This window comes from Aegilops tauschii, chromosome 1, assembly GCF_002575655.3.
Source record: "Aegilops tauschii subsp. strangulata cultivar AL8/78 chromosome 1, Aet v6.0, whole genome shotgun sequence".
Classification (NCBI taxonomy): domain Eukaryota; kingdom Viridiplantae; phylum Streptophyta; class Magnoliopsida; order Poales; family Poaceae; genus Aegilops; species Aegilops tauschii.
The window spans coordinates 120,069,715-120,140,650 of record NC_053035.3 but is presented as its reverse complement, the minus strand read 5'-3'; the positions used below and the strand labels follow the sequence as shown (position 1 = coordinate 120,140,650).

Below are 70,936 nucleotides of genomic sequence, written 5' to 3'. Positions count from 1 at the left end.
AGTTGTATCTTAATTTGCTTGATGAAACAGCAGTAGTATCTTAATTTTCTTGATGAAATGTTCTATTCAATTTCGCCCACCAACATTCATATACAAACCCTGTATCCGAACTGTTCCCCAGCTTATCCTCATTGTTACAATCAAATGGAGGAAGCCATTCACCCAACTATTATGCATGGAAATTTCAAAGAATTAGGGATCCTACACTTCTATATCTGCACAAGACTTATTATTAGCCTCATGTGTCTACTATGATCATGCCTTCCTCTATGTATGCCAGATTTTTTTCCGACAAAGAGAGTATATTAATATCGCAGAGATACCAATTACACCCAGACTCTTCAACATCGAAATGTCATAAAAACATTGCGGGTGCACACAGCCAAAAGACAAAAAAGAAGAAGAAATAAAATAAAGATCCCACTACAATGATCAATTCCTTGTAGCTGCAGCATGAACCACCACCAAGACAACACCCGAAGTTCAAGTTCTCCATAAGCGATGCCTCCAAGAAGGAAGCAGTGCACAAGCGCAGTCATCGCCCGATCGTAGATCTTAGGTTTTCACCTTGGAGAAAATCAGCGCTCTCAAATAATGCCTTCAACAAGGACACTGCCAGACACAACCAATTAAGGGCAGAGTTTGGGTTTCACCTTGAAAGATAAGACTCTGTACTCTGCCTGTGTAGTCGTCCCCACTTGATGATGCTGCTTCTACGAGTCACAAATCACCTAACAAAGTCCTCATCGCCTTGAAGACTCGATCCGCCATTAATAGGCCTCAGACCTCAACCACCATAACATTCTTCGCCACTATTTTCACAATGGAAATCAAAATACCGGCATGTCCCATAATGTCAACAAACAACGAAGCTTCGCCTTCGCGTCACACCCTCCTGAAGCCACTCGGGCTGAAATAGGGGTGCACACGACCAAATCCCATCCAATCCAGTAATCTACAGGCGTCAAGCACCCAATGAAGATCTCCGGCGAATCATTCCGAAACTCGTCAATTGCCAGATCAAAGAGGGTCGGCATCTAGCAGAACACCATCTTGGATCAAGAAGAATGCTAGGAACATGTACCTTGGACAAGCAAACTAGCAGGCCCCCATGCCGTCGTGCAGCACGTCAGAGAAGAAGGCAACCGCGGCCATTCGGCCCACGCCAGGCCATGGCCAGATCGAGGCGAGCCAGGACGACGCACCAGGAGCCCGCGCCCCGGGGCGAGACCAACCGCGCCAGCAGCTGGCCGGGGAAGAGACCGCCGGCGAGCCGCCGAGGGAGGCCGTGCCGCCGCCAGGAACGGATCTGAGAGGGCAGGGGCGATGGGAGAGAGTGGGAGAACGACCCCGCCACCGCCATCCCATGGTCCGGCACCCTCTAGCGGCGGCGACGCGGAGGTGGGCGGGACGAGTGGTACCGAGCCCGACGGTGGTTGGATTCCCCCGAGTCACCCAGGTCAGGCAACTCGGGGTCCTGGGGTTTCCGCCTCTATGTATGCCAGATAAACTAATTTATATATGTAACTGAATGCATTTTGTGTGGAAACTTTATTCAGCATTATGATACAAGTTTTACAACACGCTGAGATCATATCCATTACCATCTCAGTTTCCTATTTGCCAGTCCACAAACTTTATTCAGCGGTACGATACAAGTTTTACAACACGCTAAAATCATATCCATTACCATCTCAGTTTCCTATCTGCTAGCCCACAAACTTTATTCAGCGGTATGATACAAGTTTTACAACGCGCTAAAATCATATCCATTACCATCTCAATTTCCTATAGCCTGTCGTTTGGCGGGCAAGCCGCCCCCCTAATCTAGTGCATACAAGGGGGGCTCAAGTTTGAGGCGGATGCGAACATGGAAAGAGGGGTTTCAGGGTGGGGAGAGGCACATTGGAGCTGTGGGACGACATGGGCCATATGGCCTCAGAGAAGATGTCCATAGCGGCTGTGGGAGCGGAAGCAAAGATCATAGAGGAAAGGGATTGGGTTAGGTATCTGATGCCATGTAGAAAGTGAGAACAAGAGATTCAAACTGTTGTGTGTATGGATCAATCGTTGTACACTTAAACAAACACAGCACAATCTCAACTATAGCCCGCAGCTAAACAATTCAAAAAAAACTCCTATACAAGTGTGAAGGGCTGAAGAGATAAGTCAGTTACAACAGAAGGGAATCATGTGTGTGTCACGGCTGATACTACACCAGCCTCCAGTCCAGAGCCCACCAGCAACACCGGGCGGCCCAAGAGAAGTAAGAAGCCCAACAAGCTTTTCGACCCATCGACCTGGGAGCTGTAAGCGGACTGTTAAGTAGCCCACGGTGGAGTGGAGCGGGGTACGTAATTGTAATAGACTGAATCCACTCCTCTTCCCCTTCCTTTGTTTCACTGTATCCCCTTCCTCCTACCTCCCGATCCCCTTTCTCCCTCACAAACCCTAGCAAGATCCGCCTGTAATTCTCCATGTTTGCTTGAATCGAGTAAGAGGGTCGTGACATATGGTATCAGAGCTTCCGGAATACCTACAGAAACCCACCCATACCACCAGGCAACAGAGGCAGGCGGGAGAGATGGATCAGAGGGTGGAGGAGTTGTCGATGATAACCCGCAAGTATAGGGGATCGCAACAGTTTTCGAGGGTAGAGTATTCAACCCAAATTTATTGATTTGACACAAGGGGAGCCAAAGAATATTCTCAAGTATTAGCAGTTGAGTTGTCAATTCAACCACACCTGGAAAACTTAATATCTGCAGCAAAGTATTTAGTAGCAAAGTAGTATGGAAGTAACAGTAACGGTGGTAAAAGTAACAGTAGCAGTTTTGTAGTAATTGTAACAGTGGCAACGGAAAAGTAACTAAGCAAAGATCAATATGTGAAAAGCTCGTAGGCATTGGATCAATGATGGATAATTATGTCAGATGCGACTCCTCATGCAACAGTTATAACATAGGGCGACACAGAACTAGCTCCAGTTCATCAATGTAATGTAGGCATGTATTCCGAATATAGTCATACATGCTTATGGAAAAGAACTTGCATGACATCTTTTGTCCTACCCTCCCGTGGCAGCGGGGTCCTATTGGAAACTAGGGGATATTAAGGCCTCCTTTTAATAGAGTACCGGACCAAAGCATTAACACTTAGTGAATACATGAACTCCTCAAACTACGGTCATCACCCGGAGTGGTCCCGATTATTGTCACTTCGGGGTTACCGGATCATAACACATAGTAGGTGACTATTGATTTGCAGAATAGGATCAAGAACTCACATATATTCATGAAAACATAATAGGTTCAGATTTGAAATCATGGCACTCGGGCCCTAGTGACAAGCATTAAGCATAGCATAGTCATAGCAACATCAATCTCAGAACATAATGGATACTAGGGATCAAACCCTACCAAAACTAACTCGATCTCAGAACATCATCCAACCCATCACCGTCCAGCAAGCCTACGATGGAATTACTCACCCACGGCGGTGAGCATCATGAAATTGGTGATGGAGGAAGGTTGATGATGACGACGGCGACAGATTCCCCTCTCCGGAGCCCCGAATGGACTCCAGATCAGCCCAGCCCTCCCGATAGAGATTAGGGCTTGGCGGCGGCTCCGTTTCGTAAAACATGATGAATCCTTCTCTCTGATTTTTTCTCCCCGAACGTGAATATATAGAGTTGGAGTTGACATCGGTGGAGCCTCAGGGGGCCCACGAGGTAGGGGGCGCGCCATCCACCCTCGTGGACAGGGTGTGGGCCCCTTGGTGTTGATTCTTTCGCCAGTATTTTTATTTATTCCAGAAATATTCTCCGTGAAGTTTCAGGTCATTCCGAGAACTTTTATTTCTGCAAAAAAATAACACCATGGCAATTCTGCTGAAAACTGCGTCAGTCCGGATTAGTTCCATTCAAATCAGGCAAGTTAGAGTCCAAAACAAGGGTAAAAGTGTTTGGAAAAGTAGATACGATGGAGACGTATCAACTCCCCCAAGTTTAAACCTTTGCTTGTCCTCAAACAATTCAGTTGAAAAATTGAAAGTGATAAAGAAAAACTTTCACAAACTCTGTTTGCTCTTGTTGTTGTAAATATGTAAAGCCAGCATTCAAGTTTTCAGCAAAGATTATGAACTAACCATATTCACAATAACATTTAGGTCCCATGTTTACTCATATCAATGGCATAATCAACTAGCCAGCAATAATAATAAATCTCGGATGACAACACTTTCTCAAAACAATCATAATATGATATAACAAGATGGTATCTCGCTAGCCCTTTCCGAGACCACAAAAAATAAATACAGAGCACCTCTGAAGATCAAGGACTGACTAAACAGTGTAATTCATGGTAAAAGAGATCCAGTCATAGTTATACTCAATGTAAATTAATAGTAATGCATGCAAATGACAGCGGTGCTCTCCATCTGGTGCTTTTTAATAAGAGGATGATGACTCAACATAAAAGTAAATAGATAGGCCCTTCACAGAGGGAAGCAGGGATTTGTTCAGGTGCCAGAGCTCGGGTTTTGAAATAGAGATAAATAATATTTTGAGTGGCATACTTTCATTGTCAACATAACAACCGAGAGCTCTCGATATCTTCCATGCTACACACATTATAGGCGGTTCCCAAACATAATGGTAAAGTTTATACTCCCCCACCACCAACAAGCATCAATCCATGGCTTGCCCGAAACAACGGGTGCCTCCAACTAACAACAGTCCTGGGGGAGTTTTGTTTGTCGTTATTTTGATTCGATTCGAGCATGGGACTGGGCATCCCAGTTACCGGCCATTTTCTCGTGAATGAGGAGCGGAGTCCACTCCTTGTGAGAATAACCCACCTAGCATGGAAGATACAGACAACCCTAGTTGATACATGAGCTATTCGAGTATACAAAACAGAATTTCATTTGAAGGTTTAGAGTTTGGCACATACAAATTTACTTAGAAAGGCAGGTAGATACCTGTCGATGTACAAAAAGAGGGGTGCGTTTTTGTACCCCTATACCTGTGCACGGGTAGTCGGAGCCACGCCTACGGTCACGCCAAGCAGAACAGGGGAGGTGAGCCAAGGTAAGACCGAAGCCCAAGATAATCAGAGCAACGCCCAGGCCAAGACCACGAAGAGCAGAGGGACGAAGCAGGTTCCCTCGGCAAGACCCTTGCCGGGGCAGCCTTAGCAGCCCCGGCAAGACCCTTGCCGGGGCAGCTCGCCCCACACCAACAGAGCGAGCCACCCTTGAGCCCACGGTCCCCAACGCCATCATCGACGTGGAGCCAGGGCTCGGGAAGGCACTTCTGTGATGGCATGCAGATCTTTGTGAAGACATATTCAAGATCAGATGAGGATTAGAAGACGACGATTCTCGGCAAGATCCTTGCCGAGGAAGGCCACCAGACCCCCGGCAAGGTCCTTGCCGGGGACGATAACGCGCCGCGGCAAGACCCTTGCCGGGCCACACGGCAAGACCCTTGCCGGGCCACCCGGCAAGGCCCTCGCCAAGGACGCCGGCAGGGCCACCGCCAGGCCCACGCCAACCAAGCTTCCACCACCGTTCACATGCAGCTGCCAGCCCAACCAGCTGGGCAGGCACCTGCGTGGCAACATGCAGCTCCCAAGCCAACTCAGCGAGCGCCTGCGTGGCAGCATGCAGATCTTCGTGAAGGCTCCACCACCGCGCCACCTTAGCTGCCCGCCTGCCTACATGGCGCCGCACGCATCGCTGGCCAGGGCACGTGTCAAAGCGAGGAGGAGCGGCGCCGGACGGGACGGGCCTTGCCCCCGTCCCCAATAAAGCAAGGGGACACCTAAGCTACGCATTTAAATGCGTCTTGTCCTGTAATATGAGCGATAAGCTCTGGGCACTGTACGCCTTTCCACCTCCTATGTGCCACTGTGGCAGCCCCTTCCAACTATAAAAGGAGGCCCATGGCATACTGGAGAAGGATTCGGCTCTTTCGAACCATGCACTGACCACAGCTAGTTCGAGAGCTCAAGAACTCTCTGAAATACACCCACCAAAGCAGGACTAGGGTTTTACGCATCCTCGCGGCCCGAACCTGGGTAAACGATCCTTGTGCTGTCTACTAGCCCTGCTCTTCTCGCAACCCCGCGCCCCGGCAACCGTAGTAGGGATTCTAGTGATCCCATAGGTGTCATTTCACACCGAGATCTTTGGCGCGCCAGGTAGGGGGCGCAATTATGAGAATCTGGTCTAGTAGTTAGCCCAACAGTTCTTCGTCGCCATGGCTCCTGAGAAGAAGGCGGCTGGAGGAACGACGCCGGCTCGGCAACAGAAAAGCTAAGTCATTCAGAGCTTCGAGTTATTTCCTCCTATACATAAGGTTATCGTCCTCGGAGATCTCGCCTATGTATGAGAAACCTGCACGCAAAGGGGCCCTCCCGCAATTGGCAACGCCCTTTGTTCTGTTTCGAGTCTGCTCAACAGCTCAAAGCGGCTGCGTCGAGAGTGGCGGGGTAGCCCCGCACCTGGCAACACTCCTGACTCTGACCCGAGTCAAGCTCGACAGTTCGGGCGGCCGCGCTAAGGGCGGCAAGGTGGTTCGCCCGGCAGCAGGCACACCCGGTAGGCCAATGGGGATCCGTCCCCAAGACGCCGCCCTGGGTTTACGCGCTGGCGAGCCTACCTAGTAACGTAGGGAGGACATACAAAGGAAAATCAAACAGGAAAATAACGTGCATAATACTGAAAGTGCTGCAGAGTTATATTACATCAAATTGTTGCTGCGGTTCTAACTAGAGATAGCGATTGTCTTGGTTGTGAACCTGCAGCGGCGATAAAGAGAGGGATGCCTAATCCCGACGCTGGCCCTCCACCCTCTGAATTCCGCCGACTCGACTGATGATGGGCTTGATGCGCTCCCTGAGCGGCGCGAGGTCAGTACCCTCCGGCAAGCTCTCCAGCGCGGCGTCAAAGTCGAGGTCGGGGTACCAGCGCGCCACCTTGGTGAGAACCTTGGTCATGGCACCTTGGCAAAACCTCCGGGAATCGTCGGCCAGTGAGGCCGCCCGGTTGGCGTGAAGCCGCTCCAGAGCGCCGACGACCTTTTCAAAGAACATGGTCAGGCTGCAATTGGCGCTCACGCTCCGCTCCGGGACATACCTCACGTCCGGCATCCCCATGATGGCCAGCTGCGCGGCGGCCTGGTTGGCGACGGTGGCGAGGCGATCGAGCCAACGGTTCTCGCCCGCCACGTGATCCGCGAAGTTGAGGCCCTCGTTCTCCCGCAACTGATTCTCGGCCTCCAGCTCCTTGGCCAGGGTCCCCTCTCGGGTTTTGGCCTCCTCCAGCACCTTCTCGAGACCCTCCAGCTTCAGCTTTAGGTCTTTGATGGAGTTGTTGGCCTCGGAGAGCTCCCCAGCCTTGCTGACGACCACGCCCTGTGCCTCTGTCAGGGCACTGTTAAGCGTGTCCCTCTCCTGGGACAGCTTCAGGGCCTGCTCCTTCAGCCCATCGCACTCCGCATCCAGCTCCTCCACCTTGCCGGCGTGAACCTGGGCCTGGGCATTGAGTGCCTCTTCATGCCTCTGCTCCAGCTCACTGGTCTGCTGCAAGACAAGCTTCTCCACCTCTGCATCCTTGTCGCGAAGCATGGCGGCAAGCTTTCCCTCGCGTGCAGCGAGGTCCTCCTCCTGAGAGTTCAGCGCGGCCTCGTGCTGGGTCCGGGCGGCTTCGGCGACCGCAGCCAAGTTCCTCGCCGTCTCTTGAGCTTTCTCGACAATGGCGAGCTTCATGGTGAGCTCCACGTCGCGCTTGGCCAGCTCGCCCTGGGCGGCCTTGAGCTCCCTGTGGGCCTCACGGAACCAGTCCTGCGTCTCGGCAATGCGCTCCTAGAGGTCCGCCTCCGCCTTCTCCACCACCGCCGTCCTAGACTTAGCCTTGTCCCGGCGGGCGCGGTGGAGTGCCTGGAGCTTCCGGAAGCTGGCGCCCATGGCGTGGAGGAGCCGCTCTTCCTGCGAACCGTCGCCGGCAACGATCGGCTCGTCGACGACTTCAAGCCCGGCAGCGGCAAGCACTTTGTCATCAAACACCTCCCCCTCAACGGGTGTCCTGGTGCTCGACGCGCCTGAAAGGTGGACGAACAAGTTGTCGCTCACCTTCAGGTACTTGCCGGAGCCGGAAGCAGCAGAAGAGGAAGGCTGGTCGCCAGCCACCTCCTCCTCCTCCTCGGCAGCGGCCCCGCCGGCCTCTTCGGCAGTCCCCTTGTCGGCCTCCTCAGCGGCAGCCTTGCCGGCCTCCCCGGCAGGCCCCTTGGCGGCATCCTCGGCAGCGCCCCTGGCGGCCTCCTCGGCAGTGACCTTCTCGGCGTCCGCCTCGGCGGCCTTGGCGACGCCCTCGATGATGGTGTCCACGTCCTCTGGGTTCACCGAGGAGGAATCTGGACGCCGAAGAAGGGGGTGAGGCGAGGCCAGGACCAAGGGCCAGAAGGAAAAAGAAGCAGGGACGAATTGCGAACGACTTACCTATGCCAGTACCCGGCTGGGAAACGGAAGTCTCCTCCCAGCCAACATTCGGCGTCGAGGCAAAGCCGCGGCGCCCAAGTTCTCCTCCTCCTCATCCATGTGTGTGGGCCCGGTGCCTGGCGCCCTTGCCGGGGACGCCCCTCGGGGCGGCGTGGTCGATGGGGGCGGCGTGTTGGGAGTAGCCCTCTGTGGCTCCTCCTGCTGCTGCTCTCCTCCTGCATACCTGGCAAGGTCAGCACAAAAGTGTCGTGCCCCAAACACATGTCGACAGGGGGGAGAGTGATGAACTTGAGCTGGGGGCTATACCGGGGGCTGTTGTCCGGGCTGCTCAACACTACGAGTGGCGCCCCCGAAGTACCAACTGGGGGCTGGCCACCCGCCGAGACCTTGGCCCTCTTCACTCTCTGGGCCAGCGTCTCCACGTCCCTGCGAAGATGAAGACAAGTCAAGACGAGCAACACAGATTGAGGAGACAGAGATAACAAAAAGGAACCAGAAACTTACTCGTCGTCCGCCTCCTCCTCTACTGTTTTCCTCTTCCTCCTCGAGTTGAGGGATCCATAGTCGAAAGTAACCTCCGTATCGACATCCGCCGGAGGAGGAGAAGGAGGTGGTGTCTGGGCACGCGTGGACGAACAAGGAGCGGTTGTCTTCTTCTTCACCGCGGCCTTCGCCGGCTTCTTTGCTGTTGCGGCCCTCGTGTGGCGCCCGGACCCCTCCAAGGTCAGCTGTGGCCGCGCAGCCCTGCCGGGCCGGACCGGCTCGCCGTGTTGGAAATATGCCCTAGAGGCAATAATAAAATGGTTATTATTATATTTCCTTGTTCATGATAATTGTCTATTGTTCATGCTATAATTGTATTAACTGGAAACCGTAATACATGTGTGAATATATAGACCACAACATGTCCCTAGTAAGCCTCTAGTTGACTAGCTCGTTGATCAATAGATGGTTATGGTTTCCTGACCATGGACATTGGATGTCATTGATAACGGGATCACATCATTAGGAGAATGATGTGATGGACAAGACCCAATCCTAAGCATAGCACAAGATCGTGTAGTTCGTTTGCTAAGAGCTTTTCTAATGTCAAGTGTCGGTTCCTTAGACCATGAGATTGTGCAACTCCCGGATACTGTAGGAATGCTTTGGGTGTACCAAACATCACAACGTAACTGGGTGGCTATAAAGGTGCACTACAGGTATCTCCAAAAGTGTCTGTTGGGTTGGCACGAATCGAGACTGGGATTTGTCACTCCGTATGACGGAGAGGTATCTCTGGGCCCACTCGGTAATGCATCATCATAATGAGCTCAATGTGACTAATGAGTTAGCCACGGGATCATGCGTTACGGAACGAGTAAAGAGACTTGCCGGTAATGAGATTGAACGAGGTATTGGGATACCTACGATTGAATCTCAGGCAAGTAACATACCGATAGACAAAGGGAATTGTATACGGGATTGATTGAATCCCCGACATCGTGGTTCATCCGATGAGATCATCGTGGAACATGTGGGAGCCAATATGGGTATCCAGATCCCGCTATTGGTTATTGGCCGGAGAGGTGTCTCGGTCATGTCTGCATGGTTCCCGAACCCGTAGGGTCTACACACTTAAGGTTCGGTGACGCTAGAGTTGTTATGGGAAATAGTATGTGGTTACCGAAGGTTGTTCGGAGTCCCGGATGAGACCCCGGACATGACGAGGAGCTCCGGAATGGTCCGGAGGTGAAGATCGGTATATTGGACGAAGGATATTGGAGTCAGGAATTGTTCGGGGGGTAACAGGCTATGGCCAGCATGTCCGAAAGGGGTTTCGGAGGCCCCAGCAAGCGTTGGGGGGCCTTATGGGCCAAGGGGAAGGGTCAAACCAGCCCACTAAGGGGCTGCGCGCCCCTTCCAACCCCTCTCACGTAACCAGGAGAGGTGGGGGCGCCACCCCTAGGGCAGCCGCCCCTCCCGGCTTGGGGGGCAAGTTTCCTAGGGGGTGGGGGCGCCCAAACCCATCTAGGGTTTCCCCTGGCCGCCGCCTCCTCCTCTAGATCCATCTAGAGGGGCCGGCCCCTCTCCCCTTTCCCCTATATATAGTGAGGGGGTGGGAGGGCAGCCATACCCTTCCCTTGGCGCAGCCCCTTCCTCCTCATACATCTCCTCCTCCTCCGTAGTGCTTAGCGAAGCTCTGCCGGAGAACCACGAGCTCCATTGCCACCACGCAGTCGTGCTGCTGGAGTTCTCCCTCAACTTCTCCTCTCCCCTTGCTGGATCAAGAAGGAGGAGACGTCCCCGGGCTGTACGTGTGTTGAACGCAGAGGCGCCGTCCGTTCGGCGCTAGATCGGATCTTCAGCGATTTGAATCGCCGCGAGTACGACTCCATCAACCGCGTTTTTGCAACGCTTCCGCTTAGCGATCTTCAAGGGTATGAAGATGCACTCCCTCTCTCTCATTGCTAGCATCTCCTAGATTGATCTTGGTGACACGTAGGAATTTTTTTGAATTATTGCTACATTCCCCAACACACCGGAACTGGCCCGCCGCAGGACTCGCCCTCTCCCCCTAGCCGGCGTCGGGTCTGCGGTCTCGGCCTCCTCCGACGACGACTCGCCGGTCACATCTTCAACCAGAGGAGCCTCGGTGCCGGCGCTGCTGGCTCCCCCGGCGGCCGCCGCCCACCGGGCGAGCTCCTCCTCCTCCGCGGCCGTCGCGGCCTTGTCCTCCACTCCGTCGGTGCTGCCGGCCTCCCTGGCAAGCTGTGCCTCCCTCGCCCTGGTGGCGATGTAGTCCAGCTCCGCCTGGGTGGTATCCTGGACAAGCAGCCGCTCGGCGTCGGTGTTGACGTACCCCACATGCAGAGTGTTGAAGAACTACTGCACTTTGGCGTCCTCCGGCTCCTTCCAGCTCGGGTCGGGGCCATGCGCGTTGCAGTCCGGCATCATGGCAATGATCTCGGACCGGCGCGAGTTGTTGCACAACGGGACCACCCCCATCGGCAGCTTGAACAGAGCCCCCTTGAGGACCTTGCCGGCCTTCGCGGCGGCCCTCGCGACCTTGCCGGTCCGCTCGACCTCGCCGTCGCGGCCCACGTCGAGCTGGAAGAGCCGCTGGCAGAAATGGGCGTGTCCCATCACTGTGAAGTTGTGGTCGAGGCCGGGACGAAGCCGCATGATGTCGGCGGGGTTCGTGAAGAGCCAGGCTGGCCTCCCCTTGTTATGCAGTGGAGCGATCCGGCGGCGGATGAAGTCCGCCCCGATCATCTCAAGGGTGAGCCCGGCCTGGGTAAGCCGGAGAATCCTGGTGGTGGCGACCATGAGCTTCTCGTCGTCGGCGTCGACGTTGCTCCAATCGCTTCCGCGGACCGGCGGCACCCGGCGAACTCCGCAGAACGCCGGCGGGTCCTTCTCTGTGATCCAGCACCACCGGCCCCGCCATTCTTCCCACCTCTCCTTCATGGCGCTGTCCGGGTACGCTCCCTTGGATCTTGGGATCCAGGTGATGCAACCCGAAATGGCACCTCCGTCTGGATCTGAGGGAAGAAGTAATGGCGGAAGAGCGCTGTGTTGGGGTGCACCCCGGCGAAGCCTTCGCAGAGGTGCGCGAAAAGGGCCATGCACGCCACCGCATTCGGAGTAAAATCCAGGAGGAGGAAGCTGAAGGTGTGCATGATGTCGCTGAAGAAATCGGAGAAGGGAGGACAGAGCCCGCAAGAAAAATAATCAACAAAGAAGGGGTACCGATTTGGGGCAGCCTCGGCGCAGTCGGCGGGAATGACACGCGTGGCCAGATGCCCCGAATCCCCCCCCCGTCTTCACTCCCCACAAGGGCCTGAAGGAGTCCCGAAGTTCGAACACGTTGACTGTCGAGGGGAAGAAGGCGGACTGCGTCCGCTGCACCGCCAGCGCACTCTCCGGCGGCTCCGCCGCTCCGGCGTCCTTGGCCACTCCCTTGCCCTTGGTGGATTTTGGTGCCATGGCGGCTGGGGGAGGAGGGCAGGATAGAGGGCGCCGGAAGCGCAACGGCGGCAAGCAGGAACGAAGCTTGAAGAAGAAGAGGAAGGCAGGTGGAGGTCTCCGAGATTGGGGTTGCGCGAAGGGTAAAAGGAACAGTGCGCCCGTGGTTATCCCTTTTTATCGGGAAGCCGCGGGGTGCGCTGCCCATTTACTGTGATGTGACGCATGCGTGTGGAAACCGCCCCACGCATGCCGCCCACATCACGCACAACCCTCCACGCCGCGCCACACGCGCGGGTCATGGGAAGCGAAGCGCGCGAAGAGTCTTACTGCGGTAAAAACCGCCCCACCTGCCCGCGCACCGTTTTTGGGCCTGGCCCAACAACGTGTCGCGCTTATGTGTGGCCCAGGCCCGGGGGCTCCTGTCGGTGTACAAAAAGAGGGGTGCGTTTTTGTACCCCTATTCCTGTGCACGGGCAGTCGGAGCCGCGTCTACGGTCACGCCAAGCAAAACAGGGGAGGTGAGCCAAGGTAAGACCGAAGCCCAAGATAATCAGAGCAACGCCAAGGCCAAGACCACAAAGAGCAGAGGGACGAAGCAGGTTCCCCCGGCAAGACCCTTGCCGGGGCAGCCTCAGCAGCCCCGGCAAGACCCTTGCCGGGGCAGCTCGCCCCACACCAACAAAGCGAGCCACCCTTGAGCCCACGGTCCCCAACGCCATCATCGACGTGGAGCCAGGGCTCGGGAAGGCTCCTCTGTGGTGGCATGCAGATCTTTGTGAAGACATATTCAAGATCAGATGAGGATTAGAAGACGACGATCCTCGGCAAGATCCTTGCCGAGGAAGGCCACCAGACCCCCGGCAAGGTCCTTGCCGGGGACGACAACGCGCCGCGGCAAGACCCTTGCCGGGCCACACGGCAAGACCCTTGCCGGGCCACCCGGTAAGGCCCTCGCCAAGGACACTGGCAGGGCCACCGCCAGGCCCACGCCAACCAAGCTTCCACCACCGTTCACATGCAGCTGCCAGCCCAACCAGCTGGGTCGGCACCTGCGTGGCAACATGCAGCTCCCAAGCCAACTCATCGAGCGCCTGCGTGGCGGCATCAGATCTTCGTGAAGGCTCCACCACCGCGCCACCTCAGCTGCCCGCCTGCCTACATGGCGCCGCACGCATCGCTGGCCAGGGCGCGTGTCAAATCGAGGAGGAACGGCGACGGATGGGACGGGCCTTGCCCCCGTCCCCAATAAAGCAAGGGGACACCTAAGCTACGCATTAAATGCATCTTGTCCTGTAATATGAGCGATAAGCTCTGGGCACTGTACGCCTTTCCACCTCCTGTGTGCCACTGTGGCAGCCCCTTCCAACTATAAAAGGAGGCCCATGGCATACTGGAGAAGGATTCGGCTCTTTCGAACCACGCACTGACCACACCTAGTTCGAGAGCTCAAGAACTCTCTGAAATACACCCACCAAAGCAGGACTAGGGTTTTATGCATCCTCGCGGCCCGAACCTGGGTAAACGATCCTTGTGCTATCTACTAGCCCTGCTCTTCTCGCAACCCCGCGCCCCAGCAACCGTAGTAGGGATTCTCGTGATCCCATAGGTGTCGTTTCACACCGACAATACCGTATATAGGAAGGTATGATGGACTCATATGGAATAACTTTGGGGTTTATGGAAGTGGATGAACAATGAGTACAAGCATGAGTAGTATATAAATCACCATGAACATAAATATCGTGGAGGCTATGTTGATTTTGTTTCAACTACATGCATGAACATGTGCCAAGTCAAGCCACTCGAATCGTTCAAAGGAGGATACCACCCTATCATACCACATCACAACCATTTTAATAGCATGTTGGCACGCAAGGTAAACCATTATAAACTCGTAGCTAATTAAGCATGGCATGAGCAACTATAATCACTAATTGTCATTGCAAATATGTTTCATTCATAATAGGCTGAATCAGGAACGATGAACTGATCATATTTACAAAAACAAGATAGGTCGAGTTCATACCAGCTTCACTCATCTCAATCAGTCCATCATATATCGTCATTATTGCCTTTCACTTGCACGACCGAACGGTGTGATAATAATAATAGTGCACGTGCATTAGACTAAGCTGGAATCTGCAGGCATTTAATACACCGGAAAAGACAAGGTAATATGGGCTCTTTGTTAAATCAACAATAATGCATATAAGAGCCACTCAACATTTTCATCATGGTCTTCTCCTCTCGACCCCCAAAGAAAAGAAATAAAATAAAACTATTTACACGGGAAAACTCCCAAGAAGCAAAAGAAGAACAAGAAATCTTTTTGGGTTTTCTTTTAATTACTACTACTACAGGCATGGAAAGTAAACTAGCTAAAAGCTACAACTATTTTTTTGGTTTTTCTTAAGGTTTTTCAAACACACAAGAAGAAGGCTTAGAAAAGAAAATAAACTAGCATGGATAGTACAATGAAAAAGTATGAGCACCGACAACTGGCATGAGTGTGTGAACATGAATGTAATGTCGGTGAGAAATACGTACTCCCCCAAGCTTAGGCTTTTGGCCTAAGTTGGTCTAGGCCACGGATCAAAGCTGCCCTCTCCGGTGTATGGAGGGGTGTCCTCTGGGTGCCACTGGTTGGCGATCTCCTCCGGATCCCACTGATAAACAGACTGTCGATAAGGGTCAAGTGGTGGCTCCAGCTCAGGCTCTAGAGTTGTGTCAGGCTCTAGTACGCATAAATGGCTTCGGGTAAGATGAGGTACGTGCCTGAAAGTATGTTAAACAGAGAGGCTGCATGCAAGGTAATAATCTCACAGTAATTTTTATCAAATATCAATTTATACTTAAGCATCTTCTTCTTATCTTTAACAATAAAGTCATGTGTTACCATACTCTTGTAATCTAGAAAAACAGGGGGCAGCAACTTTTCCTCTTTCTCATAATGCCTAATAGGTATCTCAAAGTGTGCAGCAAGGCGCGAAGCAAAGATGCCGCCGAAGATGGGGCCCTTTGTACGGTTCATACTTAATCGTTTAGCTATAATAGCGCCTAAACTGAAAGTTGTATCATGAAACAAAGCATGGCGCAAAATAACAATATCAGGAGCACTGAGATTTCCACTGTTCCCGCGACCAATTAAGCATCTACTAGCAAATATTGCAAAGTAACGTAGAACAGGAAAATGTATGCTAGTAATTCTTGCACCGGAAACCTTCCTCATTTCCCCTACAGCAATTGTATCAATAAACCCCTCCACATCATTACGATGTGGTTCCTCTATGCTGCCCGCAAAGGGTATCTTACAGACCCGACAAAAATCATATAGTGACATTTCCCTAACGTCATCATATAAGTGAAATTCCACTGAAGGAGGTGATTTCTTAGCATGAAAGTAAAAAATTTGCACGAAAATATTAGTGAGTAAGAGATACTGTTCGCGCTGGTCGTGGAGGAAGTCGATGAGGCCTACATTCTCAGCCAGGTAATAAAAATCATCGTAAATTCCGGCGGCTCTCAAGAATTCTTGGCAAGGCCATTCGCACGGCCGAACCTCCGCAGTGCGAGGAAGATTATATTTGGGCTTTTTATTCTCTTCACTTTGCTTATCCTTCGAGCTTCGGCTCGAAGAGCCTCTCAACAACCTCTTCAACATTTTCTCCCTCGAAGAACAATCCCCCAAAGCAATTTTGTGAATGAAGCTTTGAGCAAGGAGATCGAAAATGGCAGCAAGATGAGCTAGAACACGGGTTTGAGCTATGGGAGAATTTTTTCTGGAGGAAGACAAAGTGAGTGGGTGCTGGAATAAGTGGAGGGGGTCCACATGGGGTCCACGAGGCAGGGGCGCGCCCTGGACCCTCGTGGCCAAGTGGTGGCCCCCTCTGGTGTGTTCTCAGTGCTAGATATTCTTAAATATTCTACAAAAAAATCATATTTCATTTTGAGGACATCTGGAGAACATTTATTTTCGGGGTATTTTTTATTGTAAGGATATTTCAGAAAACAAACAGAAAATACTATTTTTGCTTTATTTAATCTAAATAACAGAAAGTAAAAGAAGGGTACAGAGAGTTGTGCTTTCTAACTTCATCCATCTCATGCTCATCAAAAAGAATCCACTAACAAGGTTGATCAAGTCTTGTTAACAAACTCTTTCCGAATCGCATGAAACCGGAGAATTTTCGAATAGCACTAGGTTACCTCAACGGGGATATGCATGTCCCCAACAATAAGAATATCATATTTCTTCTTAACAGTAGGAAGAGGAAATTCAAAACCTCCAATAATAATCGTTGAAGTTTTTCCAATAGAATTGATACTGTGGACTTGAGGTTGTTTCTTCAGAAAGTGTACCGGATGCTCATTACCATTAACATGAAAAGTGACATTGCCTTTGTTGCAATCAATAACAGCCCCTGCAGTATTCAAAAAGGGTCTACCAAGGATAACAAAGTCTGTTAAAATAGTAACGTTTGCAACCACAACAGGCACATCCTCACAAATACCGACTGGTATAGCAGTTGATTTATCGGCCATTTGCAAAGATATTTCAGTAGGTGTCAATTTATTCAAACCAAGTCTATGATATAAAGAGAGAGGCATAACACTAACACCGGCTCCAAGATCACATAAAGCAGTTTTAAAATAGTTTCTTTTAATGGAGCATTGTATAGTTGGTACTCCTGGATCTCCAAGTTTCTTTGGTATTCCACCCATAAAAGTATAATTAGCAAGCATGGTGGAAATTGCAGCTTCCGGTATCTTTCTTTTATTTGTAACAATATCTTTCATATACTTAGCATAAGGATTAATTTTAAGCATATCAGTCAAACGCATACGCAAAAAGATAGGTCTAATCATTTCAGCAAAGCGCTCAAAATCCTCATCATCCTTTTTCTTGGATGGTTTAGGAGGAAAAGGCATGGGTTTCTGAACCCATGGTTCTCTTTCTTTACCGTGCTTCCTAGCAACAAAGTCTCTCTTATCATAATATTGATTCTTTGATTGTGGGTTATCAAGATCAACAGCAGGTTCAATCTCTACATCATTGTTATTGCTAGGTTGAGCATCAACATGAACATCATCACTAATATTATCACTTGGTTCATGTTCATTACCAGATTGTGTTTCAGCATCAGAAATAGAAATATCATTGGGATTCTCAGGTGTGTCAACAACAGGTTCACTAGAAGCATGCAAAGTCCTATCATTTTTCTTTTTCTTCCTCTTAGAAGGACTAGGTGTATCAACATTAGTTCTCTAAGAATCTTGCTCAATTCTCTTAGGGTGGCCCTCAGGATATAAAGGTTCCTTAGTCATTTTACCCCCTCTAGTCATAACTCTAACAACATTATCATTTTTCTTATTATTTAATTCATTAAGCAAATCATTTTGTGCTTTGAGCACTTGTTCTACTTGAGTGGTAACCATAGAAGCATGTTTACTAATAAGTTTAAGTTCACCTTTAACTCTAGACATATAATCACTCAAGTGTTCAATCATATAAGCATTATGTTTCAATTGTCTACCAACATAAGCATTGAAGTTTTCTTGGTTAACAATAAAATTATCAAACTCATCTAAGCATTTGCTAGCAGACTTATAACGAGGAATATCACCTTCATCAAATATATAGAGAGAATTTACCTTTACTACCTGTGTCGGGTTATCAAGACCATGTATTTCTTCAATAGGTGGTAAATTCTTAACATCTTCAGCTTTAATACATTTTTCTTTCATAGATTTCTTTGCCTCTTGCATATCTTCAGGACTGAGAAATAGAATACCCCTTTTCTTCGGAGTTGGCTTAGGAGTTGGTTCAGGAAGTGTCCAATCATCATCATTACTCAATATATTATTCAATGGCAATTCAGCTTGCTCAGCAGTTCTTTCCCTGAGAACACAACTAGCACAACTATCGAGGTGGTCTCTGGAAGCATCGGTTAGTCCATTATAAAAGATATCAAGCATTTCATTTTTCTTGAGAAGATGATCAGGCAAAGCATTAAGTAATCGGAGAAGCCTCCCCCAAGCTTGTGGGAGACTCTCTTCTTCAATTTGCACAAAATTATATATTTCCCTTAAAGCAGCTTGTTTCTTATGAGCGGGGAAATATTTAGCAGAGAAGTAATAAATCATAACCTGGGGACTATGCACACAACCAGGATCAAGAGAATTAAACCATGTTTTAGCATCACCCTTTAATGAGAACGGAAATAATTGAAGGATATAGTAGTAACAAATTTTTTCCTCATGAGTGAATAGGGTGGCTATATCATTTAATTTAGTAAGATGTGCCACAACAGTTTCATATTCATAGCCATAAAAAGGATCAGATTCAACCAAAGTAATTAACTCAGGATCGATAGAGAAATCATAATCCTTATCAGAAATACAGATAGGTGAAGTAGCAAAAGCAGGGTCATATTTCATTCTAGCATTCAGAGAATTTTCTTTCAGCTTAGCTAACTGTTTCTTAAGATCATATCTATCTTTGCAAGCAAAAAAGTCTCTAGCAGTTTCTTCATCCATAACATAACCCTCAAGAACATCAGGCAATTCATATCTAGGGGGAGAATCTTCATCATCACTTTCATCAATATTATCAGTTTCAATAATTTCATTCTCTCTAACCCTAGCAAGTTGTTCATCAAGAAATTCACCTAATGGCACAGTAGTATCAAGCATAGAAGTAGTTTCATCATAAGCATGATGCAAAGCAGAAGTGGCATCATCAATAACATGCGACCTATCAGAATCAATAGCAGGAGTAGGTGTCGCAAGTTTACTCAAAACAGAAGGTGAATCAAGTGCAGAGCTAGATGGCAGTTCCTTACCTCCCCTCGTAGTTGAGGGAAAAATCTTGGTTCTGTCATCTTTCAAGTTCCTCATAGTGATCAACGGATATAAATCCCAAGTGACTCAAAGAATAGAGCTATGCTCCCCGGCAACAGCGCCAGAAAATAGTCTTGATAACCTGCAAGTATAGGGGATCGCAACAGTTTTCGAGGGTAGAGTATTCAACCCAAATTTATTGATTTGACACAAGGGGAGCCAAAGAATATTCTCAAGTATTAGGAGTTGAGTTGTCAATTCAACCACACCTGGAAAACTTAATACCTGCAGCAAAGTATTTAGTAGCAAAGTAGTATGGAAGTAACAGTAACGATGGTAAAAGTAACAATAGCAATTTTGTAGTAATTATAACAGTGGCAATGGAAAAGTAACTAAGCAAAGATCAATATGTGAAAAGCTCGTAGGCATTGGATCAGTGATGGATAATTATGTCGGATGCGATTCCTCATGCAACAGTTATAGCATAGGGTGACACGGAACTAGCTCCAGTTCATCAATTTAATGTAGGCATGTATTCCGAATATAGTCATACGTGCTTATGGAAAAGAACTTGCATGACATCTTTTGTCCTACCCTCCCGTGGCAGCGGGGTCCTATTGGAAACTAAGGGATATTAAGGCCTCCTTTTAATAGAGTACCGGACCAAAGCATTAACACATAGTGAATACATGAACTCCTCATACTACGGTCATCACCGGGAGTGGTCCCGATTATTGTCACTTCGGGGTTACCGGATCATAACACATAGTAGGTGACTATTGACTTGCAGAATAGGATCAAGAACTCACATATATTCATGAAAACATAATAGGTTCAGATCTGAAATCATGGCACTCGGGCCCTAGTGACAAGCATTAAGCATAGCAAAGTCATAGCAACATCAATCTCAGAACATAATGGATACTAGGGATCAAACCCTAACAAAACTAACTCGATTACAAGATAAATCTCATCCAACCCATCACCGTCCAGCAAGCCTACGATGGAATTACTCATGCACGACGGTGAGCATCATGAGTTGGTGATGGAGGAAGGTTGATGATGACGACGGCGACGGATTCCCCTCTCTGGAGCCCCGAACGGACTCCAGATCAGCCCTCCCGATAGATTAGGGCTTAGCAGTGGCTCCGTATCGTAAAACATGATGGATCCTTCTCTCTGTTTTTTTCTCCCCCAATGTGAATATATAGAGTTGGAGTTGACATTGGTGGAGCCTCGGGGGGCCCACGAGGCAGGGGGCGCGCCCCAGGGGGGTGGGCGCCCTCCACCCTCGTGGACAGGGTGTGGGCCCCCTGGTTTTGATTCTTTCGCTAGTATTTTTTTATTTATTCCAAAAATATTCTCCGTGAAGTTTCATGTCATTCCGAGAACTTTTATTTCTGCATAAAAATTAACACCATGGCAATTCTGCTGAAAACAGTGTCAGTCCGGGTTAGTTCCATTCAAATCATGCAAGTTAGAGCCCAAAACAAGGGCAAAAGTGTTTGGAAATGTAGATACGACGGAGACGTATCAGTCGGCGGTGCTTAAGGCGATTCAGGAGCAGAACGAGTCGATCATGAAGGCGGTGGCGGCGTCCAACACCATCTTCGCCGAGATCTGCCATGTGGTGGCGGATTTGGCGTCGTGGAAGCCACATCTGGAGCACTTCGTCACCGATCTGCGGCAGGAGCTTGGAGGAGTGCGCCAAGAGATCGACACCATCGTGCGCAACCCTGTCCTTGCCCTCAAGCCGTCGGATCTCCCTCCGATTCTCCCAAGGCCAAGCAGCGCGCTGTTCCCCAACGGCGGCAGCAGCTCTCAAGGGCCCGATGGCCACCGCGTCGATCTGCTTCACCGGGGGGTTGGCTCTGGGGTGGTTACCACCTTGGTCCCGCCTCCGGTCACGGGTACGTTTCCAGGCCCCTGTTCCCGTCCTATGGAGATCCCGCGTCAGGTTGATAGTCGGTCGAGGCCTTTGGGGCGTTCACCTGTGTGTGGGTCGTCCCGATCGGGCAGTCCGTTCCAGCATCGTTCATCTATCCTTCCTAGGCCTAAGATGGATTTCCCTCCGTTCTGGGGAGAATGGCCACACAGTTGGAAGCGGAATTGTGAGTCGTATTTCAGGGTGTTTCACCTAGACCTAGAGTTTTGGGTAGATACCGCGGCCATGCACTTCACAGGGGCAGCCATGGTATGGCTAGAGAACAAAGGGTTCGACCTGCGCCATATGGAATGGGAAAAAATTTGCGGAGTGGTCTGTGAATAGTTCGAGAGGAACGAGTTCAATGGCCTGTTGCGTCAGCTTTTTCATTTGCGCTAGACTGACTCGGTGTCGGATTACACTGCTAGGTTCACTGTGATTATGCATTCCTTGCTTGCGCACAGTACTACCTGGGATCATGCTCTGTTCCCATCTTGTTATGTCGATGGGCTTAAGGACAAGATTCGCATGGTTGTTCTAGTGCATAATCCAAAAGATCTCGATACTGCTGTTTCTCTCGCTTTCTTATAGGAAGAGGCGCTGGAGATCTCCAAGCGGCGAGAACCACGACGCTCGGAAGGGGGATCAGGTGGTGGGCAGAGCAGCCGTTCCCATTTTCGGGGTGCCATGCCCCTCCCTGCACCTCCTGGGCGACCACCACTCGCGGCCACAGCAGCGGACGACCGTCGCGGGGCAACGACTGATAGTTCCTGGAACGGTAACACAGTCGAAGATCGCCTCTCCACGCTCAAGGCCTATCATTGGGCCAAGGGGCTATGTTATCTCTGTGGTGAGAAGTGGGGCAGAGAGCACAAATGCGCGACAACAGTTCAACTCCATGTGGTGTGTTGGGTTTCTCATGCCTACCGATCAGCGAAGAATGATCTGATTCTAACAGCGAGTGTCACACCATCTCAAGAGCTGCGATGCAAGGTACAGTAGCCCCACAAACCATTAGATTGCAAGGAAAGATTCAGCAACAGCAAGTGTTGCTGTTGATTGACTCAGGTAGCTCTCACAGTTTCATCAGCACTGATCTAGCACGCATGTTACAAGGGGTGTGCAGCACAACAATCTCTCTGAAAGTCAAGATTGCAGATGGAGGGCAGTTGATCTATAACAAGGCTATCAACCAATGCAAGTGGTCTGTCCAGGGGCACAAATTCTGTTCCGATCTCAAGGTGCTCCCTCTGGGCTGTTATGATATGATTGTCGGAATGGATTGGCTCGAGCAACACAGCCAGATGGATGTACATTGGGGTCGCAAGCTGATGTCGTTCGTTCACCATGGAAAGAAAATCACTTTGAGTGGGATCTAGCCTCATACGGAGGAGTGTCATCCCGTGTCGTTGGACCAACTTCACTTCCTGGTGGCATGTAATGGCATACACCAAATGGTTCAGCTGCATGTAGTGGTTGAGAAGCAGAAGGGGCAAACATAAACTAGTGTACCTCCACCTGTGGCTGAATTGATCGACAAATTCTAGGCCCTGTTTGAAGCACCAAAAGGCTTGCCACCATCCAGGCCGTTTGGCCACAAGATCGCCTTAATACCGGGAGCCCAGCCTGTCAACATCAAGTCTTATCGATACAATCCTTTTCAGAAAGATGAGATAGAAAGACAGATTAAGGGGTGGTTTGATACGGCATGGGGTGCTCGTGTTCATCGACGATATACTTGTCCATAGTGCTACACTAACTGAGCATGTCAGCCTCCTTCGGCAAGTGTTTGAGACTGCAAGCACATCAACTTAAGGTAAAACTATCCAAGTGCACTTTTGCTCAACCGCAGCTGACCTACCTGGGTCATGTGATCAGTGCTCAGGGAGTCGCGACAGATGAGAAGAACATCACAGTAGTAAAAGAGTGGCCGACACCAACGGGGGTGCGCCAGGTCAGAGAATTTCTTGGGTTGGCTGGGTATTACAGGAGGTTCGTCCGGAATTTTGGGCTCATCAGTCGTCCCTTGACCAACTTGTTGAAGAAAGGAGCAGTGTTTGTTTGGTTTTGGGAAGCTGAAGAAGCGTTCCAGCACTTGAAAACAGCTCTTATCACTGCTCCTGTTCTGGCTTTACCCCGTTTCGACAAACCTTTCAAGATCGAAACGGACGCGTCTGATCATGGGGTAGGCGCGGTGCTCATGCAGGACGGACACCCGTTGGCATTTCTTAGCAAAGCTTTGGGTCCCCGGAATCGTGGTCTATCCACCTATTAAAAAGAGTTCATGGCTATTCTCATGGCTGTGGAAAAGTGGCGCTCGTATTTGCAAAGTTTAGAGTTTGTCATTTGGACTGACCATAGTGCTCTGGCTCATATCAGCGACCAACGGCTGGTTACCCCGTGGCAAAGGTGTGCCTACACCAAGCTGATGGGTTTGCAATACAAAGTGGTGTACCGCAAGGGAGTTGAGAACACGGCGGTTGACGCCCTATCCCGTAGAGATGCGGAAGTCACGGCGATCACCATAGCTAACCCTGTGTGGCTGGAAGAAGTAGTGAAAGGATATCAAAATGATGACAAAGCCAAGGCTATATTACAGCAACACGGTGCAGCAGGAGATCTCATTTCCGATTACGAGGTGAAAGACGGGGTCATATTGTACAAAGGCAGAGTTTGGGTGGGGCTGAATGTTACCGTGCAACAGAAAATACTGCAAGCCATCCACTCTAGTGCAACGGGGGATCACTCGGAGATTCATGCTACATATGAACGTCTAAGGCGACTGTTCACTTGGTCAGGGATGCGGCAAGATGTGGTCGCCTGGGTGTCGAACTGTAGTACTTGCAAACAAGCAAAGACAGAAAAGATCCGTACTCCGGGATTGCTGGAACCCCTGCCCGTTCCTCCACATGCTTGGCACACCATCACTCTCGACTTTGTGGAAGATTTGCCCAACTCTCGGGGCTACTCCTGCATTATGGTGGTGGTGGATAAGCTGACTCGGTACGCCCATTTCATTCCTCTAGCACATCCCTTCTCAGCTCTCCAAGTGGCTACAGCGTTTATGACTCATGTTTACAAATTGCACGGTCTGCCTCACGCAATGGTCTCGGACCGTGATCGGGTCTTCACAAGAAACCTGTGGAAAGAGTTGTTTCGTCAAGCCGGGACGGAGTTGAGAATGTCTTCGGCGTACCACCCACTGATACGTCTCCAACGTATCTATAATTTTTTATTGTTCCATGCTATTATATATTCTGTTTTGGATGTTTAATGGGCTTTATTATACACTTTTATATTATTTTTGGGACTAACCTATTAACCCATGGCCCAGTGCAAATTGTTGTTTTTTTGCCTATTTCAGTGTTTCGCAGAAAAGGAATATCAAACGGAATCCAAACGGAAGGAAACCTTCGGGAACGTGATTTTTGGAACAAACGTGATCCAGAGGACTTCGAGTGGACGTCAAGAGACAAACGAGGAGGCCACGAGGCAGGGAGGCGCGCCTGCCCCCCGTGGGCGCGCCCCCCACCCTCGTGGCTCCACCGATCTACTTCTTCCTCCTATATATACCTACGTACCCCGAAAACATCCAGGAGCACGACGAAACCCTAATTCCACCGCCGCAACCTTCTGTACCCGTGAGATCCCATCTTGGGGCCTTTTCCGGCGCTCCGCCGGAGGGGGAATCAGTCACGGAGGGCTTCTACATCAGCACCATAGCCTCTCCGATGATGTGTGAGTAGTGTACCTCAGACCTTCGGGTCCATAGTTATTAGCTAGATGGCTTCTTCTCTCTCTTTGGATCTCAATACAAAGTTCTCCATGATTCTCGTGGAGATCTATTCGATGTAATCTTCTTTTGCGGTGTGTTTGTTGAGACCGATGAATTGTGGGTTTATGATCAAGTTTATCTATGAACAATATTTGAATCTCCTCTGAATTCTTTTATGTATGATTGGTTATCTTTGCAAGTCTCTTCGAATTATCAGTTTGGTTTGGCCTACTAGATTGATCTTTCTTGCAATGGGAGAAGTGCTTAGCTTTGGGTTCAATATTGCGTTGCTCGATCCTAGTGACAGAAGGGGAAACGACACGTATTGTATTGTTGCCATCGAGGATAAAAAGATGGGGTTTATATCATATTGCTTGAGTTTATCCATCTACATCATGTCATCTTGCCTAATGTGTTACTCTGTTCTTATGAACTTAATACTCTAGATGCATGCTGGATAGCGGTCGATGTGTGGAGTAATAGTAGTAGATGCAGGCAGGAGTCGGTCTACTTGTTGCGGACGTGATGCCTATATACATGATCATGCCTAGATATTCTCATAATTATGCACTTTTCTATCAATTGCTCGACACTAATTTGTTCACCCACCGTAATACTTATGCCATCTTGAGAGAAGCCACTAGTGAAACCTATGGCCCCCGGGTCTATTCTCCATCATATAAGTTTACATCTATTTTACTTTGTATTCTTTATTTTCAGTCTTTATCGTAAAAATACCAAAAATATTATCTTATCATCTCTATCAGATCTCACTTTTGCAAATGATCGTGTAGGGATTGACAACCCCTTTATCGCATTGGTTGCAAGGTTCTTATTTGTTTGTGTAGGTACGAGGGACTCACGCGTGGTCTCCTACTGGATTGATACCTTGGTTCTCAAAAACTGAGGGAAATACTTACGCTACTTTGCTGCATCACTCTTTCCTCTTCAAGGGAAAACCAACGCAGTGCTCAAGAGGTAGCACCCACAGACAGATGGCACCACAGAGAGAGAGTAAACCAGTGTATGGAGACTTTCTTGCGCTGTTTTGTACACTCCTGTTCACATAGGTGGTTTCAATGGCTGCACCTGGCTGAGTTCTGGTACAACACAGCGCCACACTCCGCGCTGCAGGCTTCTCCTTTTGAGGTACACTATGGTCACCCCCTCGCCATTTTGGGATTGTGAATGCCTCAATGGTGGCTCCAGCTGATCTGAACTGTTGGAACCAAGAGAGGGAGGTTATGACAGCCTTGCTGAAACAACATCTAGAAAGATCCCGGCATCGGATGAAAGACCAGGCAGATAGAAAAAGATCAGAGAGATCCTTCTCAGTGGGTGACTGGGTATTCGTGAAGCTGCAGCCATACGTGCAGGTCTTAGTTGCGGCACGGGCTAACAACAAGTTGTCTTTCAATTTTTTTGGCCCTTTCCAGGTTACAGCGCGCATTGGAAACGTGGCATATCGCTTGCAACTGCCGGAGGGGAGCCGGATTCACCCGGTGTTCCATGTGTCCTTACCCGGGGGGGCACTGCCACCGAGCGCTGACACAGTATCAGCGTTGCCGGAGCCTGCGTTGCCATACTCGCCTCCAGACTTCCCCGAGAAGGTGCTGGCTAGGCGCCTGATTACAAAAGACAAATCGAAGATCCCTGAAGTGCTGGTCAAGTGGTCGTCGCAGCCAGAGGCGCTGCCGTCGTGGGAGGACTTCTTCGAGCTCCGGAGCCGATTCCCAGGGGCTGCGGCTTGGGGTCAAGCCGCGTCTGAAGCAAGGGGGGTGTCACGGCTGATATTGCACCAGCCTCCAGTCCAGAGCCCACGAGCACCACCGGGCGGCCCAAGAGAAGTAATAAGCCCAACAAGCTTTTCGACCCATCAACCTGGGAGCTGTAAGCGGACTGTTAAGTAGCCCACGGTGGAGTGGAGCGGGGTACGAAATTATAATAGACTGAATCCACTCCTTGTCCCCTTCCTCTGTTTCCCTGTATCCCCTCCCCTTCCTCCTACCTCCCGATCCCCTTTCTCCCTCACAAACCCTAGCAAGATCCGCCTGTAATTCGCCATGTTTGCTTGAATCGAGTAAGAGGGTCGTGACAGTGATGCACTCTGCGAGACGTGGCAGCAAACTACTCCCCCGTCCCATAATGTTAAGACGTTTTTTGACACTGCTGCCATGGCAGCCGAATCTGAAGGCACGTTCCAACATTGAGAATCAGTGTATATAGCTGAGGTGAAGACCATACTTATCATAAACCAATCCAACTGAATATTATCATCTTCCAGCACCAGCTACTTGGGGACCCTGATTCTAAACTCCCATGGAGAACATGGCAGCAATCAATCAACAATAAATCAGAAGAGAATGGCATCTCAACAACCAACAGCGACGCATCTTTATCTTTAGAAAAGGGTAAACAATAATTAAAATTAAGCTGCTTGGCCACGCAATAACAAGGGTGCATTCTACTAATACATTCTTGTCCAACGCACTGAGCACAACATAACTTACAAGGCAAATCACACTAAACATCGGTTGCATTTTGTTGCCTTTTTCTTAGGTCATTTCATTTCTAGTACTTAATATAATATACAGACGGACACCACTACTTACTACTCGGCGGCAGCAGCCAGAGCAATGCATCACTGCAGGCAGAGAAAGCGTAGGATTTGCTCGATTCTTGAAGCTTGACATCCCAACCTAGCGAGGCTGGTGGATGAAGCGCGGTGCGCCACCGCTCCTCGGGCTGCCGGCGTACTTGGTGGGCTTCTCGGTGTACCTAGGCTTCTCCGAGAAGCCACGCAGGGCGTCGCCGCCCTTTGGGCTTGGGGACGCCAGGCTCAGCGCCTTGAGCACCCCGTCTGCACATACAGAAGCACATACGTGATGAGCTCACTGCAGTCTTGCTTCATCTTTTATTTGAGCGCTCATATCATATACAGTACTGTACATATATAGGCGTGGACAGTGAATTGGGTGATAAAGTACCAATATTGAGTGCCGCTGGCGGCTGCGGCTGCGGCTGCGAAGCCTCGACAGCGATGGCGTCCTCGGCCTCGAAGGCGATGAGGGAGTCGGCCATATCGTCGAGCTGCTGGTGCTGGTGGTACCAGTGGTCGCGAAACCAGGCGGTGGACTTGACGAGGTCCCACCACAGCGGTGAGAAGTCCTCCACCTGCTGTAACGCTGCCGGGATGAAGAGCGGGGCCTCCGGGTTAAGCGACGACGCGACCATGGCGCTCATGATTTCCCTGTTGCTCTTGGTCTGGTCCTGGTCGGATCAAAATCAAAACCACGCAGAGATCAGCGACCGGATCCAGTCGTGAGTTGGCGTCGCGAAACAGATGAAAAAGGGTTGCAGATCAAAAAACTAGAGCGCGGTTCTCGGCAGATCTACAAACGGTAGCACGGTACAGAGACGGTTCTTGGTGCACGCATGCATACCTTGGATTGGGGTTGGGGATCGCAGGCAGGAGCAGGGTCAGGATAGAGAATCTGAATCTGGATAGTGGACCGGGTTGGTTTGTGGGTGGGAACGATGGGATTTTTATAGCAGTGTGACCGAGGCCTCTCTAGGATGGAAGGAAGGTGCGACCGAGGCTTCCTTGTTGGCGCTGGCTGGGTCGGACGCAGCTTCCAGCCGGTCGTGCCAGATCGGACGATAAATACTCACGCGTCCCCAACACAAGAGTGGACCGCCGACGACATCGCCCATGCTTACCACGGGCCATTGACTCACACGGAGCAGCCACACACACACCCGCGACGGTCGTGCTCATATATAGGACGTGCTTAAATTTTGGGCCGGTCTACTGCGCAGCCATCCGATTAGCGTGCTTAGTTTAGGCCAATTAATCTGTGCAATGTCCTATATAAGATTGCGGCCAACGTCCTTGCTAACCGGTTAAAATGTGTTCTACCCATTATTATCTCTAAGAAACAAAGTGCATTTGTCAAGGGGAGACTTATCACTGATAATGTCCTAGTGGCGTATGAGTGTGTGCATGCAATAAGGAAGAGAAAAAGAAAGAAGTCGTTACATGCGGTTAAGTTAGACATGATGAAGGCATACGATCGTGTGGAGTGGTCTTTTTTGCATAATATGATGACACAACTTGGATTTTCTCAGGCATGAACGGCCATGGTCATGAGATGTGTTATGACAGCAAGGTTTATGATGAAACTGAATGGCGATGTGTCACACGGCTTCCTCCCATCGAGGGGGCTTCGACAGGGTGATCCTTTATCACCGTATCTATTCCTCTTCTGTGTGGAGGGTTTTCCAGCTCTTCTAAAGCAAGCTCAACAAGAAAAGGAAATTCACGGGTCTCCTTTGGGCATCGCTTGGGGGAACCCAGACGAGGTGGAGGCGTTGATCAAGAGGACCAAATGGTGGTCCAGTCAGAAGAACCTCCAGATGGCCGACGTGGTCAACGCATGCTTCATCGCCGCATCCTCCCACTCCAACTCCAGGACACCATGAAGTGGGCGCACAAGCCCGAGGAGGCAGGGCCCATCCTCAACTTCTTTCGCTCCACCTTGGCCGGTATGTGGACGCGGCTCTTCAAGCTGCCCAAGGACAAGATCCCCAAGAAAGGGGAGGACCCCCGGCCTCGAGATTGGCTATGACGCCCCACCGGTAAGTTTTTGACTTGCGGTTATTGTTCTTTCATGTTCTCCAAAGACCCCGGTTAACTTTAGCCGACCTCCCCTTTACAGAAGTGGGTCGCCAGGGTGGAGCAAATGCAGTGCCCAACATCACTACCGAAGGAGGAGAGGACTCCCTTGTTGACGGCCCTCCTAGTCGAGGAGTCGCACGTAGTGGCCCCCAAGGGGTCTAAGCCCCTGAAGGACAGGGCGGGTCTCCGGAATCGGGATACTTCGGTTACCCAGTTCGAGGAGACCCACGCTTCCTCCACCCATGAGGACAAGGAGGAGGAGGATGAGGAAGAGAAGAACCCTCCCACAAAGGGGAAGAGGGCGGCGTCGAAGGATGCCGAGGCTGGGACGCGCCCCCAGCGCCCAAAGAGGTCGAACCAACAAGGCCACAACGCCGGAGAGGATTGTACTCTCCGGCGAGTCAGAAGATGATCCCCTTGCATTGGGGAGGAATAAACTAGCACCCCGGAGGTACGTCGTTGTTTCTCGGTTTACCCTATATCAGCTCCTTTCGGCCAGATCTAGGCTTGCATGAGTACATTCGTACAGCCCGCCAAAGGTGTGCCCTGTCGACTCCTCGAGCGGGTTGCTCGCTGACGTGGCAGGCTGGAAACGCCGAGCCAGCCAACGTTGCTAGAAACGCCATAGGTTGTGGCGTTTCTAATCCAGATTTTTTTAGTGCCCGTGGGGATCTCACCCACTGCTCACCACTCACTCTCTTCTCCCCCATCAGCCTACCCCGAGCTCTTTCCTTTTTTTCCTTTGTCTCCCCACTTGGACCCTCTCAAATCGTTTGCGTTGGCCCGTGGATCTGGTGTCATTTCCGTTCCTTGAGGTAAATAGGTAATCTCCTTCATCTCACAAATTCTTACTAGTTGGATTTGTCTATTTGGATGTTTTTTGTTCATGTGGTTCCTAACCCTAGTTTTGAACATTGTTCCATAATATGATGTTTGTAGTGTTTACTAATGAGTATTGTTGTTCTAGTAGTATTTACTAATTTGATGAACAGACCTTATGGTTTGGGTTATGCTTAATGATAGGATTTAGGGTTAGGGTTTGGATGATGCTTAATTTGTATGAACAATGATGTTCTTAGTGGTTTTGTATGCAATGTGTTATATTTTGCATTGTTTCTTTCTTGTACTTACGTTCCCATTTTTTAGATGGAGAAGATTGTGAATCTTCATTATGTTGAAGCGGCATTTATGAATGTTGATATTGTTGACAAGTATGAGGTAGTGTTGATATTTGTTGAGAGTCCTAGTTATGAAGAGGTTGTGGAAGAAGCACAAACTACATTAAAGTGGATGGATCCAAGTGACCAAGTTAAATTAGTAGGAAGATATGATGTTGGGATGGCACACAAGTGTCAAATGAAGGCAATGCCTATCAAGTCCAATTTGCATTGGGGTGCATATAAGGAGGTTGTTGCATCCTGGAAAGTCAAATCACTCGAAGTGTTTGCAACTAAGGTGGTCAAGCCTCCTCTCTTTCATGTTGACTTGGACCAAACCTTAGTAGATGATGTGAGCCCGATTAGTAGTGTGCCGCCTATCGTTGAGCAAAGAGTTGAAGTGGAAGACAATGTAATGAGCCAGCATAGCGGCTCACACTTGACACTTGGACGATAGACCATGTGCGCGCGATTGTGGGGTACCGCTTCATAGAGTGTTCATATGTCAATCGAAACCGACTCCCCAAACTTTGGTAACTCCAACTTCAACTTCAATTTTATTAATAACTACTTATGAGACAGAGACCTTTTTTGGCACATACCCGTTATCTCAAGTTTTTGATCAAACGAATCCATTGACACAAATTGTTCATGGGCGAAAGGTGAGTTGTTTAGGTCCTGGAGGGTTGACAGGAAGAACCGCAAGTTTTTGGAGCCGAGATATTCATCCGAGTCACTATGGGCGTATTTGTCCAATTGACACGTTTGAAGGAATCAATGTTGGACTTACTCATCCCCATTGAAAAGCCACTCCCAATGTTCGTATAGAGCAATGGTGACTGAACGGCCAACAGGGAGATACTCCCACATCCAAACTTGTAAGGCCCCACACAAAACCACCAAGACAAGATTTCGGCTTACTCCTCTGACATGCTCCGTCCAACTGCACATTTATACACATGTTAAATGATCACACGCAAGCAACAAATTCATATAATGAAAATGGAACATAGTAAGCATTACCTGAGGGTACAATAAGGCTAGAGCCGCTGATCCCCAACTCCACTTAACATCCCAGTTACGAAGAGGGTCCAAGAACAACAAGGAGGCGATGTCCCCCGTGCCATCTGAAAACACCACTTGGGTGATTCCACAAGTAAGCCCTAGCATGTTGTTCTCCACAACCGCCGGACTGGCATCCTCCGGGCACTCGTAAAAATGATCGGCTAACCACGAGAACACACCGGATGGCCTAGGATCCTTGGTTTCATGAGTCTAAGGTTCAGGCTCAACACCAACCAATCCTGCAACCCGTTGTCGCCACCCTTCAGACCTCACCTTCCCGGCAAGAGCTCTACCCTCGACCAGAAGGCTAGAGATCATCGCAATATCCTCCAAAGTGGTGGTCATCTCACCAAGGGGCAGGTGAAAAGAGTGCATCTCCAACCTTCAACGGTCCGTAAGGGCAGTAATGACCGTGGAGTTCATCCATGGCGGCGTGCCTTTAAAGTTGAGCACAAACTGAAGAAGATTCATTCTTATGAAATAAGGCTCGTAGCGATGGTCAAATCGTAGGGATTCATGCCGATTGTGGTCCCTCAACCGAAGTATTGGAGGAACCTAAAAAAACAAATGCACAACTTGTTACTTCTCTCAACTTGTGACAATATGAATACACGAATAAAGACAGATAATTACCTCCCTCTTTCCACTAGCACGACACACCTTGTAGAAATCATCAAGGCCAAGATATTTATCCAGCTCAAACATCCTACGTAATAAGTTAGGGCTTGTTAATACAAATGCTTAAAATTATGACCAAATTACATACACAATCGCACATACATACAGATTTTAATCTCTAAAGCAAATACTACAAATCGCCAACCACATTACCAACACCAACTCTTTTCAATCAAAATTATCCCAAACAATTTATTCAAACTAATTAGGAACCAAATCTTAGGATTCAACATAATACATTTTTTCTATCTCTAAATCCAATACTACACAGGTACCGTAACAAATACTTCAACACTAGTATATCTTATTTCTAAACATAATCTAACCCAACTATTCTTCAAACAAATCACAAAAACTCATCTTAGGGTTCCACCATGTTTCAAAAAATGTATCTACAATAGCCAATCTTTGACTCGAAAAAATTGGAGGAATGGAAGGGGAATACCTCAAGCAACTTGGGGACGGTCCGATCTACTCGTTTTGATGGCCAAAGTAGAGGATTTGGGAGGGATTAGGTGAAGAATGGGAGAGGGACGAGTGCCAGTTCGTCTTTGGCGGTTGCAGCTGGGGAAGAAGAGCCCGACTAGGGCTCCGATTGGGTCCCACCCACGACCTTGCGCACATTACTTAATCCAGGCCAACAACCGCCATAGGGCGTGGCGTTACCAAAGCAGAAACGCCCATGGGCCTTGCGTTTCAAGCTTGCCACGTCAGCGACAGCGCCAGCTCGACCCGACAATGGGTCAGGGCAACGCTGACTAGCTCGGCGTTTCGGTGTGAATCAGTGTCACGTCAGCAAGCAACGCCAGCTCAACCTGACCGTGGGCCAGGGCAATGCTGACTAGCTCGACGTTTCGGTGTGGATCAGTAGTGCCACGGGCTGTGGCGTTTCTAAAAGGGCCAGATCGTGAAATAATTTCGTGAGGAGTTCATTTTGTGAGCAAGTGTTCTGACAAGGTCAAGGTCAGAACAGTGATTTCGGCCTCATTTTTGTGTTTGAAGATCACAGGAGTGTCCCCACGAAAAGAAAAGAAAGAGATGACCAGGAGCGTGATTCTAAAAACTTATACCTAACTAAGCCTAGCACTTGGCTACATATAACTTGGAAGAGGGTGCTAATGTAGGAGACAAAGTGAGAGCTCAACCAGTTCATGATTTTCTTTCTCAAAACACGGCAATTCTTCTACGTCTTAGCCAGCTGGCCAATACCAATTTTTTTTTTCAAAAAGGGGATAAATACATATAAGTACATCTCGTAACCAATCTTACCCGAAGTAGGATCCAATATAGGACCATTCCCGATGTTTTTTTATTATCAACAATGTCTTAGGATCATCATGGTGTAGAGCACACATCTCAACTGGCATCACTTTAACTTTTTTTAATACTCCCTCCGTCCGAAAATACTTGTCATTGAAATGGATAAAAGAAAATGTATCTAAACGTATTTTCGTTTTAGATACATCTCTTTTTATCCATTTTGATGACAAGTATTTTCGGACCGAGGGAGTATAATCCAAAGATATATAAGAACGCAAATCACAATCCTGACAACCGGCAGCTTTGGTCTCGACAGGACAGAGGGTAATTAACGAACGGCTAGAAGTTTTGCCTTCGCCAGCATAATAAAATACACGAGCTAGACAATCAGAAAGGTCCAATAACCAGCTAGAACGGATTGGACTGGATAGTCAGATAACAATATCGTTCATACTACATAGATTTCATCAAAAGGATAATGCACCCTGACGATAGAATCAAGCACGAATTGTAACTAAGACAATCAGACTGCTCCTGAAAAAAAAAGATGATTAAACTGTTTGTTTTAGCTCAAAGTTACGCATGTGTGATGGTAATTCTTTGGCCTTCAATGCAAATCCTTTCGCACTGTTACAGGTGTGCTACGCTTCTTCTCTAATTTTGATCCGGAGAAAACAAATGGCAACACATGAGAACAAACAGACCAACACCTTAAGGAGGAATAGATAACTGAGATCAATAGAGAATTTGCAAGTGTTGCCAGGTGCATTGCTCTGGCAGTCAAGATTATTTTGTGTGCCCAAGCATTCTATCAGCATATCAAACACAAACCTTGAATCAAATTAATAGAAACAGGTAGAGGGCAAACATGCTAATATGAAAAACCAGTCACCCCTTCATCAATCGTAGACTTGCAATCGTCACAAATTGCTGTCGCAAATTCATAGCTTGAGCTTTGGAAGGCTTGATTCACTTGCTCTCCACGTCGTACAGTTCCGATCTGAAACAACATTAATGAGAACCACATAAGCTTATCTTCGTGAAGAAACTATGTCTCCTAACTTGCGGACATGAAAAAACCCATTTCATAAAACGTGGCAAAGGCCCTGACAAATTTGAGAAGAAAAGAACTGCATTTCCATACAAGGAATAACAGATTAACAGGTACGTTAAAGTGGGCAACTAGTTTTCCAATGCTATGTTTGGAAGTGGTTCAAAAATCAAAGCATCAGCAAACATCAGGGATTGGATTTGTGCATGATCAAATTGGTCAAACGACCCAGTGCAGTCGAGGTAACTACCAGCAACACCATCGCAGATAAGTTTGCACAAGCAATAACCACAAGAAGGCTGAAGGCGCCTTTTTCAGACACAAACAAATTCAATAAACATTATATGTTAATAACCATGACCACTACTGTAGCTTAACACCAAAATTCTTCTTTCAGATGCATGGTATATTGGAGACTCAGAGACCAAAATTAGCACGTAGAACTACATATGGGGCATTTCATAACAAGAGCATGGATTAGGAAAGTGCACACAGTCCAGCAGTAACATCACTTGTGCTACAAGATATATTCATCTGCATCAAATTAAAAGTAACAAAAATGACAGGTAAGTTGTGGACTCATCCACCCATGTCTTAACATGGATCACGGTTAACCTCTGACACTCCTTATAATACCGCATCAAATATTGTTAAGCTTTCATGAAATCAAGGATAACGGTTTATTTGACTTGAAGTGCCATGAGAGTTCCGGTGTGTGCCACTCTTACCTTTTGAGCAGCGGTCATGAAACTACACATAACATCATACACTAACAGAACTTGGAAGAAAGCATAACAAAAGGCAACCATGATCCTATCAAGCAAACTATAACAGAAGATTATCGAGCTCATGTTCCATACTTCCATTAGAGAAATCATGCTTCATGTGCTCAGTCGGTCATGGTTGGTTCATCGAATCACATCCCTTCCAGTTAGGATGAAGGCAACCTAAAAATTTGCACTGTGCACCATGTATCTTCTAAGTTTTTTCTCTTATAATCATGGTCAAGACACTATAAATATCTTTTTGTTTTGTTTTCAATAATCACGGTCAAAGCAAAACAAAAATTAACTCCGCCTATGTTGTCTCAACATAGCCGGTCCCAAGCCCGGGTAAAGGAGGAGGGTTGTGATAGGCTTGGTGAGCCAACGTAAAAACTCAGCTACTCTTATGTAGATGAAACCCAAAAGATTTTCGTTGGGGCGTAACCCTCTCAGCGACGCGCCACATCGGAACCCGGGTGTGGTGGGAAATGGGCAAGGGCCGGGCCGTCAGCCCCCAGGTGGCGCGCCGTATCTTGATCCGGATACGGTGGCAAGTGAGCGAGGATCGGGTCGTCGCATCCTTAGTGGCGCGCTACATCGGCGCCCGGATGTAGTGGAAAATGAGCAAGGGTCTTCGCATTTGACTCGACGCGTGCGAAGGGTAAGGAAGCTAGCCGAGCCTAGGAGGATTCGCTTAGGTAGCTGGAACGTAGGGTCTCTGACAGGGAAGCTTCGGGAGCTAGTTGATGCAGCGGTGAGGAGAGGTGTTGATATCCTTTGCATCCAAGAAACCAAATGGAGAGGACAGAAGGCGAAGGAGGTGGAGGATACCGGCTTCAAGCTGTGGTACACGGGGATGGCTGCAAACAGAAATGGCGTAGGCATCTTGATCAACAAGAGCCTCAAGTATGGAGTGGTAGACGTCAAGAGACGTGGGGACCGGATTATCCTGGTCAAGCTAGTAGTTGAGGACTTGGTTCTCAATGTTATCAGCGCTATGCCCCGCAAGTAGGCCACAATGAGAACACCAAGAGGGAGTTCTGGGAAGGCCTGGAAGACATGGTTAGGAGTGTACCGATTGGTGAGAAGCTCTTCATAGGAGGAGACCTCAATGGCCACGTGGGTACATCTAACACAGGTTTTGAAGGGGCGCATGGGGGCTTTGGCTATGGCATCAGGAATCAAGAAGGAGAAGATGTCTTAAGCTTTGCTCTAGCCTACAACATGATTGTAGCTAACACCCTCTTTAGAAAGAGAGAATCGCATCTGGTGACTTTTAGTAGTGGCCAACACTCTAGCCAGATTGATTTCATCCTCTCAAGAAGAGAAGATAGGCGTGCGTGCCTAGACTGTAAGGTGATACCTGGAGAGAGTGTTGTACCCCAACATAAGCTGGTGGTTGCTGACTTCCGCTTTCGGATTCGTGTCCAGTGGGATAAGCGTGCCAAAGTCGCTAGAACGAAGTGGTGGAAGCCCAAGGGGGAGGTAGCTCAGGCGTTCAAGGAGAGGGTCATTAAGGAGGGCCCTTGGGAGGAAGGAGGGGATGCGGACAATGTGTGGATGAAGATGGTGACTTGCATTCGTAAGGTGGCCTCGGAGGAGTTTGGAGTGTCCAGGGGAAGGAGAAGCGAAGATAAGGATACCTGGTGGTGGAATGATGATGTCCAGAAGGCGATTAAAGAGAAGAAAGATTGCTTCAGCGCCTATACCTGGATAGGAGTGCAGACAACATAGAGAAGTACAAGATGGCGAAGAAGGCTGCAAAGCGAGCTGTTGGTGAAGCAAGGGGTCAGGCATATGAGGACCTCTACCAACGGTTAGGCACGAAGGAAGGCGAAAGGGACATCTATAAGATGGCCAAGATCCGAGAGAGGAAGACGAGGGATGTTGGCCAAGTCAAATGCATCAAGGACGGAGCAGGCCAACTCTTGGTGAAGGACGAGGAGATTAAGCATAGATGGCGGGAGTACTTCGACAAGCTGTTCAATGGGGAGAATGAGAGTTCTACCATTAAACTGGACGACTCCTTTGATGAGACCAGCATGCGTTTTGTGCGGCGAATCCAGGAGTCTGAGGTCAAGGAGGCTTTAAAAAGGATGAAAGGAGGCAAGGTGATGGGCCCTGATTGTATCCCCATTGAGGTGTGGAAAGGTCTCGGGGACATAGCGATAGTATGGCTAACCAAGCTTTTCAACCTCATTTTTCGGGCAAACAAGATGCCAGAAGAATGGAGACGGAGTATATTAGTACCAATCTTCAAGAACAAGGGGGATGTTCAAAGTTGTACTAATTACCGTGGAATTAAGCTGATGAGCCATACAATGAAGCTATGGGAGAGTCATTGAGCACCGCTTAAGAAGAATGACAAGCGTGACCAAAAATCAGTTTGGTTTCATGCCTGGGAGGTCGACCATGGAAGCCATTTTCTTGGTACGACAACTTATGGAGAGATATAGGGAGCAAAAGAAGGACTTGCATATGGTGTTCATTGACTTGGAGAAGGCCTATATAAGATACCACGGAATGTCATATGGTGGGCCTTGGAGAAACACAAAGTCCCAGCAAAGTACATTACCCTCATCAAGGACATGTACGATAATGTTGTGACAAGTGTTCGAACAAGTGATGTCGACACTGATGAGTTCCCGATTAAGATAGGACTGCATCAGGGGTCAGCTTTGAGCCCTTATCTTTTTAGATTGGTGATGGATGAGTTCACAAGGGATATACAAGGAGATATCCTATGGTGTATGCTCTTTGCGGATGATGTGGTGCTAGTTGATGATAGTCGAACGGGGGTAAATAGGAAGTTAGAGTTATGGAGACAAACCTTGGAATCGAAAGGGTTTAGGCTTAGTAGAACTAAAACCAAGTACATTATGTGCGGTTTCAGTACCACTAGGTGTGAGGAGGAGGAGGTTAGCCTTGATGGCCAGGTGGTTCCCCAGAAGGACACCTTTCGGTATTTGGGGTCAATGCTGCAGGGGGATGGGGGTATTGATGAAGATGTGAACCATCGAATCAAAGCCGGATGGATGAAGTGGCGCCAAGCTTCTGGCATTCTCTGTGACAAGAGAGTGCCACAAAAGCTAAAAGGCAAGTTCTACAGGACGGCGGTTCAACCCGCAATGTTGTATGGCGCTGAGTGTTGGCCAACTAAAAGGCGACATGTTCAACAGTTAGGTGTGGCGGAGATGCGTATGTTGAGATGGATGTGTGGCCACACGAGGAAGGATCGAGTCCGGAATGATGATATACGAGATAGAGTTGGTGTAGCACCAATTGAAGAGAAGCTTGTCCAACATCGTCTGAGATGGTTTGGGCATATTCAGCGCAGGCCTCCAGAAGCTCCAGTGCATAGCGGACAACTAAAGCGTGCGGAGAATATCAAGAGAGGTCGGGGTAGACGGAATTTGACATGGGAGGAGTCAGTTAAGAGAGATCTGAAGGATTGGAGTATCACCAGAGAACTAGCTATGGACAGGGGTGCGTGCTATCCATGTGCCAGAGCCATGAGTTGGTCGCGAGATCTTATGGGTTTCACCTCTAGCCTACCCCAACTTGTTTGGGACTAAAGGCTTTGTTGTTGTTGTTGTTGTTGTTGTTGTAAAGCAAAACAAAAAATATGTATATGGTGTGCACAATGCGGTTTCTTCACAAGCACCAGACAGACTGAAAATCAAAATACGTTACTACAACCGACAGATGCGGATACGTGCAGCATTTTTATTTTTATTTTGAATTTGCCGGCAGCATTTTATATTGAAGGAAGCAGAGAATAACACATTACATAGCTATCCTAGGCTTATATACTACTCTACATGTGGTTGAACACTAACAGCTTCCATGTCATATCCTCACAACATTACAACCTCTCCTAGTGGTCTCACCGATACGATTATGCATTGACATACATACATCATGTAGTCGAAGTGACAGCCTCCTAATACATATCGAGTAGCTAACAAAACCAGCAAGAGAGCAATCACTGCACTGGCAGTGCTCACCTATCATAGATAAATAAAAATCACAGCTAGGACAAGCGAATAATACACGGACAGAGGACGTACATGAGGTAGGTGCCATGCACGAATGCGCCGGCGAGGACGCCATAGAAGAGGCGGTCCCTCCACACCGGGTTATGCCGCAGCCCGATCCTGACTGTTTCTCCCGCAGGGGACAGACAACCCTAGTTAGCAAATAGGGTCCGAAGGAAGAATTACGGCACGGGAATGCAGGGACGGGGAGGGGGGATGCGTACTGAGGGGCAGAACGGGGGCGTAGATGAGCGGGAGCAGCATCAGCACCGGCGGCTTCCTCTGCGGCGGCGGCGGGCGCCTCGCCGACGGATCGCTGCTCCGAGACGACACGGGTACATGAGATCGAACGGTGAGCGGCGCTGGACAGGTGATCAAGAGAGAGACTGGGAAGGCGGGTACTTACTCGAATTGCGAGGAGGAGGAGGACGCCATGGTCGGGGGGACGGAGAAGGATCGAATCGAGCCGGAGGGGAAGCGGGTTTTGCTTCCTGTGTTCAGCGCTGCTGGTTTTGGGAGTCTGCGGCTTCTAATGGCGCCGGCCGTGGCATAGAGCTATTACGTTATTGCCGCATCGATCACGTAAATAAAAAGTATACGTTTTCCAGCTGCGTTTACGTTTCAAGAGGTCGTGCACAGGAGGGCTCGGCGCTTCGGTTTTGCTGCTAGTCCTCCTCACCAGCTTAGATCGGGCGCGGCGGCGATGATGCTGAGGGCGCGGCGAGCGGCGGGGCCGCTTCTCCGCCTCGCCGACGCAGGCGCCGTTGGCGAGAGGATTTGCGGCGGCGCGCAGCCCGCGCGCGCGGTGTTCGCCCGCGGGTTCCTGGATTTCTTCAAGGTAGGCGCTTCGGTTTGCTCTCTACGCCCCCCTGCTCCTCCCTGCGACTGCAATCCATTAGAGGCTTTATTTAGTCATTAGGTTTTCTCGTGATGTTGGGATGAGCGGATGATCAGACGTGGAGCAAGGAGACCGCCGAGGATGCGGAGAAGAAGGCAAAGGCGAAGGCCAGGCTGTAAGGCTCTTCTCCTCACATCATTCCTACTGGTTATATTGCTCTGCTGTATGAGTGCATTGTATGATTGTTTAGTTCTGAACCTCTGATTGATTGGTCTAGTGCAGTACTGATGAGATGAGCAGGGGGTACTTCCAGGACATCTCCGAGATCCGTAAGAACGCCGGCAAGGTATATATGGCATCAATAACTTGCTACTCAATTATGTTAATTGGATAGTAAGCAATAACTGTTGGTGAGGTTGTATGATGGGCGATTTGGATCCTCACATTGTGACTGAAATGGTCTAGATTGCGGTGGCGAGTAAGACCATTATCCCAGAGGTCGCTGCCGTGAAGTTCCCTAATCTTGCTTTGGAGTCCCCTGCTGGCAGAGCATTGCAACTGCCGCTTGTTGCGTCTCCACCGCTAGACGGTAGTCATGGGGCTGGTGGTACAGTGCCGGTGGTTCCTGATGCGGCACTGGTGTGCCTTTCGTTTCGTGCAAGCTCGCAGGTATGAGTGGCTGCAGCACATTCGGTGCTGTACTGCTACATATTCCATACTTACATATGTAAATATTTAATTAAAAATTCTTTGGAAGTTAGGACACCGTCGGAAATAACCGTATTAACTGCTTCAACTGTTTCCCACATTTTATTAGAAGTTTACAGTGACTTCAAAGTTAGCACATGCCTTTTAGTTGCAGTCAAGCATCTCCAAAGACAATGAAAAATATAGTAAATGATGCGAGGTGCATAACATTCATGTTTTCACTTGTCAGATGCAAATTAGAAGGATAAATGCTGTCAGATGTTATACATTCAACATGTATTTAGACAATAGCCAATTAAGCGATGTTGTTTGTCTCTGCTTATGGTTTGACGAGTTTTGTGGTAGATGAGCTCATATACCCTGAGAACATTTTAGCTCAACTATAATTCACTAGGGCCTCTAGCATTTCCTGAGCCAAGCCAGGTTTAAGCTTATCCAGAAAGAGTGTAACTCCAGCCCACCTGGGACTGCCAAACTAAAACAAGTTGAAACGATGAGTGACACGTTTCCCTTTTCTACGACTATGATCATGTATCTTGGGCTCTGTTTGTGTATACTAATCCACACAAGGTTCATTGGTCCAAAATTCAAAATATGTTTCTTTTGAATAACCTTTGTTTCAAGTAGTATTGATAACTACTGGTAGTTCATTTTGTTATCAGGAACTAACAGTTTGTAGGTAGTAAGATAACTATGTCTGAGCTTAATACTTACTTACTAAGCCTTTTGTCCCAAACAAGTTGGGGTAGGCTAGATATGAAACCATTTCACGAGGACTTCCCAGGAGGTCACCCATCCTAGTACTACTCTCGCCCAAATGGGTTTCATACCCAAAGGACTGGCTAGCTTTTACGTTGGCTCGCCAAGCCTATCACAACCCTTAGATATGAAACCCTTTCACGAGGACTTCCCAGGAGGTCACCCATCCTAGTACTACTCTCGCTCAAATGGGTTTCATACCCATGGGACTGGCTAGTTTTTACGTTGGCTCGCCAAGCCTATCACAACCCTCCTCCTTTACCCGGGGCTTAATGCAGTATGGAAATCACACCATTCAACTCCTTTGTGGAATATTTCCAAAAGTTGCATCCATTTGTCTTGCATATATTCATTACATGCACCACCAAACAGATGTACGAATAAGAGGATGTGCCAACAAAAATCCACTATTATGTGCATGGTCACCACTCACCAAGCTGCAAAAATGTGTAGCCTCACATTTCTCTCTGTTACGTGTATCCATTGTTACAAATTACCATGTCAAGTTCACAAAATACAGATGGCAACATTAAGTTACTCCTAGATGAATTATGGGCAGGTGCACAAAAACAAGTATATGTATGCATTTAACGCAAATTCATCAACGGTTAAGTCATTACCCAACAACAACAACAAAGCCTTTAGTCCCAAACAAGTTGGGGTAGGCTAGAGGTGAAACCCATAAGATCTCGCGACCAACTCATGGCTCTGGCACATGGATAGCACGCACCCCTGTCCATAGCTAGTTCTCTGGTGATACTCCAATCCTTCAGATCTCTCTTAACTGACTCCTCCCATGTCAAATTCGGTCTACCCCGACCTCTCTTGATATTCTCCGCACGCTTTAGTTGTCCGCTATGCACTGGAGCTTCTGGAGGCCTGCGCTGAATATGCCCAAACCATCTCAGACGATGTTGGACAAGCTTCTCTTCAATTGGTGCTACACCAACTCTATCTCGTATATCATCATTCCGGACTCGATCCTTCCTCGTGTGGCCACACATCCATCTCAACATACGCATCTCCGCCACACCTAACTGTTGAACATGTCGCCTTTTAGTTGGCCAACACTCAGCGCCATACAACATTGCGGGTTGAACCGCCGTCCTGTAGAACTTGCCTTTTAGCTTTTGTGGCACTCTCTTGTCACAGAGAATGCCAGAAGCTTGGCGCCACTTCATCCATCCGGCTTTGATTCGATGGTTCACATCTTCATCAATACCCCCATCCTCCTGCAGCATTGACCCCAAATATCGAAAGGTGTCCTTCTGAGGTACCACCTGCCCATCAAGGCTAACCTCCTCCTCCTCACACCTAGTAGTACTGAAACCGCACATCATGTACTCGGTTTTAGTTCTACTAAGCTTAAACCCTTTCGATTCCAAGGTTTGTCTCCATAACTCTAACTTCCTATTTACGGTTAAGTCATTACCCACAAGTATAGAATTCTTACTTGCCATACTGAGCTTTGGTTTCATATTTTTAATTTTCAACTTGGATATATGCTCTTCAAGGAGGGATGTCCAATGGAGTGGCTCAGTAGCTGATTAGATTTTCTTTTGTTCAACAGAAAATGGCAGAGTCGTGGAGTCTACCTTTTCTTGATGCATTTGGTGCTACTGGAAAAGTTGAAGCGTATGAGGTATTCTTACGTAATTATTCTCAGTTTTTTACACAGTGCAAAGTATGTTTGTGATGTAAAGCCATGCAAATTACCATTTACCTTTTTTTTCAATCTACATGGTGCTGTATTTGTTTTTTCTAGAACTTCCTTCAAATGTGTATGTAACACCTTGTGAATTGAGCGAAATTATTCATCCTTTCCTTTGGAATGGTCTTGAACAGCAAGTATGTCATTTCTCTTTTTGTTCGTGTAAGCGTGTGGAAATATGTTATATCGTCTGCAATGTTCATTACTTTACTTCCTTTATTGTGATTTAGTCTCTGTTTTCTGGAGTCGGATGCGCTCATGTAGTCATTTTACATTCTTGCATCATGGTGTCTGCTAGAAGACTTGTCATTTGAAAATAAGTATTGATGGTATATAATTCTTTGGCGATAATTAAGTTAAGAGCTTCTGATGGGCTGAGTAAAAATGCCTTGCATCATGCCAGGCTGCTAGCTGAAAGGAAAACACTATGTTCCAGGTCTCATTTATAGATTCATGGCTGTTATCATCAAGTCCCGTGAGGCGTGCATTCCTGAAGACGATGAGGAAATCGGACAATCCACAAAGACATGCCGTCTATGCCTTTGGAGACCACTATGACTTTAGGAAGGAGCTTCAAATTGTAAACCTTCTTACCGGGTAATGTTTCCCTCCCCTTTAGACATTCAGTAAACTAGAAGCAGAGGTTCTGGTTATGACAATGTTGTTCAAATCTGGTACTGCAGGTACATATACCTGATTGATCGCCTGGGTAGGATAAGATGGCAGGGCTTTGGAGCTGCAACGCAGGAAGAGTTGTCATCGCTAACAGCGTGTGCCTCCATCTTGTTAGATGAGAAATGAGATTAAAAGGCTTCTTAAACATTGGCCATTTTAGGCTGGAGAAATTTTGTTTCGTTGTGGTTTCTAGGCTGTTTCGCCCTTTTCCCCCCCTTTCTTTCCTGCACGAGGGGCAGTTTTTTCTCTGACAGATGACACATACTATATGGATTTGCTTGTTTTCTGCAATCCAAGTCACATAATAATGTATTAATGTAACAGAGTGAATTCTCAGCATGGATTGGATGCACCAGAAATAATTGAACTGAAATACTAGCCTTCTTAGATCAAATAGTGAAGTTGCTTGGATATAGCATGACCTGCATTGAGGGTAAAAGAATTTGCATAATATTTTTTTGTGACGTATACATATTAAAAGTTTTGATCAAATGTGTATGTTCGAGATTGTGTCAATTAAGGCCTATCGTCAAACTTGGTTCTTATTTATGGGAAAAAAACATCTGCGGCAGGATAGTTTTCTACTCGTTGGATCGTCAGCACACTAGCTACTCGCACGAGCCTGGCAACCTGGTGCCGGCGCCGATGTCCCCTCCCGACGTCGATCGCACCACGCCATACCCCATGGCGACGAGGAGCACCAGCACATGTAACATCTCCTCTTCTCCACCGAGCTCCCATGCTCGACCACCTCCACGGCCCAGCTCTCTCTCCCAGGGCCAAGTTCATCACAGCCCCAACCACCATTTGGAAGATGTCAATGATTTGGCTGAAGATGGTGGCAAAAACATCTCCGGCGAGGTTGCCAGGAGCATCAGGACTCAGTTACGCTTTTGTTGTATCATTTGGGCCCTGGTTGCATAAAGGGAGGACCATGTTAAAAAAATTATTTTTTTTGGGGTCCGTTGTGCAGTATTGTAACTCTTTTGATATTTTTATGCCCGCTTCGAGGATCTTCCAGTCCCTCCCCCTGTTAAAAAAAAGGCTTACCAAGCTTTGGGGTATGTTGCGAATTGAGAGCTCACAGGTCTAGGTTCTTTGAGGTGAACTTGCCCAAGTTCAAGTCCTAAACTTGGTATGGGTGGTCACATTTTCTTGAACTCATTTCAGTCTGCTATCTATAACACCCCAGTCAAATTCATCGGTTCCTGGTCGTTGCGTCTGAGATTTAAACTGACCCATATATCAATAATAGTCTTTCTTGCACATTTTATGCTCACTCATGCCCACCCGGGATTAAATTCATAATTGATCACCCATTCTCAAATAGCTCCAAGGTAAACACACTTACTTTTGAGGTTCCTTTTGGATGGGATACCGCAAAAGAAGGTGCACCTTACTGACATGGGTAGTCTTTCATTCCTATTAAGTCGGGATGTCACACTATCTTTTCAGCTGTATGTCGAGCCCATCAACTACGAGACTTCTATAGCGATTTTTTCAATCTCAAAATATGTCCGCTCAGTACCTCAGAGGTGCTTATAAAGATATGGTGTGCATCATGTGGGTGCTGCGGCCGATAGAGACCAGCTCCTTTTGCCCTTATTCCCAATGTCCGATAGAGATAGGTTTTTCATTTCCTCTTCATACCTGACCAAGAATAGTGCCGATGGCGAGATTGATTCCTTGCCGTCATGGTGCACATAGCTGTCCCGGAGGAACCAGGCTCTCCACATCAGCAAAAGTATTCTTCTTCTCATCTCTGATATTTTTTTTGTCCAGTAGAATTTGAAGTCAGTTTGTCCCTGTATGAAAAAAATTCCTTTTCATCCGGTAGTCCCCAAACTTTCCTCATAGCAAATCTTAGCGCCTTACTTTTGGTACAAGAGATGACTGCATGAAATTCATCCTCATCTCCGTTCCCACATATGTCACACACACTGTCATGAACGATTGTGCGTCTTCACTTATTTCTTTTTGTTGCCAAATTGCTTGTCGCAACCCTCCAACTGAAAATCTTGCTTCTCTCAGGGACATCCAATTTCCAAATAGCATCCCATATGCTTCTGTTCCCAGTAGCACTAGACGAGTTTGAGGCTCCCACCGATGTGTTGCGGTTTAGAGTTGCCGCAAGCTTGTGTGCACTCCAGACAGTGAACACGTCATTTTTCTCATGATGCTAGGCGATGCAATCCTCCACCTCGACTGAAGGAATTTTAATCTTATAGATCTCCTCCGCTTTAAAGGGGTAAAGAAAATTCCCAATCAGCTCTCTGTCCCACTCTTTTTTCTCCGTATTAATAAGATGATTAACCCAACAAAGTCTGCATCTTCTAATGAAGTTTGTTGTTCTCAAACCATTTACCGTTTCCAACTCTCCAAATGAGACCTTTCTTAAGTAGTCCGAGCTTGTGTTCAATTGCTCTCCAAGCCGGCGATGCATCCAAGGGAAACATCGTACTAAGGAGGTCACCCTTTGGGAAATATTTTGCTTCGAGAACTCTTGCACACATACTGTTTGGGTTTTGAATGAGCATCCCACCTTGCTTGGCAAGCAATGCCAAGTTGAATAAATGCAGGTCTCTGAGCCTGCCCCCTGCTCGTTTTGGTTGGTCATGCGCTCCCAAGACATCCAGTGCACCTTTCTATGTCCTTCATCTCCCCACCAAAAATAACATATCATTCTTTGATACTTCTCAGAAGCCTTTCGAGAGCAGGAACACTCCCATGGTGAAAGAAGGGAGTGCTTGGACTAGCGATTTGACATGGACCTCTTTTGCAGCATAGGACATAAATCTCTCGTTCCAATTGTTGCACCTTTCCCAAGTTTGTCCATAACTGATTGGAAGTTCTCATCCTTCATCCTTCCTTCCGGTGTCGGTAAACCCTTGTATTTGCTCTCAAAAGTAGTAATTTCCACTTCCAACACCCCTTTAATGTTTGTTCTCACCTGCTTCGGGCATTGATCACTGAAGAGAAATGGGCATATACTTGAACTAAGGAGTTGCCCCGTGCATTCCTAGAAAGTATTCAAAACCTTCTTAACAGCAACCGCTCTGTCCAACGAGGCCCTGAAAAAAATACTATCATCCACAAACAACAAATTTGATATACCAGGGTTGTTCCTTGCGATTTTAATTGGTGTGATCCTTCCCCCCTGCAACCTCCTTATTGAGCAATTTAACCAAATCATCTACAACAAACAAAAACAAATACGGGTTGAGAGGGTCACACTATCAGAGCCCTCTAGTCGGTCTGAAGAAATCCAGTTGCTCCCCATTACACTTCATCGAGAACCTCACTAAGGTAACACATTCCATGACCCAGTTTATCCACTTCTGGCGAAAGCCAATTCTCTCAAGGGCCTCCTCCAGGTACTTCCAGTTGACTCTATCATATGCCTTTGCTAGGTCAAGTTTGTAGGCACAATGGGTGACGTGTGGGTTTCTGCTATGTTGGATCTTATGGAAGCATTCGAACGCAATAATCGCGTTGGCTGTAATCATTCTACCTGGGACGAAGGCACTTTGTGTCTCTGAGATGATGTCATCGAATAAAGGTCACGTTGCACAGACTTATAGGCCGAAAATCTTTCAAGCATCGGGGATTGTTTCCTTTAGGTATTAGGACTATAACTATATTGTTTATACCTTCCGGGAGCAACCCATTATCAAAAAAGTGTAACATTGCAGCCACCACGTCATCCTTTAGAAAATCCCAATTCCTTTGGAAAAAAACCGGGACGAGAAACAGTATGTATGTATCGGGTACTTTCAGAGGCCCAATCTGGAAGAGGGCATCGCTCACCTCCTGGGTGGTGAACTTTTTTATCAACCTGGCATTCAACTAATCTCGTATTGATTTTGGGGTCAACTCAATTAGCTCATGGGGTTCCACACCAATGTCTTTCGTGTACAAGTCTTTAAAAAACTTTGTAGTGTTATGGAATTATTTTTCTTCGTCCATGTTGTAATGGGAGAAGCTGCCTGTGGTTTTTTTTAGAAAAGGAAGATTACCTCCGGCCTCTGCATCGGAGTGATGCATGCAGCCCCAGCTGCCTGTGGGTATAGTAAAACTGAACACTGATGCATCGCTTCTGTCAAAAACTGAAAACAGTTGGCTTGTGGTGTCGCATGAGACCACAAAGGTCTGGTGTTTGTCTCTGTGAGTGAAAAAAATGATCGTCTGCAGATCAGTGGAAGAGACAGGATATTGGGCCTGAAGTTACTGACCAAGTTTTGCATGAATATTTCCACCTCTGGGACCGGCTTCAAAACATCCAGCTTGATGTGCACTCTAAAGACATTCATCGTTGGTCCTGGGACAAGACTGGTCAGTTTTCAACGCGTTTTGCTTATGCTACTCGGTTCTGGGGCAGAACGGTCGCACCGACCGCCAAGTTCACGTGGACAAACAAGGCCCCGTTGCGGTGCCGTTTCTTCACCTGGCTTGCATTGCGGAACAGATGCTGGACCTCGGACCGCCTAGCACGGAGAGGACTGGACCACCAAGGCCGATGCCCGTTCTGTGACCAAGATGAGGAAAGCATGTTACACATCATGCTCCAATGTGTCCTTGCCAAGGAGGTGTGGAGCAATGTTTTTCGAGCCCTAGGGAAGCCGGATTGGATCCCTCCGGATGGGTCTTCTTTGGCGGATTGGTGCAGAGACAGAGAGGGAAGCCACTTCCGAAAGAAAGATCTTCGGGCGCTATCGATCCTCGTCTTGTGGGACCTCTGGAAGCACCGCAACAGTATCGTGTTCGATGGGAAGTCTCCATCGGCTGATCTTGTAACGCGTAGTATAGCTAGCGAGGGCCAAGCTTGGAGGTCAGCGGGCTTGATTAGTGATCACTTAGATGATTTCCTGGTGGCGTTGTCGGTGGGTAGAGCAACAAGTCTGTAGAGTCATGTGTTAACGGTGGAGTTGGGGTGCGTTTGTAACATTATGTAACCATCAACGTGGAGGGGCTCTTCCCCCCTTTTCTCCCCTTTAATACATAGTATGCACACTCGTGCGTGTTCGAGAACAAAAAGATTGGACTCTGGTTGCTATTGACCCTGTATCATTGTTCGCTAATCATTGAAACTGACTGTGCCTTGATTGCAAAAGAGCTAGAGCATAACAAGCCAAATCGCTCTGAGTGGTTTTCCGTCGTCAGTGAAATAAAAAACGCCAGCCAAAGCTTCAGCTCTGTGCAAATCAATGTCGTGCAGAGGGGAAAGAACAGGGAGCAACTACAATAGAAGTTGGGCTTGTGATGCAAAAATAGAAAAACCAGTTCTAGACCGCTGAATTGGAGATGGATGGCAGAGGTGCTTCAGCCGCAAAATTACATGTTTATGTGCAAAAACGTCCCTCCTTCCTAGTTAATTTCCGCCCGATGTCCTCCTCGTCCAAAAACCGATTCCCCTCCGGCCGTGGCGGCAGCGCAGATCCAAGAATTCCCGGGCGGCGGCATTCGTTTAGATCCAGAGCCAAGCTGGGTCACGACGCCCAGTCGTGGTGCCGTTCCACCTCCGCTTCGACGGCTCCCGTGGCCTAGTTTGAGGCGGAATAAATGGAAGCTCATCGGCGTACGGCAAGCCGGTGGTGGGATCGTCGTCTCCTCGCCCTCACAGGCCCTAGGATCTACTCGTGGGCGTGCTCCCTACCTCCTCCTCTCAAGATCTAGCAGTAGCTCGAAACGCTCCTCGCCTTCTTCCAGACCAACCACTGGTGCGAACCTAGAAATCGCCGCCACGGTGTTCATTCTTCATAATTTTTGTTAAAGCATTATGAGCTAGTCGATTTATACTACATCTCTATTTTGTTACTGTATTTTCTCGTACATGTTCTTGTTGAATCTGTTATAATAGTTTCAATCAGATCCAACTGATCTTGGTCTTTATCTGAAAACATATGTTCCTGTGCAGTACTCAGCCACTATTTCTTTTTCTGTGTTGGACTTCAACTGTGGCTTATCCATGCATCAAAATCTTTCACGCGCCAAGATCTGTTCAGGCACGAGTTGTCTTAGTCCATACAAATTACAAGGCATTGCAGAGAGAATTGGATTTCTTGATGTATTTATTGGTCAGTAACACCAAGATGGTATAAACTGCTTTAACTTGCTGTATAATCCGGTGGAGTTTTTTTACAGTGTAATAATTAGGTAGATTTCCCCCCCAAAAAAGTAAGGGCGTTAGTTTATATTGGATCATAGGACAAGAGATGAGTTTCAAGTGGAAAATTAGATGTCCTAATTTTGTTTTGAGTCCTGAAGATAGCAGTTCAAAGGCTTTTGCTCCTTGTATTTTGCTTGCAACACTGTTATGCAATTCAGTTTCATAATATTTCAACTAGCAGGCCCAAAAAAATCTTATCCTTGTGAAATACGACAGATGTCCTGCATATATTACATAAAGTAACATGAAGCAAGTATTTGTTAATTTTGTTCGAGGAGCAAGATACATACCATTGTGTTGCATTGTGCTGTCATGCTGACCATTTAGATTATGCATATGATTAACCTGAATAGCATCGCAAACCAGCAATTCTCCCTAGGTGGATTCCCGGATCTAGGTCATCTAAGTGAAGCATATATTTGTGCACAGGATTTCTGCATGTCTTGTGTCGGCACTGTCGGCTGAATTAAAGAGATATGCAGAGGCACTCTGTCGCCGAGTTGCCGGTGTGGATTTGGAGCCGCTGGAAAATACACAGGTGTGGTTGCGCTTGGCTGATCTGAACAGTGGAAAGACATCGTCCTCATTAAATTACACATGAAGATGCTACCAAGTTGCGTCACAACATGGACGAATGATGAATTCTCGCACTGCTGCATGCTACTGGAAGACATCACTGTGATTCGGGATTCCTGTGCACCAGACATGTGTGTGGAGGCAATATCCGAATGGACTTGTAGGTAATTGGTGTTTTCCCATAGAACCAATTTTGTTGCATATTTAGTCTATAATTTCAAGTGATTATGAACTTGCTATCACAGGGTACCTTGTTCAAAATTGGGTGAACTGCTCACTGGCTGGATTGTGTTACTGGGTAATGTAGTTGAGTAGCAATTATGAACCGGCTATCACACTGGACCATTTTCTAAAATGTGATGACTTGTTTAGTGCCGGGATGGGGTTAGTGGAGGTTGTAACCATGCTCTTATGAACTGCAAGTACTTGATTTTCAGTTTGCAGGGATGTGTCCCTGTTCGTGGCAACTTAACCGATAAAATCTTCATAAGATAAAGTTTGTCTTTCTCACACTGCTCCGGAGAGTATCTGTGGGCTTCTGATGTTGAGAAGGTTGTTTATGTGGAAAAACAATGGGTGCTTTTCCAGTGTGAGTGTAGGATAATGTCAGACCCAAAGTATCTTCTTGTTCTGAATAATTGGTTTGCATTAGGTAATGAGGGTTTCAGTTTTATTTTTCATCTTGCTCAAGTCCTTACATGATGATTGAAATAATTGCCTTGCTCTTAAAAATTGATGTTTGAAGATGTTAACCAGCATGTTTGCAACTTCCTTGCATGTTCTTGAGCAATATTTGGACCCATCCTCCCATAAAGCGGTCTGGAGACCCTCGTCCTAATCTTTTTCGTCTGAGGCACGTTACAGGAAGCACTATTACTGAAGACCGAGGGGTCCAACTTTTCTGCCATGTACCATTTGGAAGCACTAGAACTGGAGGCAAAAGTCTGTTGAAATTATTAATAGTAATGCTTGTTGAGTGGTGATCATTTTAGTTTACAATACTCAGTCTTGCCGGTCATATACTGAAAATGATCCTCTCATGATTTTGCCGGTCATATCACTTGACATGTACTGAAAAGTCTGTTATGTTGTGTTTCTGGAAATGTACATGGATTATCCAATTTTAGAGGTATGCTTAGTAATGCTTGAAGGGAATGGCTGAATTATCTCATGCACTCAAATATTTTATGGTAGGTATTGCATTTTTTTATAGCTGATGTAGTAGTAGAAGCCAAGATTGTCCACATAAACAGATATGTACAAAGATGGGGCATCAACGCTGCTGATTTGAGAGAGACTTGAGGTGTTCACTACAAAAGTTTGGTTTTATATCTACTCTTAAGTGGGGGGTTTCTGTAAAATGTACACTTCAGGGGCGTGGGATCCCTCACCAGAATCTGTGCCTTCCATCTCCAATCCATAGGTCCATAACTGTTTTTCTATTTTTGCATCACAAGCTCAGCTTCTATTGTAGTTGCTCCCCGTCCTCTCGTCTAGCAAGAGCAGCAAACTCGTGAGCCAGATGTCTCATTGATCATTGCGGATGTGCCCGTGACGCTCCGCGGCATGATGCTATTTGAATGTACCACCTAATATTATGGTTGTATTTAGGTAGCCATCCTGAAAAAAGATATGGTGTGCGTCCATGCGTTTGTGTATGTGTTTTTTGAAAATAAAAGAACTTTGGGATATGTTTGTGATGTATTGTCAAGCATTGATGGCTGGTCCCGACTCTTACAATGAGGGGTTTTTGTTTAAAGCACTAGGCGCAACACACGCACGTGCGCGAGCACACACGCTGCCACTAGAAGTTCCATAAAATGTGGTACTGTAGGTCATGGTCTTAAGTCATGTAACGATGGTAGTGCTATTTCCCAACATATTGCAAGGAAGGAAAATAATCCTGTCTGATACTTCAGAAAATAAAAATAAAAAAGATTAACAAATGCGGCCACACATCAACCCTCATGGCGTGATTTTCTCATTTGCAATTATTACTTTCCCACGAAGCGTTTGGTCGCACAACTATCCCCAAAGAGTCCTCCTATACGCACGATCGAACGCTCATACGATTAGAGACAACCCAAGATAATTTAGTTTGTGGGCCACACCATGCAACAATTTTTACAGTCTGGTCGTACAGGTGTCCGACGAAAAAGTATCGTATGCATAGCAATTTCGATCCCCAAATCTCCTCTTTATCGGTTCATCTTCAAACCACCAGTCCGGCATGGATCAAGCTCCAGGCCTTCCACCGTCAGCCTCCATTGCTCCACGCTCTCCTGTTTGCCCTTCGCACCCATATCCATCAGTTCGGCGAGGTCGTACCAAGGCGGTGGCGCGGTTGCGGGACGGGAGATGCCTCATACGGCAGTGGACAACTTGAATTTCGGCAGGCGAGCAGCGGATACCGGAAGGTCGGACTCCGGAAGGCCGGCGGAGTTCAGTATTTTGTATTGCGATTGCCTGGTAAGCATCAATTCCCCATGAACTCTTACATGTTTGTGGCAATCCTGCGTATCAATCTGGGTCAGCATCTATCGATCGGGGTCGTGATCCGGCAATCGATCCAGCTCGACCCGCCGTCGTCCCCGACCCTCGATTGGGGTCAATCGACCCCGGGACGGGGATCGCACCATCGACCCGCGAACCAGGCTACCATGGGTGGAAACGCTGGCACACGATTTGCTCCATCGTGATCCTGAAGCATCGGACGGCAAAAGGCCGTCGCCTCGCTTTGGCCGGTTCCGATTCTAACATAGTATCTTGTTCGGTCATGAGTCCGGGTCCGGCTCTCGTTCGAAGGGGGCAAAGCTCAACCTATATAACTGCGTCGACGGCAGTAGCGTGGCTTTCCCCGTGCACCATACTACGACCCCCTCCAGTCTGCCTCCACCCACTGGATCATCGGAATCCCGTTCGAGAGAAGATCGGCGACGCCGCGCACCGAGCATGGCAGCCGACAAGCAGCGCCGCGTGAAGCTGATGGTTAGCTACGGCGGGAGCATCGAGCGCGCCGAGGGTCGGCCGCCGAGGTACGTCGGCGGCGAGCACCTGCTCCTCAACGTCCTCTCGTCCGTCTCGACGAAGGGCTTCCGCGACCTGCTGGCGGCGCGCGCGGGCTTCTCCGACTTCTCCGTCAAGTACTGCTACTCCGGCGAGGGGCTGGACTCGCTCTGCGACGTGGACACGGACGAGGACCTGCGGGACATGCTGGACATCTTGCTCTACCGGGACCTGCAGGCCCGGCTGTTCAACGACCAGAACAGGCGCCGGTTCCGGGTCTACCTGTTCCGCGACGCCGCCGCCCCGTCGCCGGCCTCCCATGCCGTCCGAAAACCAGCTCCCATGCGGCGTAGCGCGACGTCGCCGGCTCTGTTGCCGGCGAAGCCGGCCGACGTCGACGGGCGGCCATCCCAGGGCCTGGCCGCTCCCGCTCCCTCTCTCGTGCCGCGGATCACGATGTCGCCGAATCCGTTGTGCGAGACCTCGATGGCTGGCACGAAGCCCTCCAAGCCGCCGCTCGCCCCTGCTCTCGCACGGCGGATAGCGTCGTCGCCTTCGTTGACGGCGGACTCGACAGATGACACGGCTTCTTTGATCACCACCACGTCGACATCAGCAGCCAGAGCTACCCAACAAACACCACCCCATGCAGTGGCGTTCCGGCCGGTAGAGCAGAGTAATCCGGTGTACCATGCGGCTCCAGTATTTTTGGTGCCAGTAACGCCGCATGTCATAATCCACCGGCCGACGATCATCTTCGTACCCGTGTTCAATTCAAAGGTGGCCATGGGCTGAGAATTTGTTGAGTCACAATCGAATATGAAAATACTTAGTCAAGTGAGAATTAGCAAATCCATAGTTTGTGTAGATTAGATGTCTCACAGGTCAAGTATTGAAGTAAGTAGGTTGTAGATATTAGCTGACAAATCAAAATTCTAGATTGATGACTTGAATTTTTCTTACATTGTACTATAAATTGTTCATATATTTTATAATTAAAGTTTGTTGATATATTTTATAATTAATGATGTCAATTCCTCTATATTCAGTGTTAATCACCACACGTGTTCCGTTACATTTGTGTTCCGTTACATTTGTAAACTTATTATTGCACGCCTGTACATCCTAACTTTAGTGTGCCTTTTTTGAACTACACGCTGATCTTGTATAGTGCGATCTCTTTAGGCAAGCTTCACTTCCAATATTTTGTGTTTTAAGATGTGGATATTCATTTGGGCCTATATGCTACTGAAATATGCGCAATCCATCTTCCTACAGATTCATGCGTAAGGTTGCATTCTTCTTTGTATTACATAATATGCTCTCCGTTTTGGAACAATAACATGGCCCGCGTCTGGTCCTTATTAGATGAACGCAGTCCGTTTGTTAGTCGTTGGTCAAGACGATGACGAGACACTTATGTCCCACGTCTTAATGTTTTGCATCATTAAGTGAAATGAAAAATACCAAAGAGAACAACTCTTTGATGGAGGTGTTGGCATTTTGACGGAAATAGCAGGACTTTGTTGCGTATTATTATTAATTTTAAATAAATAATACAAGGTCTAGGTAGCAAAAAAAAGCATCAAAAAAACAAAAGGAAATAGAAATTACAATAATAACATGAATACTAGGAGGTGTCGGTATTGGAGGAATCAATAGATAAGTTTTGTACTCTCTATGGTACCGTGGTGTCCCTAGATGGAATAACACAACGTACCTTGAGAGATACTGAACCGCCCGAGAATCCTCTACTCACACCACTACCAATATTAGATGTACAGAAGATATGTGATTTCAATGAAAGTAATTTCTCTACTATCTAAAAAATAGATTTTTTTTAGACAAACTCGGAAGCTTTTATTAAATCATCACAACGTTTACACGGACGAAAGAAAGTCCATCCGGCTGGCCTAACCACACATGTCGGCCAACCGGAAGCGATAAAGCATGCTTCGCAAGTTTGTGAGCCTCAACATTCGAGCTCCTAAATTCATGACTAATACTACAAGCCTGAAAAGTAGACATACGATCTAATATCATGTATAAGTGCTCCATAAACCGTCGGGTTTCTTTCTCGGACATCTTCCACGACCACCTTGCAATCTGATGAAACTTGAATCCTCCGCTCATACAGATCCTCTGCCAGGGAAAGAGACTCCCTAATTGCCAATCATTCCAGAGTGGCTAGGTCTGAGATTCTCATGAACACCACCGCCGAAGCTCCCAGGAAAGCACCTCAGTGGTCTCTGCATATAGCTCCCACAGCTCCATATCTCCCTCCTCTCCCAACTGTCGCGTCCACATTAATTTTTGCTGCTCCCACCGGAGGCGGTATCCAGTGTGATGGTCGAGGGCCAGACCTTGGTACCGATATTGATGGCTATTTAATAACCTCCAACTCTCTCAAATATGACTGCACAAAAGAATGTGTTGAGAATGGACTTCTGTATATCTGCTCGTGAATCGCCTTACGTCGTGCATCCCATATAGCCCAGAGTGTGACCACAAATTTTATGAACTCTGCTTGAGGCAGCACTTCTTGCATGGAGAATAACCAATCTTTGGCGTTGTCATTGATGTTTTTACTAATCCCGTCAAGAATTGCTTCTGATGAAAGCGCCCACGTACTCCTTGAGACGGTGCAATTCAGGAGAGCATGGCGCCAAGTATCCTCCGCTCCACATAGGATGCATGAACTGCTAGTAGACATGTTGCGGATTCAAAAGTCCTGTCGTCGGTATCGTATGATGTGCTAATCTCCATAGGAAGTTCTTGAGTTTCGACCTGAACCCCCCATAGATGTGACCAAAACTTGATATCTGTTTCACTGTGTGAGGATCCTCCTTGCTCATACAACCAAGCCTCTCGGCTGAGCTTAGTTTGTTGTATCATTCTGTACGCCGACCTGACAGTGAACCGGCCAGTCCTTTCCTCACTCCACGCCCAAAAATCATCAGTCTGGCGTGTGCACAAGGGTATTTGCAAAATTGCCTCTGCATCAATCGGAATGAATGTCGTCCGAACAAGTTGTTCGTTCCATGATGAGGTGGCTGGAATGATCAACTCGGAGACTTTAGAAGGTGGATGTTGTAGCAGAGATGTTAGAGGCCGTTTCAGATTCGGCCTCGGGATCTAGTTCGAGCTCCAGATCTCAGTTGATTCACGATTGCCAATTCGACGGATGAGGCCTTGTACCATTATGTCACGTCCATCCATGATCGCTCGCCATATCTGCGAAGGTTGTGAGCCCAAAGTTGCCTCAAAAAGAGTATTGTCCGGATAGTAAATTGCTTTGATCAAACATGCACTCAGAGAAGTGGGATGATGTAACAGTCGCCAAGCTTGCCGGGCTAGAAGGGCGAGGTTGAAGATCTCCAAGTCGCAGAACCCAAGTCCCCCCATGTACTTCGGTCTAGTCATCACGTCCCAAACCACCCAACTGGGCTTTCGCTTCCCTTGTTTACTGCCCCACCAGAACTGCCATATTAGTGATGACACACTCACATAGGCCTCGTGGTAGCCGGAAACAAGACATGGAATACACGGGAATAGCCTGTCCTACTGATTTGATTAGGATTTCTTTGCCAGCATAAGAGAGCATTTTCTCCGTCCATCCTTTCACCTTCTCCCAAACGCGGTCTCTCAGGTATTTGAACGTGCCATTCTTCGAGTGTCCAACATCGGTGGGCATTCCTAGATACCGATCGCTCAAAGACTCATTGTGGACATTTAAAGTAGTCTTAATACTATCTCTTACCACCTGAGGGCAGCCACGGCTGAAAAAGATTGAAGACTTCTCATGATTAATGCGCTGTCCCGAAGCCATACAATAGTCATTCAGTAGGGTTGACACTGAATCAGCCCCATTAGTGCTTGACTTAAAAAGCAGCAGGCTATCATCGGCAAAAAGGAGATGGTTGACGACAGGAGCCGTTGGAGCCACCTTGATCCCCTCAAGCTGGGATGACGAAGAACTAGATTTGAGGAGGCACGTGAGGCCCTCTGCTGCAATTAAGAAAAGGTATGGAGAGATCGGATCTCCCTGCCGAATGCCCCTTCCCGGGCTAAAATGATCAAGTCTCTCACCATTGAAAAGGACAGAGAAAGAGACAGTGCGTACCATGCTCGTCACAATATTTACCCAAGTTGATGCAAATCCTAGTTTCAACATCATTGCTTGCAGGTAGTCCCATTCCAATCTGTCATAGGCCTTCATCATATCAAGCTTCAAAGCACAGTAGCTATTTACCTTGGATTTGCTCCTTTTCATAAAGTGAAGGCATTCATATGCACTAATTATGTTGTCTGTAATGAGTCTCCCCGGTACAAAGGCCGACTGCTCTTCAAAGATAATATTTGGTAAAACTTGCTTGAACCTGTTGGCAATGACCTTGGAAGCAATCTTGTACAAAACATTACATAAGCTTATGGGTCTGAATTGTGGCAGTAGGGACGGATTGGTTACCTTCGGGATTAACACTAGAATTGTGTCATTGATGCATTTCGGACTTTCCTCTCCCCTTACAATTTTCAACACCTCCTCTGTAACCTCATCACCACAAAGAACCCAATGATGCTGATAAAAATGTGCCGGAAATCCATCCGGACCGGGGGTTTTTGTTGGGAACATTTGGAATAAAGCTGATTTTACCTCATCCTTGGTGTAGGGGGCGCACAGGAGCTCTTGTTTAGTACCACATCCATGTTGTGAGTACCTTCAGATGTGTACAAAGATGTATAAAAGTCTTGTACCATGGCCTTTAGCTCGTGGGGATCAACAGATATTACCCCGAGAGAATTTTGCAAAGCTTTAATCATGTTCTTCTTCCTCCTTATATTTGCTCTTAAATGAAAAAAATTGTGTTTTTGTCGCCAGACGTTAGCCACTGAATTCTGGACCTTTGCCTCCACATCAATTCCTCACGGTGATAGAGTTCCACCAGTTTCTCATTTATCTTGAGCTCAATATGGGTTGGAGCCGTGCGATTGGGGTCTGACTGAAGTTTCTCAAGTTCCTTTTCAGGTCCTTGATCTCCTTACAAACACAGCCAAAGGTGTTTCTATCGCAGTGCCCTAAGTCGCTCGATATCGCATGCAACTTTTCCTTGAGCTGTTCCAGTGTTGTGCACAGACCCTTTTCCGACCATATTGTGTTGATCGCTTCTCCCCAGTCCAAGTGGCCCTCCCACATGACCTCATATCGGAAAGTTCGAGGTGGCCGGGCCACCCTCTCCTCTCTGTTTAAATTCAGTAAAACTGGGCAATGGTCAGAGGTGGCTGCTGTCAAGTGTGTAAGATCAGCCAAAGGGATCAGAGTGCGCCACTCTGTCGTGGCCAAAGCCCGATCCAAGCGTACCCGAGTGTATGTCCCTCCCCTCACTTTCTTCTCGAAAGTCCACGGCCGTCCTTAGAAGCCAATGTCCATTAAACTGCACACGTCCACGACATCTCGAAAAGCTTGAATTTGTGCGTTGCTTCTCTGTCCAATTCTGACGTGCTCATCGGGCCGCAAAACCTCATTGAAATCTCCTAGACATATCCACGGGAGATTAGAAATTCTTGAGAGTGTCCCGTGTTTGTGATATGAGGTGTGTTTGAGCTTCTCCATACACTACAGTTAATCTCCACGGATCCATGCTTGATTCTGTCACGGAGCAATCAATATGATACTCCGAGTAACCTAAAATCTCAAGTTTTATTTCATTGTTCCAAAAAACACCAATGCCACCACTTCTACGTTGACTATCAATAGCATATCCATTATCATAGCCGAACGAGCCAGCTAAAGCTTCTACCCTAGTTCCATCTATCTGAGTTTCTACGATACACATTAGGGTAGGGGCAAACTTATTCGCGAAATCGCGAATTTCTCGAACCGTCGCGGATTTGCCCAAACCGCGACAGTTCCAGCATAATGGACTCATTGGGCCCGGCGGCGCTCCTCGAAGGAGCCCGCCAAAGTCCTCACTGTTGAACTCTGTCCATCCATGCCATCATCTTCCATCCTGGTCCTCTTTGGATCTCTCTTTGGAGGAGGACTCACCATCACAGCTCCCGCCGGAACAATCGCTAGCGGGTTCACCATATTCTCTAGAGAAACAAGATTGGGAAGGGAGGCCGAAGAGCTAGTTATAATAGGCTCTCCTAATTGATCATAAGTGCGTTTCCCGCTCTCCTCCACTTCCTTCATGACTGCATCCTCATCGGCATCTAGTGGCAGCTCAGAATCTGCATCGTTGGGTTTACCATATCCAGCTTTTCCACCCTCAGCACGTCCACCACGGTGGCTGCTGCGGCGTCCTCTTCCTCGCCCCGCCCCCGGGCCTGCTCCAACACGCATATTCCATTCAACTCTGAGATTCTTGTAGTACAACGCCGATGGGGGTGAATACCATTGCCGTGCTCCTTGTAGACATGCCTAAGATGGCCACACACCGCACACCAATCCGGGAGGCGTTCGTATCTCACACGGTATATCTGACGCTTGCCATCATGAATCATAGAGACCGCGTTCTTCAGAGGTTTGTTGACGTTGATCTTTACCCATACTCGATAGAAGTTTACAGCAAAGTCTTGAGTCATCGTCTCCGTGAACAAAACTTCCCCGACTTTTGCAGCTAATGGCCCAACCAGATGCGCATATAAATCAGGTACGTCGTGGATCTATATCCATATGTCAAGAGTGTCTAGTTTCACCTCAGTTGGCTTGGTGATGCCGTCATAAGGTGTGATGATGACGGCGTTCCCCCTGAAATTCCATGGCCCTTCTTGCATCACTCGTTCCCAGTCCCCCAAGCAAAAGAACTGCAGAGTATAGAGATTATCCTCCAGTGGACGGAACTTGACATCACGAGCTAGATCCCACGCAGCCCGCATGTTCTTGAAGAACCAATATTGATTGTATGGCTTGTCTGTGTGAACTCTAGCCACCGCCATCCACCTTGCTACCTCCGGTGGTGCAGCTTTCTCGTCAAAGACGACATCATCGAGGTCTTCCTCGTGGAGCCCCAACTCAGCCATCATCTTCTCCACATCTGATGCGGAGCTGGAACCCGAAGCCTCGTTGGTCCTCGATCCCATCGCCTCAAACACTTGAACCCTAGCCCGAGGTAGAAAACGATCGGGCCTTGAGAACTAACCCTAGCTCTCCGTTCCCAACAAGGAGGTGAAAACCAGGCCGGGAAGTGATGCTGGGATCACCCCAAAATCGGCCAAGAACCACCCTGCAAGAAGGATCGGAGGAGGGAAGGAGAAACGCTCGACGGCGGCGTGAGATCGCCACCGGGTGAAGGAAACCCTAACGAGAGGGAAAAAACTCGCGAGTCCGCCCGCGCCCCATCTAAAAAATAGGTAATGTTCCTTTTCCTGTCAAAATGGACCGCGTTCTGCACAATCCTTCGTCAGCCCTCCCCGCACCCTCACGATTCACGCGTTTTTTTCCGCCGGTTTACTTTCCCATCACGCTCCGGTTTTCCCGTCCAACTCCCGTTCCTCACCACGATGGCCCGACCGACACCGACACCGCCCACGTCTTCGTCCCTCGCTTCGCGTCCTTCTCTCTTCAAAGATCCGGCTAGGGTTCCCATCTACCGCCGCCCACTGCGCCGTTCCTACCATCACGCCGCGGCACTCGCCTCTAGCGCGCTCCTGGCCGCGACCGCTTACTAACTCGCGCCCACACCTGTGCCTGACCTGGTCGTGTCCCCTTCCCTTCCCTCCTCTTCTCATCCTCTTTCGCGTAGTCATTGCCGTCCCCGTTGGCGCCTGACCTGATGGTTCACGAAGCGCAAGAAGTGGCTTTGTCTACATTACCCACGTGGGCTCAGTCCAAGGTGTGACCATGGGACTGTGTGCTCATGGTGTCCAGATCGCAGTCCCACTGATACGCCGGTGAAGCGGCAACATGCTCCTGCACTTCCTCAAGAATAAGCTTGACTAAGGCGGCCCCCTTCACAGGATTGAGCTCTTCTACAGCACGGCGCTGCTGTGGCCTAGCATAGTGGCGTATTGGTCCAAGATCCTAGCTGTGCGTGCACGGCACCATGCTCACCCATCCGATCGAGGGCGAGTGGGTCTTATAACCTGGTCTTTAGCGTTAAAACTCGTGATGTTATTCCATTGCCTGCACCCGCTTTGTTTGATTCTGCTGCGAGGGGAGGACATAGGATTATGCCTGCAGATATCATCGCCTACCGGAACGCTTAGGCTGCTGCGGCGGCAGCACAGCAGGAGCCCCAGCTGTGGGACGAGTGGATGCCCGCTCCTCAGCACGACTATTACCCTCCAGGTTACTGATCGACTACCAAGTTAGGCCAAAAGCCTAGCTTGGCGGAGTACGTGTTTCCACTGACTTTACATTCATGTTCACTTATTCCATTTGTCGGTGCTCACACTCTTCATTGTATTATCCATGCTTAGATTTATTTTCTTGCTTTCTTCTGGTGTGTTTGAAAAACTTTAGAAAAACAACAAAAAATATTAGTTATAGTTAATTTATTTTCTATGCATGCTTAGTAGTAATACTAAAAAGAAAACCCAAAAAGATTTCCTTGTTCTTCTTTTGCTTGTTGGGAGCTTTCCCGTGTAAATAGTTTTTATCGTTTTTGCTTCTCTCTTTTGTTTGCTTGTTCAAGAAAACCAAAAACTCCAAAAATATTTCAGTGTTGTTTCTCTGAATTTCTTTTCTTTTTATTCGAGTTGTATCGAGGAGAAGACCACGATGAAAATGTTGAGTGGCTCTCATATGAATAACTGTTGATCTAATAAAGAGCACATTTTACCTTGTCTTCTCCTGTTGAATAAAATGTCTTGCAGATTCCAGCTTAGTCCACGGCACTCTTGCACTATTATTATTTTCATATCGTTCGGTCGTGCAAGTGAAAGGCAATAATGACGACATTCGATGAACTGGCCGTGGCAGGGAGAAACTGGTATGAACTCGACTTGTTCTGTCTGTGTAAATATGTTTAACCTAGTATCCATGATTCAACCCATTATGATTAAACATGTTTGCAATGACAATTAGAGATTATAGTTTCTCATGCCATGCATAAGTAGCTGGGAGTTAATAATGATTTATCTTGGATATCAACATAGTGTTAAAATGATTGTGATGTAGTATGATGATATGGTATCCTCCTCTGAATCTTCGAGTAGCTTGACTTAGCACATGTTTATGCATGTAGTTGAATCAAAACTAACATAGCCTCTATGATATTTATGTTCATGGTGTTCATATCCTACTCATGCTAGTGTCCAATGTTACTTACGCATAATGCATGGTTATGATCGTTGTTGCTCTCTAGCTGGCCGCTTAATCTAAATTGCTAGCCTTCGTCTGTACTAAGTGGGAATTATGCTTGTACATCAAAAACCTTGAACCCAAAGTTATCCCAGATGAGTCCACCATACCTACCTATATGCGGTATTACCCTACCGTCCTAAGTAAATTTGCATGTGTCACCTCTAAAAACTTCTAAAATATTCGTTTTGTGTGCCTGGATGATTCATGGGACGACAGGAGGTAGTCGGTATCTTCCATGCTAAACGGGTTATTCTCAGGTCGACTATTTATTCACTCACCATCGCACGAGAAAAGGGCGGTATTAGGGATGCCTAGTCCCAAACTGCAAAATACAAAAAGAGTTAAGCGCTCGAATAATCAAACAAAAACTCCCAACAGAGTCAAAACCTTTACTTTTATCGCTTGGGAACTGCCACTAGCTTGTTTAGCATGGGAGATATTGATAACTGATAGTCGTGAAGTAAATGAGAAGGGTCCATGTCCCAAAATAATCATTTACCTCTGTTTTAAAAATAGAGCTCTGGCACCTCTGCAAATCACTGCTTCCCTCTGCGAAGGGACTATCTATTTACTTTTATGTTGTGTCACCACCTTCTAAAAATAAGCGCCAGAAACTGAGTAGATCACAGCTGTCATGATTTATGCATTGTGTGTAGCTAATGTTGGGTCCATCATGACTGGATCTTTTCTACCATGAGTTACAATATTTATTCGCTGCTTCAACTTTAGAGGTGCTCTGCATTTATGTTTTGCGGTCTCAGAAAGGGCTAGCGAGATACCACTATTGTCATATTATATCATGGTTGTTTTGACAACATGTTGCCATTCGAGATATCTTATTATTGCTCGCTAACTGATTATGTCATTGATATGACTCATTGTAACCTTTAAGAGTTATTGTTTATATGGTTAGTTATAATGTTGGCTGAAAACCCGGGTGCTGTTTAAGCTTATTTATGCAAACAAGAGCAAAGAGTTTGTAAAAGTTTTCTTTTTACTTTCAGTTTATCAACTGAATTGCTTGAGGACAAGCAAATATTCAAGCTTGGGGAAGTTGATACGTCTCCAACGTATCTACTTTTCCTAACACTTTTAATCTTGTTTTTGACTCTAATTTGCATGATTTGAATGAAACTAACCCCGGACTGACGCTGTTTTCAGCAGAACTACCATGGTGTTATTTTTGTGCAGAAATAAAAGTTCTAGAAATGGAACGAAACTTTGCGAGGAATTTTTATACAATAAAAGAGAATTTCTGGAGCCAAGACCTGCCACAGAGGGGCACCTGGGTGGGCACAACCCACCAGGGCGCGCCCCCTCTCCTGGCGCGCAGACCTCAACCCTGCCACTATAAATTCCTATTTTCAGAGAAAAAATCAGGGAGAAAGAATTATCGCGATCCATGAGATGGAGCCGCCGCCAAGCCCTGTTCTTCCTCGGGAGGGCAGATCTGGAGTCCGTTTGGGGCTCCGGAGAGGGGGATCTTCGTTCTTCGTCATCACCAACCCTTCTCCATCACCAATTCCATGATGCTCCCCACTGGGAGTGAGTAATTCCTTCGTAGGCTCGCTGGTCGATGAGGAGTTGAATGAGATTCATCATGTAATCAAGTTAGTTTTGTTAGGGATTGATCCCTAGTATCCATTATGTTCTTAGATTGATGTTGCTATGACTTTGCCATGCTTAATGCTTGTCACTTTGGGCCCGGGTGCCATGAACTCAGATCTGAACCGTTTATGTTATCATCATTATATCCATGTTCTAGATCTGATCTTGCAAGTTATAGTCACCAACTACGTGTTATGATCCGGTAACCCCGGAGTGACAATAACCGGGACTTCTTCCGGTGATTACCGTAGTTTGAGGAGTTCATGTATTCACTATGTGTTAATGCTTTGTTCCGGTTCTCTATTAAAAGGAGGCCTTAATATCCCTTAGTTTTCAATATGGACCCCGCTGCCACGGGAGGGTAGGACAAAAGATGTCATGCAAGTTCTTTTAATAAAGCATGTATGACTACTTACGGAATACGTGCCTACATTATATCAATGAACTGGAGCTAGTGCTGAATCACCCTAGGTTATAACTGTCACATGATGAATATCATCCAACAAGTCATCGATCCAATGCCTACGAACTTCTCCATATTGTTTCTGCTATGTTACTACTGATATCATCACTATTACACTTGCTACCAAATTACTGCTATCACTCTTACTGTTATCATTGCTACTGTCACTACTATCAAAACTATCAAAGGACTTTGCTACTGATCACTTTGCTGCAGATAATTAATCTCCGGGTGTGGTTGAATTGACAACTCAACTACTAATACCTTCAAATATTTTTTGGCACCCCTTGTGTCGAATCTATAAATTTGGGTTGAATGCTCTACCCTCGAAAACTGTTGCGATCCCCTATACTTGTGGGTTATCATCTGACAATTGTTTTAATTCAAACACGGGGTCACCTTTAGGTGGAGGAGGACCTCCAAGAGTTTCAATAGGAAAATTATGTTTTAGCAGAGGTCGTTGTTCAAAGAAAATTTTATCTATCTCATTTCTTTCATGCATATGCATATCATTTTCATGGTCTAACAAATATTCTTCTAGTGGATCAGTAGGAGGCACGGCAATAGAAGCAAGACCAATTATTTCATACTTACTAGGTAATTCTTTTTTATGATGTTTTCTACTGAACTTCGAAAAATTAAATTCATGAGACTCATCACCAAAGTTAACACTGACGGTTTGTTTATGACAATCTATAGTAGCATTGACAGTGTTCAAGAAGGGTCTACCAAAGATAATGGGACAAAAGTCATCTTGTGGGGAACCAAGAACAAGAAAATCAGTAGGATATTTTATTTTCCCACAAAAGACTTCAACATCTCTAACAATCCCAAGTGGTGTGATGGTGTCTCTATTAGCAAGTTTAATTGTAACATCTATGTCTTCTATTTTAGCGGGTGCTATATCATTCATAATTTCTTGATATAACGTAAAAGGAATAGTACTTATGCTAGCACCTAAATCACATACACGATGATAACAGTGATCTCCTATTTTAACTGAGACAACAGGCATGCCAATAATAGGTCTATGTTTATCTTTCTCATCTGGTTTAGCAATTCTAGCTGCTTCATCACAAAAGTAAATAACATGCCCATCTATATTTTCTACCAAGAGATCTTTAACCATAGCAACGCTAGGTTCTACTTTGATTTGTTCCGATGGTTTAGGTGCTTTCATATTACTTTTGTGGACCATAGTTGAAACCTTAGCATGTTCCTTTATCCTAACAAGGAAAGGTGGGTTTTCAATAGAAGTAGTAGGAACAACTGGATCAACACTGTAAATAATAGTTTCTTCCTTAGCTACTAATGATTCCTTAATTTCTTCTTTAGTAGGTGGATGATATTTAAACCACTTCTCCTTGGGGAGATCAACATGAGTAGCAAATGATTCACAAAAGGAGGCTACTATCTCAGAGTCAACTCCATATTTAGTGCTAAACTTGTGAAAAGCATCGGTATTCATAAAAGATTTAACACAATCAGACTTAAGCTTAATTCCTGGCTCTTTACCTTCGTCGGGTTCCCAAACTTCAGAGTTGCGTTTAATTCTTTCTAAAAGATCACACCTGAATTCAATAGTCTTCTTTATAGAAGAACCAGTACAAGAAGTATCGAGCATGGATTGGTTATCACGAGAAAGCCGAGCATAATTTTTTTGGATAACGATTTCTCTTGAGAGCTCATGATTGGGGCATGAATATAACATTGACTTAAGCCTCCCCAAGCTAGAGCGATACTTTCTCCTTCACGAGGCCAAAAATTATATATATAATTCCGATCACAATGAACTAGATGCATAGGATAATTGTTTTGGTGAAATTACAATTTCAATCCATTCCAATTCCAAGATCCAATATCATCGCATAGCCTATACCATGCCAATGCTTTTCCCTTAAAAGATAAAGGGAAAACCTTATTCTTAGCTTCATCTCCGGGTAAACCTGCAAGCTTAAATAATCCACAAATTTCATCTACATATATCAAGTGCATATCAGTATGTTCGGTTCCATGTACTGCATAAGGATTAACTAGCAGTTGTTCTATCATACCCGAAGGAATTTCATAACCAATATTTTCAGTAGGTGCAGTATGTTGAGGGGTAACTAATTGTGGTTCTGGTAGAGATGAAGATACCCCGAACAAACCCCTCAAAGGATTGTTCTGTTGGAAATATGCCCTAGAGGCAATAATAAAATGGTTATTATTATATTTCCTTGTTCATGATAATTGTCTATTGTTCATGCTATAATTGTGTTATCCGGAAATCGTAATACATGTGTGAATACATGGCCCACAACATGTCCCTAGTGAGCCTCTAGTTGACTAGCTCGTTGATCAACAGATAGTCATGGTTTCCTGACTATGGACATTGGATGTCATTGATAACGGGATCACATCATTAGGAGACTGATGTGATGGACAAGACCCAATCCTAAGCATAGCACAAGATCGTGTAGTTCGTTTGCTAGAGCTTTTCCAAATGTCAAGTATAATTTCCTTAGACCATGATATTGTGCAACTCCCGGATACCATAGGAGTGCTTTGGGTGTGCCAAACGTCACAACGTAACTGGGTGGCTATAAAGGTGCACTACGGGTATCTCCGAAAGTGTCTGTTGGGTTGGCACGAATCGAGACTGGGATTTGTCACTCCGTATGACGGAGAGGTATCTCTGGGCCCACTCGGTAATGCATCATCATAATTAGCTCAATATGACCAAGTGTTTGGTCACGGGATCATGCATTACGGTACGAGTAAAGTGACTTGCCGGTAACGAGATTGAACAAGGTATTGGGATACCGACGATCGAATCTCGGGCAAGTAACGTACCGATTGACAAAGGGAATTGTATACGGGATTGATTGAATCCTCGACATCGTGGTTCATCCGATGAGATCATCGTGGAACATGTGGGAGCCAACATGGGTATCCAGATCCCGCTGTTGGTTATTGACCGGAGAGTCGTCTCGGTCATGTCTGCATGTCTCCCGAACCCGTAGGGTCTACACACTTAAGGTTTGGTGACGCTAGAGTTGTAGAGATATTAGTATGCGGTTAACCGAAAGTTGTTCAGAGTCCCGGATGAGATCCCGGACGTCACGAGGAGTTCCGGAATGGTCCGGAGGTAAAGATTTATATATGGGAAGTCCTATTTTGGCCACCGGAAAATGTTCGGGATTTTTCGGTATTGTACCGGGAAGGTTCTAGAAGGTTCTGAAGTGGGGCCCACCTGCATGGGGGGACCCACATGAACGTGGGTAGTGGGGGCAAGGCCCTACACCCCTGGTCAAGGCGCACCAAGATCCCACCTTAGAAGGAATAAGATCATATCCCGAAGGGATAAGATCAAGATCCCTAAAAAAGGGGGATAACAATAGGTGGGGAAAGGAAATGATGGGATTTCTTTCCCCCACCTTTGCCAACGCCCCAATAGACTTGGAGGGCAAGAAACCAGCCCCCTCCACCCCTATATATAGTGGGGAGGCGCATGGGAGCAGCACCCCAAGCCCTGGCGCCTCCCTCCCTCCCGTGACACCTCTTCCTCCCCGCTTGCGCTTGGCGAAGCCCTGCCGGGATCCCGCTACTTCCACCACCACGCCGTCATGCTGCTGGATCTCCATCAACTTCTCCTCCCCCCTTTCTGGATCAAGAAGGAGGAGACGTCCCCGCCCCGTACGTGTGTTGAACACGGAGGTGCCGTCCGTTCGGTGCTAGGATCATCGGTGGTTTGGATCACGACGAGTACGACTCCATCAACCCCGTTCACTTGAACGCTTCCGCTCGCGATCTACAAGGGTATGTAGATGCACTCTTTTCCCTCTCGTTGCTAGAAGACTCCATAGATTGTTCTTGGTGATGCGTAGAAAATTTTAATTTCTGCAACGATCTCCAACATGTTCTCCATAGTAACAAGTGACAATAAATTTCAACACGTAGTAATAATTTTTCCTTACCAAGAGCGCTTCACTCCCCGCAACGGCGCGAGAAAAGAGTCTTAATGACCCACAAGTATAGGGTATCAATCGTAGTCCTTTTGAGTAAGAGTGTCGAACCCAGCGAGGAGCAGAAGGAAATGCCAAGTGGTTTTCAGCAAGGTAATTTTCTGCAAGAACTGAAATTGTTGGTAACAGATAGTTTGATAGCAAGATAATTTGTAACGAGCAAGTAACGGTAACTGTAAATAATATGCAGCAAGGTAGCCCAATCCTTTTGTGGCAAAGGACATGCCAAAACGGTCTCTTATGATAAGCAAAGCATTCTTGAGGGTACACGGGAATTTCATCTAGTCACTTTCTTTATGTTGATTCGATTTGTGTTCGCTACTTTGATAATTTGATATGTGGGTGGACCGGTGCTTAGGTGTTGTTCTTACTTGAACAAGCCTCCTACTTATGATTAACCCCCTCGCAAGCATCTGCAACTGCAAGAAAAGTATTAAGATAAAATCTAACCATTGCATTAAACTTTTGGATCCAAATTGGTCCTTTATGGAATAGCGCATAAACTAGGGTTTAACCTTCTGTCACTCTAGCAACCCATCATCTAATAACTACTCCACAATGCATTCCCTTATGCCCAAATATGGTGAAGTGTCATGTAGTCGATGTTGACACCACTAAGGGAATCACAACATACATACCATCAAAATATCGAACACATATCAAGTTCACATGATTACTTGCAACAAAATTTCTCCCGTGACCTCAAGAACAAAAGTAACTACTCACTGATATGTCTCCAACATATCTATAATTTTTTATTGTTCCATGTTGTTATATTATCATTCTTGGATGTTTTACAATCATTTTATAGCAACTTTATATCATTTTTTGGGACTAACCTATTGACATAGTGCCCAATGCCAGTTGCTGTTTTCGCTTGTTTTTTACTTTGCAAAAAATCAATACCAAATGGAGTCCAAACGCAGCGAAACTTTTTGGTGATTTTTTCTGGACCAGAAGACACACGTTGGGCCAAGGAAGTACCAGAGGGGGGCTCTGAGGGGAGCACAACCCACCTGGGCGCGCCTGGGGGCCCAGGCGCGCCCAGGTGGGTTGTGCCTACCTCGGCCGCCTCCCACACTGCCTCTTTGCTCTATAAATACCCCAATATTCCAAAAACCCTAGGGGAGTCGATGAAACACAATTCCAGCCGCCGCAAGTTCCAGAAACCGCAGATCCAATCTAGACACCATCACGGAGGGGTTTATCATCCTCATTGGTGCCTCTCCGATGATGCGTGAGTGTTCATTGTAGACCTACGGGTTCGTAGTTAGTAGCTAGATGGCTTCCTCTCTCTTTTTTGATTCTCAATACAATGCTCTCTTGGAGATCTATTTGTTGTAACTCTTTTGCGGTGTGTTTGTTGGGATCCGATGAACTTTGAGTTTATGATAAGATCTATTTTATCCATGAAAGTTATTTGAGTTT

At 47.3% G+C, this 70,936-nt stretch overlaps 4 protein-coding genes and 1 long non-coding RNA gene across 6 annotated transcripts; 2 read left to right on the top strand and 3 right to left on the bottom strand.

The window, feature by feature from the left end:
* Positions 1–229: 229 nt before the first annotated feature.
* On the bottom strand, positions 230–1,466 carry LOC120973855 (uncharacterized). Its single transcript, XR_005769396.3, has 2 exons — positions 1,085–1,466; positions 230–955 (listed from the first exon to the last, which is right to left on the bottom strand). It is a non-coding gene; the product is annotated as an uncharacterized lncRNA (long non-coding RNA).
* Positions 1,467–27,365: 25,899 nt separating this feature from the next.
* On the bottom strand, positions 27,366–28,649 carry LOC109771889 (protein EARLY RESPONSIVE TO DEHYDRATION 15). The gene is made up of 3 exons (XM_020330579.4): positions 28,438–28,649; positions 27,982–28,264; positions 27,366–27,854 (listed from the first exon to the last, which is right to left on the bottom strand). Exons 2-3 carry the CDS (start codon positions 28,235–28,237, stop codon positions 27,694–27,696), a joined length of 417 nt encoding a protein of 138 aa, XP_020186168.1. The 5' UTR covers positions 28,238–28,264; positions 28,438–28,649; the 3' UTR covers positions 27,366–27,693.
* A 5,894-nt stretch (positions 28,650–34,543) lies between these two features.
* LOC109771891 (uncharacterized) lies at positions 34,544–40,261 on the bottom strand. The gene is made up of 4 exons (XM_020330581.3): positions 40,091–40,261; positions 39,909–40,000; positions 39,718–39,808; positions 34,544–34,832 (listed from the first exon to the last, which is right to left on the bottom strand). The coding sequence occupies exons 1-4, from the start codon at positions 40,117–40,119 to the stop codon at positions 34,802–34,804; spliced, it is 243 nt and encodes an 80-aa protein (XP_020186170.1). The 5' UTR covers positions 40,120–40,261; the 3' UTR covers positions 34,544–34,801.
* LOC109771890 (uncharacterized) lies at positions 40,242–44,748 on the top strand. 2 transcript variants are annotated; one of them, XM_020330580.4, is made up of 7 exons: positions 40,242–40,522; positions 40,639–40,697; positions 40,805–40,868; positions 40,988–41,191; positions 43,560–43,631; positions 44,137–44,297; positions 44,384–44,748. In XM_020330580.4, the coding sequence occupies exons 1-7, from the start codon at positions 40,388–40,390 to the stop codon at positions 44,499–44,501; spliced, it is 813 nt and encodes a 270-aa protein (XP_020186169.1). In that variant the 5' UTR covers positions 40,242–40,387; the 3' UTR covers positions 44,502–44,748. The 2 variants fall into 2 exon arrangements, with proteins under 2 accessions (XP_020186169.1, XP_040256049.1); XM_040400115.3 differs by lacking the exon at positions 40,242–40,522 and having other exon boundaries at positions 40,657–40,697; positions 40,800–40,868.
* A 6,206-nt stretch (positions 44,749–50,954) lies between these two features.
* Positions 50,955–55,293, top strand: LOC109771876 (uncharacterized). The gene has a single exon (XM_040400108.3). The coding sequence runs from the start codon at positions 54,070–54,072 to the stop codon at positions 54,916–54,918; it is 849 nt and encodes a 282-aa protein (XP_040256042.1). The 5' UTR covers positions 50,955–54,069; the 3' UTR covers positions 54,919–55,293.
* Positions 55,294–70,936: the final 15,643 nt, after the last annotated feature.

What these genes read in the sequence shown, in the direction of transcription:
- LOC109771890 (XM_020330580.4), top strand. Translation starts at nt 40,388, where the DNA reads ATGATGCTGAGGGCGCGGCGAGCGGCGGGGCCGCTTCTCCGCCTCGCC. An exon ending in CGTTTCGTGCAAGCTCGCAG is followed by an intron (nt 41,192 to 43,559) that starts GTATGAGTGGCT and finishes TTTGTTCAACAG; the next exon opens with AAAATGGCAGAGTCGTGGAG. An exon ending in ATTGTAAACCTTCTTACCGG is followed by an intron (nt 44,298 to 44,383) that starts GTAATGTTTCCC and finishes CTGGTACTGCAG; the next exon opens with GTACATATACCTGATTGATC.
- LOC109771891 (XM_020330581.3), bottom strand. Translation starts at nt 40,119, where the DNA reads ATGGCGTCCTCCTCCTCCTCGCAATTCGA. An exon ending in TCCTCCTCCTCGCAATTCGA is followed by an intron (nt 40,001 to 40,090) that starts GTAAGTACCCGC and finishes GTCTCGGAGCAG; the next exon opens with CGATCCGTCGGCGAGGCGCC. An exon ending in GTGCATGGCACCTACCTCAT is followed by an intron (nt 34,833 to 39,717) that starts GTACGTCCTCTG and finishes ATGTTGTTTCAG; the next exon opens with ATCGGAACTGTACGACGTGG.
- LOC109771876 (XM_040400108.3), top strand. Translation starts at nt 54,070, where the DNA reads ATGGCAGCCGACAAGCAGCGCCGCGTGAAGCTGATGGTTAGCTACGGC.
- LOC109771889 (XM_020330579.4), bottom strand. Translation starts at nt 28,237, where the DNA reads ATGAGCGCCATGGTCGCGTCGTCGCTTAACCCGGAGGCCCCGCTCTTC. An exon ending in GCCAGCGGCACTCAATATTG is followed by an intron (nt 27,855 to 27,981) that starts GTACTTTATCAC and finishes CTGTATGTGCAG; the next exon opens with ACGGGGTGCTCAAGGCGCTG.